At 43.2% G+C, this 71,856-nt stretch overlaps 1 long non-coding RNA gene across 1 annotated transcript; it reads left to right on the forward strand.

The window, feature by feature from the left end:
- The first annotated feature begins 28,666 nt into the window (after positions 1 to 28,666).
- On the forward strand, positions 28,667 to 48,741 carry LOC122793772. The gene is made up of 3 exons (XR_006363534.1): positions 28,667 to 28,772; positions 35,382 to 35,427; positions 48,600 to 48,741. It is a non-coding gene; the product is annotated as an uncharacterized LOC122793772 (long non-coding RNA).
- Positions 48,742 to 71,856: the final 23,115 nt, after the last annotated feature.

A 71,856-nucleotide genomic window follows, 5' to 3' on the forward strand; every position in this document is an offset into this window, starting at 1 on the left:
ATTTTTTCCTATTTATGTCCGTGTTGAGGTTTCTGTCAGTTGCTTCCATGCCCATGGTTGTTTGGAGCCTAGGAGGTGGAACATGTCCATGTCACCCAAGGTGGGACATGGCCGTGTATGTCAGGCACAGATCACCTCAGAGCAGGCGGTATGAGAAGGTATACAGCCGGAGTCCCTCAGTCCGGTGACAGCGTGTGACATATGTTTCAGCACCTTTATCCCTGTGTTGTGGAACGTTAGGAGGTCCTTCTGAGTGCTGCAGGTGTCAGGTTAGAGGTACATTCCAAATGTGGCGTTGTACCCAATCATTGGTCTGATGTGTATTGAAGAGTACAGGGGTACAATGGTAACTCCTCCCTGATGTGGGATGTGAATCCACTTCATGACCAGGTGGGCACAGTGGAATGTCTTCCCAACCACATTGGCAATGTGAGTGTCGAGGAGAGGTTACCGACAGGTTTGGTACCCATGTCCCTGATCCGTCCACCATGTTTAATGGATTACCACCACCTATATGAAGTAATTCGGGGTGAAATATCTTTCCCAAAAGAGGTAGTTCTACATACCTTCCCTGGCCTTCCTGGTACAGCTTCAGGCCATGGCTCTGGCACCAGTTATCCATTTCTATGAGACCCCAGGTGGATGTCCATGTCTGATGGGGTCGTGTTGAGTATGGTGGCGGTGTGCAGTCATCTCGGCATACCTTGTCTGCCACAATCCCCTATATGTTTGCATGCACATTTGGAAAGTTGAATGCCGAACAGGAGGGCCCAGGACTGAGCCCTGTGGGCCACCACTTGGGACCAGCTTTGAGTCTGACATGGCACCAGGAACACAAACCCTGTAGGGTTTGACCTCCATCCAGTTGGCAAAACCATGCGTGGTGACATAATGTCTTTACATCCTCGCTGGTGAGCCTTTCTATGATGCCGCGTGGAGTGTGTGGTTTGAACGCATCCCGCCAGGTCATAGTAGTCTGTGCAAACCGGCGCAGCCCCATCAATGGCCTTAGTGACTCCCTCCAAACAGGCTTTCGACCAGGTTTGGGAGGCAGGATCTGCCCTTGACTAAGCTGCTGGGATGTGGGTTATGTTCGGCATTTGTACACCAATGTCTTTATTTATAGGCTCCAGTATGGACCTCTCCATAGCTTTGCAGACAAGGCTTGTCAAGCTTATAGGGCAGGGATGTACAGAGTCCATAGAGCACTACTCCTGGTGTAGTGGGACCACAGTTGCCGTATGCCAACCATCGGGCGTGGCCTGTAGTAAGGCTAAGATGAAACAGCAGCCTTATATGCGGGTGAGGGCCTCAATGAGGTTGTGTAGCACACAGCCGGGGACACCATCTGGTCCCATTGATGCTGTGTTCACTGCTTAACAGATATCAGCTCTCTCCTGGGCATACGGGATGTTTGGGAGGCTAGACTCTGGTGGGATGGATATGTCCCCTCTTGGGGGGGGGGTAGATGTATGCACGGAGCCTGTCTGCTGGTTTGTTGGCAATGTCTGTGGGTTCAGTGATCATTGTACCATTCTGGAGTAATTCCGAGCATAACTGTGTGCTTCCACCCATGTTCCTACCATAGGTAAGGAAGGCCTTATGGTTGTCTTATGTGTCCTTTGCAGGTCCAGTCCCACAGGCGGCCTTGGATGATTGTATGAGTGATTGTATGTTAACGCCGGTATTAATCAGTGATGCCTTCCCTGGTACTGATATTGCTCTGTCATGTAGTAGCTTTCAACTCTTGTTGTACGGTTTGTCAATGGCTGGGGTCCACCAGACCATGTGCCTGCCTTTGGTGGACAAGGTCCTGATATAATCGGGATCGCTTGGTGCAGACATTCCTGGGGGTGCTCATAGAAGGCATTTGTAAGGGTTTCAGCAGTGTGGCCTCTGTTTACCACTGGCATGGAGGCCTTGTAGGGTACCACACCAGTCATATGGCATGTGTGGTTTGCTGTGGAGAGGTCTTCACTGTGGTCTCCCATGCCAGTGTTGAGTGCAGGATGCGGATCTCCAGTGAGTTCACTATATGGTCTGACCTCACCATTGAGGGATGTACATCCTGTGTGGAGCATGTCGTCCCCATGTGTGATGATCAGAACTAGTATAGTTCCCCCCCTTGTGGGTATGGTGCATGGCTGTTCCACAGCATTCAGGTGTATGAACACCTGGAACCTTTGGTGTAGGGTGTTGTGTCCTGGGTAATGTTCCCGGTCTATGTATGGGTGGTTGATGTCACCCAATATGACAGTGTTGTGAGAGCATTCATACTCACCAGTGTCTTCAGGAAGGCTGTGCAGGTATCCTGGGTTTGGGAGGGTGGTCTATAGCATGCAACAAACTGTAGGGCAGTCCTACCCATGGTTAATTGCACCTGGATATTCCAGCTGCTCGTGCATTTCTGCCAACCTGGAGGTGTGTGTATCCTTCATGGAAATGGAGACTCCCTCCTTCTGTGTTAGGTCCGGGTTATGGTCCTGAACGCTGATATGGGGTATGACCTGATAGTGCTGGGGTGCTCTCAGCAGCCCTGAACAATGTTTCAGTCACAGCACTGACATCGATGTCCTCCATACTGAGGAGGCATTTGAGGGCGTGCAGCTTGGGCGTAGACCACTGGCACTGAGCAGTATTACCCTGTCTGTTCTCCAGGTTTGTAGTGTAGGGTGGTAGGTTTTATCATTCCAGCCTTGCCTGCAGTGGGCACTGTGGGGGTGGCAGGTGCCTTAGCCAAACCCTTGAAGACCAGGGGCGACAGGTGCGAGCCATCCCTTGTGAAGGGCGTGGCGCCAAGCATGTCATCCCAGGTATGAGGAATTTGGATCCCCTCAGACTGACACCGGTAACCAGGCACATTATCAAGGGTGACCACTTGGAGCCAGTATAGTGACATCATACTTGATGAGGGTGGGATACTGCCCAGGGTCAGGGACATGCTGGCCTGGGCTACACAATCTGAGAGGCCCTCTATGTCTCCTTTAATGTATCCCAGGGTGGTATGTCTCCGGTCGATGACACCAGCATGGGCAATGACCGCGTCATACCTGTACATGCTGCGGAGTGACCTGAGTGTGTGTGTTATGTGGTGGATTCCAGCGCCCGACAGGCAGCCTACTGTGATCATTCCCTTGTTCAGTCTGGTGGGTGGGACGTCGGTGTGTCTGACAGTGGCGTCACCCATTACAAGTGTGTCTGGCATTGTGTGTGTTGCCTTTGGGGCTCTGACTGTTTAGCACACAGACGTTGAGAACTATGTGTTGCATGTCCTATGTCTTGTGGAGGCAGTTACTTGGGTGTCTGCTTCAGAGGGCTCGTTAGGTTCGTGACATGTTTTAACAGTGCCTCCAGGTATGTCTTAGTGTGTTCATGTGTTTGATTAGCATTTGCGATAGTTACATGTGACACTGGGTTTGTGGTGTGCATGGTGTCCTTCCCCTCCCGTTTGGTCTTGCCGGTCATGGTTTGAGAGAGCACAGCCCCCTGTCTGGCTATATAGTTGCATCTCTCACATGTATTATGTTCAGTGGGTGAGGTGCGGCTTGTCCATGTCCATGAGGCACCTGTAACAGTGCCCAGGACGCCCAGTTTCACCATCCGAACAGGAGAGGTTGCTAGCAATTGACCCTTCGACATGTCAGAGAACGTGACTGCATTTGCTGTGTAACTGGGTCAGAAGGCACCTATAGGGAAGTGGGTACACAAGGGGATTCTAGGCCAGTGTAGTACTCTGTTTAGTATACATGTACTTTACCTATGTAGGAATACTATGGGAGCAGGTGCAGAGCTTTTGTGATATAGAGAACAGACAGTCGGGATTGCAAGAAGAGGTTATACCGTAAACCTGCGAGCACGGAGCCAGATATAGTGTAACGTTACTTACCACGGTACATGGCGCATGTCCACACATATACTGCACCTGACGCCTGTGGTCGGTGCCACAGGCTACGGTGGACAGAGACATCACATACATGGCATGACACAGTACAGGTATGGTGACATTCTGCAGGTGTTGTACGCAGTGTGCTGGCAACTGACCGCAGGTGTCACCTGTCAGCTGTGGTGCACGGTGTGCAGCAGTTGGATGCTGTACAGGTACAGGAATATGTCCGCAATCGCGGTGCGTACACCTCTATGGCACACACCCCATTGTGTGCAGATGGGGACACCTGTCCGTGTGGTCAGCACCCTCACAAGACAATGCACCCGCCGCCATGTCACAGGGGTGGTCTTGCACAGGTGGCCAGTAAGGCTCACAGGTATGACATTGACAGGGCTGTACAATGCAGCACCAATGCGGGATGGTCACCCTGTGTGGTCAGTGTCCAGTCACAACACTATATCTGCATACACCCTCACAACAGGCAGCAGACATACACACATGTTGACACACTGACATGGTGGTGAGCACACATGTCTACGAAGGGATGACGTGTTGCATGTACTGCACCATCCACATCCATGCACCCCACACTGAGGTAGGTACAGATCTCTACCATGGTGTACAGTGATGTGTGGCACTTGGCACATAGTCCCCCTGATCTGTGGCATACATGGGCACACATTCCTGCACACATGTTGGTGCTAGGAATGCCACACCCGCTATATGGGATATGTGCAGGCATGCAGCGGTATGTAGTGCATCCTGCGTACCACCACTGTATCTGGCAGCTGTGCCAATATTTGCACTTGGGAGGTGGTAGGAGTTACAGTGGCCATGTGACATATGGTCGATGACGCATGGCCGATGGGTATGCATTATGGCAGCGCTGTCATGTAAAGGCGACATAGCAGACTGTATGCACATGGCAGGGTAGGATGGTGTGTGACACACCTGTGACCAGCACCTGCACACATGCATGTGGACAGGTGTTTAAACACATGGTGTACACACATACTGCCATGCGTGCTGTTACCATGCCACCATATGACGGCCCCCATGATGGGTATGCATGTGGTAGGGGGTTGCAACTGTGTTATGGACATCGGACACCACTCATGCGGCTGCACCGTGCACAGTACCGTGTCACATGTATCCCTGTTGCCATGTGTGTATGCATTGCTATGTTGTTACATGTGTCGACATACATGGAACATGGACTGTGGTATGGTATCACAGCTGTCACAGGCAAACTGTACAAGGGTATGTGTCCCAGTGAACACCGCTACACCCTGTAGGGGGTGCATACCACAGACATGTGTCCACCTTCCCTTCATGTGTGTATTACCGTGTACGCCTGTGTTATGCATGTGGTACATCACAGGCTTCATATGTGTCCTGTGTGCAGTCCATGCACACAGCCAGGAAATCACATATATGACATATCCGGACATTGTTTCACTGTGGTACAGCTGCAGTCATGTGTCATATCTGTGTCAGGCCCGTGGTATGTGTGGAGCACACCTGTCCATGTATGGGTGGACTACATCACACCTGTAGGATCATTGATAGTACATGTGTACTCTGCACGACGGACGTACACCACCACATAGTCTTGTGGACATATGTCACATGCTGTTGCTGGACCGTGAGGCATACTGCTGCACCGATGACATGGTGCTGGCATGGCAGCTACAGTGTTCCCTGCAGTGTGTACATGTTCAGCCTACACCCGTGACACCTGTGCTGTCATCTGTGTGTGTACGTGTAACTGCATGTGTGTCCACCCTGTGCGTGTGTACGGGTTTACCTGGCCGTGACTTGCGGTGTGTGCACTCCGTCTGCATGCTGGACGGCGCGTAGCACATACTACGTGTGTGAGCATGGCGGGTTGCTGTTGTGTGGGTGGACACACGGCGGTCCACATTCTGCCTTCCATGATTTCACCCCATGTGTATGCATGTCTGCACTGTGCAGATTCTAAGTGTCCGAGCATGCCCAGTAAGCAGCTGTGGAGATGGACACACAGTACAGTGCACACCGCGCCCGTCTGTGTTGATACCCCGTGTGCATGCCTGTTTCCCCTTCGCAACCACCACGTCTGTGGCATGGCCGGGTTGCTGTTGTGTGGGTGGACACACACGATGGTCCACATTCTGCCTTCCATGATTTCACCCAATGTGTATGCATGTCTGCACTGTGCAGATTCTAAGTGTCTGAGCATGCCCAGTAAGCAGCTGTGTAGATGGACACACAGTACAGTGCACACCGCGCCCGTCTGCGTTGATACCCCGTGAGCATGTCTGTCTCCCCTTCGCAACCGCTAGGTGTGAGGGCATGGCCAGTACACCATTCAGGGGTACACACTACAGTCGGCACCGATGTCTGCTACTAGGCGTGTAGCCATGGCCAATGACATCCTGCATAGCCATGGTGACCATCCAGGTGAGTCATATGTGGTTGTTATTCCACAATGGCTGCCTACATCGCCGCCCGGATGCCCTCTCATAGGGTATACTGTATGTGGTGCATCCCGTATCCATGTCGTGATGTACTGCTCCTTAGTTAGTTGGTATTCCCGACTGCAGCACTACCGTGTTACTGTACGCCCACCTTGGGATGGTAACATGCTGTGTGACTGCGCACTCTGTCTTCATTCCCTATCGGCTGCCTTGCCTCTGCAGATGATATCACCCACCTAGGGGTATGCCTCCTGACAGTGCTGTGCTCAGTAATCTCGGTAGCGCGTTCTGTAAATGCATCATACTGTAGTGTGTTCATGTAGGTAGGCGTAGGTTCGACTCCTGGCCCTTCCCTGTGTGTGTGTGAGGTGTGTGTGTGTGTGTGTGTGTGTGTGTGTTTCCAGCTGCCTCTGCAGATGGACATGCTTTTAGATGCTTCACAACACATAACTTGGCTATTGTCAGCTATTCCCTTACGGATGATGTCACCCGCCTAGAAGTATGCCTCTGACAGCGCTGTGCTCAGTAATCTCGGTAGCGCGTTCTGTAAGTTCATCATGCTGTAGTGTGTTCATGTAGGTAGGCGTAGGTTCGACTCCCGGCCCTTCTCCGTGTGTGTGTGAGGTGTGTGTGTGTGTTTCCAGCTGCCTCTGCAGATGGACATGCTTTAGGCGCCGCAACACATACCTTGCTTATTCCCAGCTATTCCCTCACGGATGATGTCACCCGCCTAGAAGTATGCCTCTGACAGAGCTGTGCTCAGTAATCTCGGTAGCGCATTCTGTAAGTTCATCATGCTGTAGTGTGTTCATGTAGGTAGGCGTAGGTTCGACTCCCGGCCCTTCCCCGTGTGTGTGTGTGAGGTGTGTGTGTGTGTGTGTTTCCAGCTGCCTCTGCAGATGGACATGCTTTTAGATGCTTCGCAACACATACCTTGGCTATTGCCAGCTATTCCCTTACGGATGATGTCACCCGCCTAGAAGTATGCCTCTGACAGCGCTGTGCTCAGTAATCTCGGTAGCGCGTTCTGTAAGTTCATCATGCTGTAGTGTGTTCATGTAGGTAGGCGTAGGTTCGACTCCCGGCCCTTCCCTGTGTGTGTGTGAGGTGTGTGTGTGTGTGTGTGTGTGTTTCCAGCTGCCTCTGCAGATGGACATGCTTTTAGACGCTTCGCAACACATACCTTGGCTATTGCCAGCTATTCCCTTACGGATGATGTCACCCACCTAGAAGTATGCCTCTGACAGCGCTGTGCTCAGTAATCTCAGTAGCGCATTCTGTAAGTTCATCATGCTGTAGTGTGTTCATGTAGGTAGGCGTAGGTTCGACTCCCGGCCCTTCCCTGTGTGTGTGTGTGTGTGTGTGTGTGTGTGTTTCCAGCTGCCTCTGCAGATGGACATGCTTTTAGATGCTTCGCAACACATACCTTGGCTATTGCCAGCTATTCCTTTATGGATGATGTCACCTGCCTAGAAGTATGCCTCTGACAGCGCTGTGCTCAGTAATCTCGGTAGCGCATTCTATAAGTTCATCATGCTGTAGTGTGTTCATGTAGGTAGGCGTAGGTTCGACTCCCGGCCCTTCCCCGTGTGTGTGTGAGATGTGTGTGTGTGTGTGTTTCCAGCTGCCTCTGCAGATGGACATGCTTTTAGACGCTTTGCAACACATACCTTGGCTATTGCCAGCTATTCCCTTACGGATGATGTCACCCGCCTAGAAGTATGCCTCTGACAGCACTGTGCTCAGTAATCTCGGTAGCGCATTCTGTAAATTCATCATGCTGTAGTGTGCTCATGTAAGTAGGCATAGGTTTGACTCCCGGCCCTTCCCCGTGTGTGTGTGGGGTGTGTGTGTTCACAGCTGCCCTAGTAGAGTGTAGTTATTTTAGATGCTTGGCAACACATACCTTGGCTATCGGCGGCTATTCCTTTACGGATGTTGTCACCCACCTGGACGTGTGCCTCTGACGGTGCTGTGTTCAGTGGTCCACATAGCGCATTCCATACCTGTGTCATACTGTTGTGCGGTTGGGTATGTGGGGGTGTGGTCAATCACCATGCCTGCCAGCTGTGTGTGTGTGTCTATGCTCCCAACCGCATGGGTTCATAGGGTATGGCTTTAGAGTTTCCGCAGAACACTTATATCCTGCCGCCATCTCTGTGTTTGTGGATGGTGAAACGCAGCTCGTGGACTGCCTGTGTGCCTGCTGTGGTTGGCGACCTCCGTAGCGTGTTCTCCACGTGCGCCCTGCTGTGGTGTGGTGGGGTGGTGCTGTGTACGTTACACTCACAGCCTTGCCACATGTGTCCGTCTGTATCTCTCTCGTTGTATATATACATACCTATGTTGTGCCCATAGCGCTGCTCTTGCATGGACAGCTGTCTGTCCCATGTATCGCATATTTGCATGGCTGACACATAGAACTGTGGTACGATGCATATCCACTCATTGTCCATGCAACGTCCATATTCCAGAACGCCCTAGAGACATCTGCTGGATATCGTGGCAGACAGCTATCCTTGCTGTACTGACACTGTACCCGTACATGCCATAAACCTTGTGTATAATTGCCTGTTTATGGTGTGTGTATGTCTATCTGAGCTGTATGCATGGTCGTGTGTGTGTCCCGCTATAGCCGTCTGTGCAGGTGTCGCCACTATGGGTAATCCTTGTAGACCGCTGTTTCATGTGCACTTCAGCACATACCTGCAGACCGTACTACCCCTCCTACGGCAGTGGCCTTAGATCGACCGCTGCCCTAGGCTATAGGGCTCCATGGCGCCCACCACCACAACACATGGTGCCCCCATCCTGGTGTACCTACATGACATACCTACTAGAAAGGTGGCCCTACTAGTGCGGCCCTAGGCAGCCGCAAGATTGGCGTATGCCTACGGCCGGCTATGAGCACATCACAAGGCATACGTTTACATTCAGTGTTTTACAAAGGCTAGGTTATAATACCAGAGGGGGGGACCTCATCAACTATGCTTTAGAATGCGGATTGAGATGGATTATTAGGTGGAGAGTTGACCACACACCAGGGCTGAATGATGAAACACTGATTAAGCCTCTTTTGAGAAGCAGGTGGCTTAAACCCAAGTAACAGGAATGTAGTTTAGGTACAGATATACAGTTAACACACATTAGTCCACTCTTTCAGTTGTTTACCACTGTATTACATTGATATGATATACATATCTTCTATATATATTGTTAGATCTTTGATTGATGAGTATTAGGCATAGTACAATATCATATAATGCATGTTTTAATAGGATGTTTTTGGAGATGTTAATATATGTGTGTGTAGTTAACATTGCGTCTGTGCTTTATATGCTGTGGTTAATTGTTCATTGTTTGCTGAGAAATTAACCAATGAAAGTGTAAGGAGGGATATTTAAAGCATGGATGCTTTTATGTTATGTGTAAGTCTGGAGCCTACGGGTGAAAGCTTACTTGTCTATGAAGGAACCTTTGTATACCATTTGGGCACTGTCCTGGACAATTTCTACGTTGACTGTTTCATCTACCTATGTGTTTTTTGGATTGTGTGCCATAAGGTGCCAGCGGTTATTTGATGTTGATTAGGTGTATTCCATGGTCAATTGACATTAATCCTATTAATTCATTGAAGGATGTTCTTTATAAGTGGGAATGCCATAGTTTAACCATCCTATGACCTTCCTAGTTGAAGTTGTTAGTGTGCCATTAGTATGTGTTCCACAGGTCGCCCATTTGTTCCGCAGTATGGAAGCGAGTGATCCCCATTTTGGTGCTGGCAGATTGAGTGCTGTGTACGCTGGTATTCACACGGCGGTCTGACTTTGTATGGGGAGTGTCTACTGTAGTCCCTATCTGTATTTCCTGTGTTATGCCTTACTGCAGCTGTGTAATTCCACCAGGTTTCCAGTTATGGGTGCCATCTTGGTCGTACGCTTGTCCATCCATGGGAATTGCCTACTGGACACTGGTATAGGGCTGTACACATTTCACACCTGCATTTAGCATTATCCGGTGGATGCTTTGCATTATTAGTGGGGAGTAAGGCATGTGCTATACCCACATCCCTCCCACGGGGCGGGACAATGGATTATCTGCCAAACAACACGAGCCCCATTTCTGCATACCCAGGATCCCATGGCTGCAACCCTCGACGGTACCCATTACACATCCTTCATGTGTGTGGGACTGGGATGTGGACGCACTTCTATGGACTCGACAATCTGGGGATTTCTGTTCATATGTCCTGCATTTCATGGACACTTGTCATCAACCTTAAACACGCTGGTGGTGCATATGTCTAGCTGTGCCGTAGTCACGGCTGTCACTTCTTCTGGGTCGATCGCAGCTGGTTGATATTGCATACGGATCAATTTTTGGGGTCCTACAATGGACACCAATGTGCATATGTAAAGTGTAGAACTTGTTGGACTGTCTCCATCTGGCCAGTGGTTTTGACTGCTGCTGTATGTTCCCCAATCGCGGATGTCTGTTTGACTACCCATATTATGTAGTGCTACGAAAACCAAGTTTTTCAAAAATGAACCCAAATGGTGTAAATCCAAGGATGCAAGTTAGCAACTGCTTTAAATAATCCTCAGAAGTCCCAATAGGAAAAATTCGCCACTTTATTGTCAAAATAACACCACCAAAACAAGTAGATCACGAGCACTTTCGCCTGGTCTTACCGGGCATTTTCAAGTGTAATTAGCTAAACCAATAACTCTAGCTTTTATAGCGCAAGTGCGTTCTGTTAATTAACTAATTGATTAAAATATCACCATATTATAAATAAGTTAAATCCACTTCTACAAGCATTAAAGAGACAAATACATATTTAAAAATGCTCGACACAATAAATGCATTGTTAAAATGTATGTATAAAACTTATATGAATTCAAACAAAATTCATTCTTTATGTTAAAAGTTGTTTGTGAACCATTTGAACCAAATAAAACATCAGTACCATGGTGATATTTTAATCAATTAGTTCTATAAAAGCTAGAGTTATTGGTTTAGCTAATTACACTTGAAAAAGCCTGGTAAGACCGGTAAAGCCGTGATCTACTTGTTTTGGTGGTGTTATTTTGACAATAAAGTGGCGAATCTTTCCTATTGGGACTTCTGAGGATTATTTAAAGCAGTTGCTAACTTGCATCTTTGGATTTACACCATTTGGGTTCATTTTTGAAACACTTGGTTTTCGTAGCACTACATTGTGTTTGCTTGGTGCTCTCGGTTTAGGACCTGGTGGGTCCTTTTCCTAGTTTTTCTTGGTAAACTGTTCCTTTCTTCTTACCCATATTATGTATTACTTGGCCTATCTATATCCATGTTCCAGTAAGCGGAAATACAGCAAACCCTGAGTCCTGGTCATCTTCATAAAAGACATTCTTGAACATAAACCATGCCAAGACAGATGATGACAAAAACTATACACTCCACAGTCATAGGATACTGAGCTCTTTCACCCACTAACATGGGGCAACGTCGGAGTATGAGATACATTAGATAGTCATCCCTTATATACTTCCTTCAGAGTCAGTTTAAAGTCAACTAATTAATAGACTTGCTCATAGTTCAGTGGACCGTGCTCCAAGTCTTGATGATAAAGTGACATGTAGAACTCAGTGTTGCATACATTACTGAATGGAAACAATGATACAACAACGATGTGTTAATATAAATACAATATTGGTCAATACCATCAGTATATTGAAACATAGTTGATAATTGTTGTGAGTAAACCTTAGAATGTAGTGTGTTGGTAATGCTTTTGTATATCAATGTGTATAATTGTTGCATTAAGATTCCAAATCATGGAATAAATAAGTACAATTACATGCATATTTTGTATAAATATGAATGTAAATAAGTCACAATGTTAAATATGAATATGACTGTATTATTACTATATCAATATGATATGGACTAAACTGTAGTTGTTTACATCTTGTTTTCAGGTGACAAATCTATGTCCATGCGTCATATATACAGGCCGTCGGACTGCTGTGTGTAGATATATACATGTGAACCCCTCGTTTCATACCTTGCTTTGTTACTGTCTGTGGATTACCTGTGTACACACATCAATTACCATGCCATACCTTTCCACTGTACAGGTTCGGGCATGGTGTACGGCTGGTTGGCCCTTAATGTTGCTGTGTGTTACATTGACCTGTGTCTATCTGGCAATTCGCTGGCGTGTCATGTGAGATCTTCTTGCTTCTATAGGGACATGATCCCATAATTGTGACGTGCTTCCACTGGCCATATATTTCTCTGTCGTCTGTGATCTGTGTGTAACCAGTCCTTTCAGGACACTTTCTATTGTTGTTTTTCTTTGGTTACATATATGAGTACTTTGGTATGTTGTGCTATTATTGTGTGTGGAGCATTTCTCCACGGGCCTCTGCTGACACTGAACATATATCCAGCTAGCCTAGCCCGGTCAACAAGTGTGAGCCCACTGAACACTTTTCGTATGGGGGCACCTTCTGACAAGTGGGTCGAGTTACAGATGCATAACCGTCGTCTATCCATACTACTAACGCACACGTTATTCTATCCACATTCTATGTTTGTCTTATCACATAGCGTGTGTTTCTCACTATTTCTAATGGTACTTTACATGGCATTGCCCGATTCCATACTTTCAGGGGCTGACAGTTTTGAGACATGTATGATTGACGTGGAGGACACGGCCTTAACATTCCCTGCTGTGAGCGGATCACACACGCACACGCGCACTTGTATTTCCTAATTGTGGGTTACGCGCAGGCGCACATGCATATCCGTATTCTGGTTACATATGTTTACTGGGTCTGTGTGGTTACGTGGCCTGTGTTAGTTGTGACTGTTCCGGTAACATATCTCTGATCCGGTTGACGGATGTGTGCAGAACGCACTTTCACCTTTACACATGTAACAGTCTTTGCGGCATGGACGCATTACGTACACGTGCACATTTATATGTTCTATAGTCGTAATTCAAACGGGACTGAGTTCACATTTGCCAGTTACTGTGACCACTACACGTTAGCTGTTCGGTCTCATTTACATGCATACCCATGGTACTTAGCTAAATTTACATATCCCCCCACCCCACCCCCCGCACTCAAGTACGTCACAGGCATCCATTCTCCTGCTGGGAAAGGTGCGGTACTACATGTTAAACATTCTTCATTCCCACCTGCTCATGGCCCAGGATGCATATGTCGTGACTGCAGGGATATTCAGATTACAGGGGCTTATATCCCCTACGCATACAGGCCTTCGATTGTCAGGGTGTTCCTGTGGTGCTTTGGGTTTGGTCTTGTCCGCCTAGTGTACGGAACTGCCTTGACCATGTACGAATGTCAGACGAGTCACATGGGCACGGTTTCTCCGTGTCTATGATACCATATCCCCCCCCATTATTCCTAACCGTGTGCGCTGATTGGCCGGCGTGCCCGTTGTAGATCTTGTTATAGTAATTGCACACGGTCTGGTCGAACGGACCTATTTCCATTACTAAACCTCGGTATTTATAACCTGTATCGCTATATTACATGGGTTTAACATTGCGTGACGGCTTCCACCGAGCCACGGACATGTCCGTTGCTTAGTTTGGGGCAGTCCCGCTCTGCTACACACATTTAACATGGTGGAACAGGTTGTACAGCTCAGCAACGGGGACATCGGGCTCTCCGTCACTGTTTAGTATTGAATCGCTGTGTTGACATTATTTCACATAGCGTGACAGTGTCGACATTGGTTACGGACATCTCGCGCAGTACGTCCGCACCGCCGCGGGTGCCATATGTCTGCTTTGGGCGGTGGACAGGCATTATGCTGTGCCATTATGTCTGGGAATATATGGTTTCTTTCCATAGATGATATAGCATACTAGCAATGACCCGCGTCTGGGTGTGGGTACTGTAGGTGTGGCCTTAGGTCAGGTGGTGCCCTAGGCAAAAGGACTCCATGGTGCCCCCACCACATCACCCGCTACCCCCATCCTGGTCTACCTACACCGAATAAAGGCTGGAAAGGTGCCCCTAGCAGAGCGTCGCCCTAGGCAGCTGCCTACTTGGCCTATGCCTAAGGCCGGCTATGTGTGTGGTCCCTCGGGCGTCGGCCTCGGGAACGCACCACGTCTGCTGTGGGTATGTCTAGCATCACCCACATCCAGGCATGGTTTATTGCTATGATGTTCCATGTGTACGGACACGTGTGTTTGGACAACATACAATAGCTTCTGCTATTGGCATACAATGCTGTGGGTGGTGCCGGTTACCATGCATATGGCTTTCTCAAAAGCCGACTTCACACTTCTAAACACTATTGTGGTCTCCTTTAAGGCCCCTGAGCCAGTGGTAAACATTACTCAAGCCACTGAATCACTTACATATGCCTTCTACCAACACCTACAGGACTGCATGGATCAGGCAATCCCTTACACAACTGTGAATCTTTGTACCAAAGCCAAGCATCCAGTCTGGTGTACCCCAGCCATACACAAGCACTACAACGAAAGGAGGTAGCTACTACAAGACAGAGCAGAATCCTTGTAAGGTATGACACCCTTGCTCATTATATGTGAAGAACTACAAGCTCTCATGACATCATCCAGGGCAAATCTGACAGATATATCACCAAGGACTCGACAGACAATCATACGGCCTTCTTTAGTTATGTTGGACACCTGGGAGGACACTCCCAGATATGCTCGGACTGGGTTCAGAATGATGTGAAGTTTACTGAACCTACACACATTGCCAACATACTGGCTGACAGGTTCGGTGCAAACATCCCCCCTCCCCCCCACATGGAGAGGTATCTGTACCAGAGGATTGTGGCCCCCAAAACATCTGTAACGCACAGGTGGGAAATGCTCTCTCCAAGGCAGTAAACACAGCATCCATGGGACCAGATGGTGTCCCAGCTGTGTACTCCACGAACTCATTGAGGAATTAGACCCACAGTTAGGACAGCTGTTTAATCTTAGCCTCACCTCAGGTAGCATTACCCAAGTTGTGGCGCACGGCGACTGTAGTCCCACTTCACAGGGGCAGTGCCTCCACTGACCCTGGTAATTACTGTCCCATTAGCTTGACAAGCCTTATCTGCAAAGCCATGGAGAAGGATCATAATGGAACTCATAGATGAAGACATAGGGGACTTGCATACTTTGCATCCAACCCAGTTTGGCTTGGTCAAAGGCAGATCATGCGTTTTAAACTTGGTTGACTTTTTAGGAACAGTCACCGAGGCCATTGATGAGGATCAGGCAGTCCATACAGCCTACCTCGACCTGGCAAAGGCCTTCAACACAATACCCCCCTCAGGTATCATTGATAAACCCATCGGCTTGGATGTGAACCCGTACATCGCAGGATGGGTTGCAAACTGGCTAGGTGACAGAACCCACACGGTCATAGTTTCTGGCACCATGTCAGACTCACAGCCGGTCACAGGCGGTGTCCCACGGGGCTCAGTCCTGGGTCCACTCTTTTTCAGCATCTACATTTCCAAAGTACAAGCAAACACAGGGGGGTTATGGCTGACAATGTTTGCAGATGACTGCGAACTGGGTGCCATAGTGGGACGCACATCTGACACAGATATCCTTCAGAAGGGCCTCACAGATATGGATATCTGGTGCCAGGGACATGGCCTACAGCTAAATGCCAGGAAATGCATAGTCATACCCTTCGGGAAGAACAAGGTTACCCCTAGCTGCCATATAGCTGGCAATCCACTGAGCACAGAGGGAGTTACCAGGGATCTGGGGACCCAGGTTGTCAGTAACCGTTCGTTCGACACACACGTTGCTAACATAGTTAGGTAGACCTTCTACATTGCCCACCTGATCATGCAGGGATTCACATCTAGATCAGGGGAGGTCATCGTCTCCTTGTACTCATCACTCATTAGACCTATGATTGAGTACAATGCCCCATTCAGAAGGTATCTGACCCGACACCTGCAGCAGCTGGGAAGGCCCCATAAGTTCATCATCAAATGGATGCAGGGTCCCAGGAATATGTGTTATGCTGCCTGACTGAAAGGACTCCTGCTCCATTCAGTCACATACCACTTGCTCAGTGGTGACCTGTGCCTGACATACAAGGCCATGTCGACCCATATTTGATGACTATGCTTCACCTAATGAATCTACATCCCTCAGAACCACAGGGGCAGGTGACGTGAACCTTGACACGGTCATTAATAGAATGTGCTGGAGGGACAGATTCATCACCCAGACACTCACTATGCTGTGGAACAACATCCCAGTACATGTGAGGCAGAGCACCTCGCTGGCCTTGTTCAAGGGGGATCTTGACCAATGGATGGGAGATTGCAGATATACCCCAGGGATTACTTCATTGTCACTGCTTGACAGAGGTACAGCAATATAATAGGCATTGTTTTCTTCGGACTGGAGGGGTGGCAAAGGCAACATAACTATGGGCTAGGGTTATAGCTGTCCTTGGGCAGATAGCCTACTATGTACCTATGGACCTATGAACCTATGTTCATAGTTTGTCCCATTCACACTTGTCTATCCCCTGTCCTCATTCGTATGTGTATATTTCTGTGGCACATGACTGAACTATGTATTACCTGCAGGTATGCTGTGTACAGTGCACATACGTCACGGTTGATTACAGTGTATCTGTGTACCTACCTCTGTGATACTGAGGACTACCACACATCTTTCACAGCATTACATGCATATGTCCATACTATTATTCGTTGGCCTGTGGGGGGTTGTTAGGGCAACGGTTACACGTGTCCCTGTTTGTGCACGCATCATGGTGGTCTTTGACCAGCCTCCGTTGCTATCGTGGGATGGACGGTGGTGTTGGTGTGTGTTTGGGTTGTGTTTCCACTGCCGGTACATCTGTGGGGGGTGGGGTTGGCACATGTTCCTCTTTGCAGGGAGCCCCATCCTGGACATTTGTGTCATGCGTCAACACTTGGCACGTGCCATATGTCCTGTGATATTCCCACAGTCGTGTATGCCTTCCTGCATTACTACTGCATGTTACTGGCAGTTTGTATCTGGTACGCATGGCTATTATGTTGGATAGCTTGGCCTATTCCCATGCTATGACATACCCATTCATCCAGGCATTTACATGTTATTCCATCCTTTGCGTTGGCCGTGGGTGTTTGGCCATCCGGCAACACTATTCTCAACGTGTGATGTCCCACCTTCACCTTCTGTGCATGTGGCACCCTGTTGGGGCGTCCTGCTTGGTGGGTAGATGTTCCGCCATATGTGTTGTGTTTGACATGTCTGCATAGCTAATCATCAGTACGGTGGCTGAACATACTGCCTTGTCCAGATGTGTACAGTTATGGGCACCGTGGCGTGTGAACGCCTATGGGGTTTCGACAGGTCCATACCACATGCAGGATGTACACATTCTGCCGACACATTCACATGCAGCCATTTGGATATCAGTACCTGAGGTGGGATGTTGACATGTGGGGTACATATTTGCCCGGTGGCACTGCCTAGGACAATACTTCATACTACATTTCAGGTATACCCATTGTGTGTAGGTGTGCAGCTGCGCAAGGCTGCTAGCTGGGTTGGGTGCACGGTCGTACATGGGTGCGGGTTACGTGCTATGACGGGGCTGTTGTGTATTACATTTCCATGCATGGGTTCTGCTTCTGGATATTACGCTTCAGCATACGCCATCCTATGTGTATGCAATGGGCACGTTGCTGGGTGTAGTACATGTTGCTATGCACATGTTTGTCTGTGTTTAGGGTATCTGGTTTCCTTCTGGTTGTTATATCGACACGGCTGCCCGGCTGTGTACTCTCACTACTGCTGGTGACCATGCCCATGGGGCTACTTGTGTGTAGGTGCGGCGCGCTGACATGCTGCGGTACACCTTCACTGGGTATGCCCACTGACAGTGCATTGCGTGACGGACACGGTATTACGCGTATCCTTTGTTCCTTGGACGGGTACAATTTGGACTTCGTGGGTTAATGTTTGGTTCTCCGTTTTGTGTGAACGGGTACTATGTTGCATACTCTGCGTACGTTTCATTATCCACGGACCCTGGCTGGTGCGGTTACTATTGCAGGCAGCCTGTGACAGTCAGCACTTTAGGTTGCTCATCGCCTGCCGGCTTGGCCACGCCTACGGGCGCATCCTACTTGGGCTCGCGCACGTGCCCTCTGCACGTGTCTGTGGTTGCGGCGCGCACTCATTACTATGCATGTGGCGCTGCTACGCCGATTATACACTGCACTGCCGGCGCAAGCCTTACACCGGCCTTGCGCCGAGCTTCATGAATCCCGGGGACTATGTTTTCATGAGACATACAATGCATCAGGAAAATTGTCAACATTATGGCTGATTTCGATGTTACATATCACTGGTGATATGGCAGTGATAAAATTGGCATGCTATTCCTACTGCAGTATAGGAGTCTATAACATTTATGCAGTAGGAATGAAACCAGGTTTTCATTCTGACATCTGCTCCCTCAGTATAAATTATGCCACAGTTGTTTGTTAAAATGAATACATTTTAGTTAAATACTTGCTGGACCCATGGTGGCAGGCTGGCAGCAGCAGTGAAATAACTAAATTACTACCCTATACTGTGGTTTGTTTTATTTCTCCTGCAGTAATTATGTCATTTGGTATATTACCACCAGAATAATTCTATATCTACCATCTGCCCCACCTTTGCCCTGCAGAGTAGCAGAGGGCTTGGAACATGTACTGATTATTATCATGGAGATGTTCTGAATAGGGCAGTTTTGTCATTATTGGTGCATGCATTTTGCTTCATTGCCTACTGGAAAAATCTTCAAACCATGCATTTAAAATGCAATTGTGTGTGGAAGTAGACTGTTATTATGGAAATGTTCTGAAAAGGGCAATTTTGTCATTGGTTCATTGCCTGCTGGAAAAAATGTTTAAACAATGCATTTAAAATGCACTCTAACTTAAGTCTAACAAGTGTGCTGTATTATACAAGGAATATAATTTAATAAAGTCAGGAAGGGTATATCAAAGAACTCATGTATGTTTCTTGTTTTGTATGCAAGGGGCCTCTCATTTTGAAAACAGTCGAAAGGTAATCTTTATCCACCACTGGCCAAATGCATTTTCTTTGGCTGTGGTGTGGGTTAGGTTTCAATTCTGTTTCAATGAATGTGAGTTTCAAGGGCAGAGATGTTTTAATGCAAAGTCTATTTTCAGTGTTAGCAGTATTGCTTTGTTTAGCAGGTATCTATTAATGTTTGTGGATTGTGCTATAAAATATAAAAAACTAAAATCCAAATATTCATTGCAGAAGTAAAGCAGTATGCACACATAATTTACTGTTTGTTTTAAATAGGGTGAAATAGCTAGGTAATGGGATAGTGGAATGGCTGCAGGGGGGGACTCTGGTGCTATATTTTGGTTCTGTTCTTCATTTTGCATTTCAGAGGTGGTATCCCACAATCCCATTTGGAGTGGGCAGAGTTTAATTATATATGCAAATTTTATGTTAATCAGCGTACAGATTTGTACCTATTTTTCATGGGCCTTGTCCAGATTTTTGATGTTTCCAGGTTGAGAGGTTTGGTTTGAAATATGTTTGATCCTCTGGTAGGAGTGTGCACTGTCTGGTTCAGGGTGTTTATGTTGACAAAGTCCAGGAAACATCGTGCCTGTGAGTTAGAAGCAGTGTATGTTTCCCATTCTATAGAGGCATAGTTAAAGTCTCCCATGAATAGGCTATTTGGTTGCATGGTGAGTGCCTCTAGCAGGTCTAGGTAAGAGTTGTGAGCTTCATGGGTCATAGAGGGTGACCTGCAGCTGGCCAGGACATGGTAAGGAACCCTGTCAATGGTGACTTAAACAAGGATGAATTCCAGGGCATCATCCTGTTTAACCAACCTGGAGTTATATTTGTTACTAACATAGATTGCGACACTACTACCTTTATCCCCTGTCTGTGCTGTTGTTCCTCTAAATGTTTGGATGACCTTGAGCAGTGAAGACAGGAATTAAGGAAGCTACAGGTAAAATGAAGTGCCTGAGATGGGTGATAGGATGCACACTGTGAGACAGATGAAGAAATGAGGACATCAGAGAAAAATCCAAAGTAGCTCCAATTGCAAAGAATGTCAAACAGAACAGATTACAGTGGTTCAGGAAAGCAGAAAACCATCTGGTGAGGAAGATTTGGGAGTGACAGGAAAGAAAGAGTGAATAAGAACATTCAGCAAACACGTGGATAGATTGTGTCAGAGAAGACCTGTGACTGTCAGGCATGACATTTGAAGAAGTAAAGAGTGGCAGTGAATTGAAAAACACAGTCACAGGTGATATTACACTCTGATCCCCACATAGAAAATCTGAGAAAAGCCTTGTGAAATTGTGGTTTCAAAACAGTAACACTTCAGGGGTCACAAAACATAAAAAAAAAATCATTTTTTTGCAAGGAGGCAAACCTCCCAGTACCCCTGGTGTGGTCAAAGCTTCATGCCTCTCTTCTTTAAATATACTTACTCTGATATTACACAGACTTAGAGAACAGGGAGAAGGTGAGTTTTACTTTTGATTTCTCCTCTTCCTCTTTTTTAGTTTGTGACATAGGTAGCCCTGATCAAGCAAAATGTTGACAACAGGAAACTTGTGACCTCCCTGTTCCAACATTCATGGATTCACCATTCTTTGTCCTTGGGAGAAAAGTGTAGGCCTTTTGACTTAACTGTCATACTTTGACATCTTACTTGTCCTGCATCTGTTGCTTGAAGAGTGGGAAAGCTTTCACTGGTCCACTTTCTCTAGGCTTTTTTTTTGTTTTTTTTGCTCATGACTCTGTTACCTCTAGTCTTTCACCTTGGGACCTGCTTTCCTTGAAATGCTGGTATCTATCCATCTCAGCCATAGCTTCCTCCATTTCCACATAGAAGTTCACTCCAGTGGGGAAGAAACATTTTTAACATTTGCTGGATACTGTAGTTTAAACCTTAAATACAACAATTTGCACTTCTTAAAACATGGGACAGATTTATTTATTTTTTTGCTGCCTGGTGATCAGGGAATAGTCCCGATCTGTATAAATCCTATTGTCTCTTTTCTTAATAATTTTACCCATCATCCAAACATGCAAAATATTCACCTTCAACAGTTAATTCTGTATTTTAATCTCAATAGGACATGAAAAATAAGTGCAAGTTCCACTCGACTGAAACATCCTGTGCTCTCTGTCTATTAACACTTCCTCAACAGGAATAGCAGTCCAAAGGCTGATTTAGGCTGTCAATATGCTTTAGACAATCCCTGTCTTCAGTTTTGCCTGGGATATTGCTGAAGCCAGGTTTTCCTTATTCTCACGATCCTCCATTTCAATTATCTTCTCATGTATCTCTTCTTGCACTACATCTCTTCCAGAAAATTCTTGTGATCTCCTTCAGTTCTCTTAATGTCCCGGATTTCATCAGCATGTGCAGATAGTATTGTCTCTATTTTTCTTTTGCCAATAATCAGTTTTCTTTATATATTCTTGGACTGTGTCATTAGTTTCCCAACTTCTTGAGATATAATGTCAATTTGCTCACACAATCCTGCCATTTGTCTCACGTCACTGTAGCTGGCCTCATCCGTTACTGGCATTATAAAAGCCTGCAGCTCTTCTTTATCATGGGTTTCTGCTTTCTTCAATTCCTTATGCTTTTGATTTGTTATCTGTCACTTCAGATAACCTTTACCTAAGTAGCTATCTGAATAACTCACTTGTTAATCTATTTTCTAACCACTTTAACCTCATTTAGGGCTGAAGGGTCGGGTGATGCCTCTACTAACCTCAGTGCCTTACTAGAAGTCCTTGTCAAGCTTTTCTGATATACTTTGATTTTAGACATACATTCTGGTAAGAATATAACATGCTCATGTTAAAGAAAGCCAAAAACATTAAAGTTTTCACTTTACCTGTAAAACATTAATTTAGCCACTATGTGCTCTATACCAAAGTCAATATTTTGCCCTGTATCATCCAGATTTTTTTTGTATTTGTTTTATTGTTACTAATCTATCCTTGTGGCATCAAATGCTTCTATAATCTCTTTGAAATACTATGACAATGGACAACAGTATACCATAAGAACTAGTTGAACTTGCACATCTGATACATTTTCTGTCTTTGCAGACATCAGATATAGCAGTGACAAAGAGAGTAGCCAAAGTATGCATTTTAGAACATTCATGTGATTCGTAAAAAAAATTATATTAATGATCTCCTACTCAGATTCGCTTTGAAAAGACTCATAAAGTAAAATATCTGACATTTATTTTGCTGGACAGAGTTTCCAGTTTTGGTAATTCTGTGTAATAAAACAATAGAATAGATGTGTATTTTAAAGTTTAATGTGTTGTATACACACAGACTGAATCAAGAAATTAGCTGAAGAGTATTTGATCACATACCTTTAAAATCTAAATGTTTAAGTGATATGACATTAGGTAATTTAAAGCACTTGTAAATTGTTGCACTTATTAGTTTATAATTTTCAAACTTCTTCAAAGACAGTTAACCGCTGAGGCACCAGAGGAGCATCTTTTATTATTTTTTAATACAAGATAAGGTTTAAAAAGCAATAGTAGTTGCTTCAGTAGAAGGAGAAAATAGCTCAGGTGGGAGTCTTGGGGTCTTCACGAATGAAGATAAGGGATTGGGAGAGTGTCCAATGGATGGAGGCAGTCCCAGCAGAACTTCAGATGCGGTGCCATATTGTGATATTGAGATGGGGATTGAGGCATAGGGAAAGGTCCACAGTTCATAACATTCAACTATAATTGTGAACTTTAGGAAATGACCAAAGGGTTAAAATCATGGATGAGACAGAAATTAGGTTACTTTGCAGGGTAGCTTGATTCACTGTCTATAGCAGTCTATATCTATGACAGCGAGATTATCTTAGCAATTAGGAAGGATTTCACTGTGCAATGTCTTCTTCCTTATTGAGAGGAAACGGTTGAGGAGGTTTGGACTCCTTTAGAGGATGCTTCATATGAATTTCCTGTGGCAGGTGTGCTGGATACATTCCGCTGATAAAGAGATCCAGCAACAGACCCAAGACATGAGGGAATGACATGTCTAGGAATGTCTGCAGATCTGCAGTTTTAATTGGTTGCCAGGAAAAGCCTGATATACCCTGCCTAGCTTACTGCCATCGCAACTCTCACAAGGACAAATATTTTAGAAATGAATAAACAAAAATAAAAGAATGAGTGAAGAAGTTCCAGTAGAAAAACTGGGCAAACTTAACACTTTAAATTTCTTTTCACAAACTGCTGCATGTACATAACCACAATCCCAAGACCTACACTGCATCACAAGAACAGCTTTGCTGACAATGGAGTCCCCTGCAGTGCAGGCAAACTTGTTAACACTTACTACCCTCTCCTTTACCTCCATTCTGATGCTGGTGAGGTCCAACCAATAGGAGGTTGTTCAGCACCATTTCCTCATTATCATATTACAGCAATGGCCCAACATGCATAATGACTGTGATGTTTTATGAATCACAGTTATTTATGCCAGGGAGCACATTGCTAGTAAGACAGTTGGTCATTTTCTGTAGAGTAAACTACACCCTATAAAGTAGCTTCTATAGTTAATTTATAAGGGATACTTTATATTATAATTATGATTAAGCTAAAAGAGTCTGTTGCCACTTGTAGACCTGGTTCACTAATATATTAAATCATATATGAATGTCAGTTCATCAGTTATCAGTACATTTAACTGACTAACTCTTGGGTTAGGACTCATGAGGAAAAAACTTGCAAACTCAATATTTTAATTTTCTATTCACAAACTCCAGTATGTAGTAACTTAAAACTCCTCCCGCTCATAAAATCAGAAATAAGGCATCCATGGAGTTTTGTCCATGTCAGACTATTACACTTGTTAGCTGCAAGAACTCAGTCATGATTTTGTAACGCCTGTTTCTATTAGATTTAAGGATTTCAATAGAAGATGCATGTTCCTTATGCCATCCAGTGATTCCATTAAGAGCATACGATATGTTTCCTTCATCTGCAGTTTTAATTGCAGGTCCTCTCATTTGACAAGCAAAATCACTAATGTCCTTAGCCCATCAATAAGGCAAAAATGAAACTTGAAGTGAAAATCAAGTCTTGTAAGCAAACAGAGGCTGGTGGAATCAAACCCTGGTCTGCAAGATAAAGCTCATTAACAGCTTAAATTACAATAAACAAATGAGTTATATCATTGACTGTTTCTTGTTTTTCACATCCAAATTTCAATACTTCTAACCTTTATTCACTGTGGTGTAGGTGAACTAGCAAAACTACCCACTAGCGTGCATGCTGTAAGAGTGCATGAGAGTGTAATTTTCTACAATGGGTTGGGACTTAAAGAGTGTCAGGATAAAATCTGTCTGCTCTGCAAGCCTGACTTGGATTAAACTTGTCATTGGAGAATGAATGAATGAATGAATGAATGAATGAATGAATGAATGAATGAATTCTATGTGAAAACTTTGCAAAATGTCTTATCAGAGTTATAGGAAGCATAGGGCTAAATGAACAGCTATTAGAGGCTCCACCTTATAGGGGGAGCAAAATCATGACGTAATTAATCCATTTATTTATTTACATAAAAAACTGAACTACAATTGAAGAGGAACACTATGGTTTGTTGTGCCAGGGCCTAGCTGCTCCTCACCTCCTGTCAGCCCAGGAAAAAAGAATGTGAACTTGTCCTTATTTTTTACATAAGTTAAGAGCCTCAGAACCTCCCTAAAACAGTAGGCAGCCTTTAGATTGGGATGCTTTGAGTACTGAGTGGGAAAATCTAAGCCATTTCTCTCATTATGTTGCTGCTTATTTTAGGAGCAATTAATGAGCAAACACAAACTAGTGTAGGTACAGCAAACTAGGTATTGAATAAATAATTTCTCTGTTTTAGTTTTCGTTCCAAAGAATGAAAACAATAAATGCTCCAACCCTCATTCATCCAAACCAGTTGTTCAGAGAGGTGAGCGAATTTAAAGACGGACATGAGAACAGTAGGTACTTGGTACTTTTATAAATTTTAATGAGATTGCTCCTGCAGTTAACACTATCACTACCAAGACAGCTGATGACCAGATCATCTCAGAAAACAATACTACCCTTAACCCTAACCTAATATTCTCTCCATACCCACCACCACAATAAAAAAACTTTTACTTAAGCTAAAACCCTGTACTCTTGCCCCTGACAATCTACCACTATACTTCCTGCAGCTAGAAGAAAACTCTATAGCTTATCCCATCAGCATACTCATTAACAGATCAATTAAAGAATCCCTTCTCCCAGACATCTGGAAAAAAGTATTAATTCTGCCCCTTACACAAAGGTGGCACCAACACAGACACCACAAACTTTCGACCCATAGCAATTCTCTCACCCCTCTCTAAAATACTGGAAAAATGCATCCATGCTCAACTCCTCAACCACCTGCTTGAAAATCAAATTTTATCACCCACTCAGCATGGTTTCAGACCAAGCCACAGCAGCAATACTGCCCTCCTATCCTTCCTTGATACAATTAACCGGGCATGGGATTCTGGCAAAATAATTGCTTCACTTTTCCTCGACCTTTCAAAAACTTTTGATACCATTTCCCATACTATCCTCTTCTCTAAACAATCCACCCTCCACATTTATCCTCATACCCTACAATGGTTCAACAGCTATCTCTCCCGTGGGCAGCAATTCACCAAATGGCAACAATCTTACTCTCCCTTCCTCAGTACTTCCACAGGGGTGCCCCAAGGCTCCATACTTGGTCCTCTCTTATTTAGCATCTTTATTAACAACTTTCACTGGACTCTCCCACAATGCTCAGTAATCCAGTATGCTGATGACTCTACAATAATATGCACTGCAAAGTCCAGCTCTGAACTCCAGTAAATTACCCAGAATTCCCTCACTGCTACTGAATCTTGGATGCTTAACAATCATCTTGCCCTAAATCCAAAAAAAAACTAAACTAGTAATTTTTATCCCTAGGAAACCACTCCATTTGATAAAAAAAACTCTTCACTATACAAGCTCAAGACAATACCACTATAGAAGCTGTCCCACATACTAAATTACTAGGCATTATTATAGATGAAAACCTTAACTTTGACCTGCATATAAACAATAACATCGAAAAACACACCAAAAGCTCGGTATACTCTACAGGCATGAACACTTTTTTTTTTAGCTTCTCTATTAGACAAATCCTTGCAACCACCTTTTTATTACCCTCTCTCCTTTATGGTGCCCCTCTCTTCACTGAAACAATTAGGGTGGCTGGAACTCCCCCACCATCTATCATTCACCCAGCTAACTACAGTGCACAAAATAATCTACAGACCCACAGACTGTCCTGCTCTCTTACCTCTACTTGCCAAATATCAACCCAGCAGGCAACTAAGATCTGAAAATCATCTACTTCTAAAAGTAGAAAAGCCCACCTTACTTGCTAGCCAACTCCTCTACTCCTTCACCATCACCAAACTATGGAACTCACTTCCACCTTCTATAAGAAACACAGGCAGCACCACCACCTTCAAACAAATACTGAAAAATCATCTCAACTCTGCCTGTCTATGTTCCTACTCTATAACCTGACGTCTTCACTCTCCTTACGTGGTTACTGAACTCCTGTGCATTTTGCTACTAGTGACTGATGATGCTTTCTCCATATTTATTTTTTATTTTTGTCTTCACTTGTTGATACTGGTACAATTATGCTGACTGGTATATCTCTGTTTGTACCTCTCTGATTAAATTAATTTGGCAACCAACTAAATTCCTGCTTTGATGTATGTTTTCTGTATATATCACTGTAACCAAACAAACTAGATTTATTCCGTATATGTTACTTTATTTACTATCTGTAACACTGTTTCTACTTATGCACCAATTAATATTCATATTTTTTTCTGTATCTATGTTCTTGTTGGAGCTTTTATCCCCAGGCCTCCACTGAAAATGGGCTCTTTTAGGCCTAGTGGACTTTCCCGGCAAACAAATGCAATAAATAAGTAAATAAATAAAGAAATATACATATAACTTTAAAATCTAGTAGAGGGAGGTGACTGTTCTGGCAGTTCTCAGTTACATTATTCTGTGCAAACAAAAGTTGTGATTCAATCCCATTTTCAATTTACTGGAAGAAGTGTGTCTCTGAAAAGGTAGAGAAGACGCACTGTTTTTAAGTCCATGAGATCAGTATTCTTGTAAAAATGTCAACAAATATAAACTAAAAGGAAGTTGTCTGAAGCAGTTGGGGTTCCTTCAGAGGAGTTTGAGTGGAAGGCTGGAAGTGCCTTTGCCAATGCAGACAGGTCACAGGCAAGGGGAGCACTGTCCTGATTTTTTTGGCAAATAAGTGATGACTGAACTCACTAAATAATGACAAGCATTTGGATTATAGGATTCATATCCCTCAGAAAATACATGCAAATGCAAATTCTTTTGTTGTAGCAACTTTAAAAGTTTATAAGAGCAATATTTAAAATCTGTCCCTGATTTTGGGCCCTTTGTCCCAATTATTTTTGACATTGTTCAGATTTATTGTGCTAAAAGGGTGAGAGGTATGAGTGGAAGGCTCCAGCACTTGTTTCAGTCTAACTAATCTTTCACCAGGTGCATATTGTGTAGCACTAAACAGGTTAGGATCAAGATAAAAAAATAACTTTAATAAGTGGGTCATATGTTTGTGACTCTGCAAATTACAGTCCTGTAATGGTTTCACTCTCCATCACTGTGTCCAAGACAGCATGGTACTGCATACTGCCAGTTGAGTACAGTGCTGAAAAAATAATCATAACTCATGTTCTTTGTTTTGGATATCACTTGCTGTCACATTAATATCCTGGTTGTTGAGATGTTTATGCCCCATCTCCTCCTGTATGTTAGAGCAATAATTTCTTGGTGGGGGCCTTTTTTGCCTGTCAGCTATGAATGGTGGTACCAGCTACAGACGTTGCCCAAGGTGCAAAATGACCAAGCTACAACTGTGGTTCTCATAAGGTATTCAGTAAGAGAAAATGTTGCTCATATCGAGCCTTGCTTATACTAAAATGATGCTTAACGACAGAATGGCAAATATCATGTCTGGGTGACGTGAAACATGAAGACTTAGGCGCAAACATGTTTGTTGTTTTTGGTCATTTACTTACGGGAAGAAAGTCACTATATTTAATGTAATGGGGTTACATTCACATCTTTATTGACTTAGATAAGGAAAGTTAATGTTTAAATTTTTGATGTTACAATGATGCCTTTCACAAGGTTTCGGTCTGTATAAATAGCTTCCTTTTTAATGATCATATTCTGGAGGATCGCCTGTCTGCCTGCTTGCTGCCCTACTAAGTATCTACTCTGACGACATAACATTTGTAAGTGGACTATAATTCTATTGGTCATCAGTGCATCTCTTTTTGTTGTAATGCTGGGGAAGGGGGTTCTAAATGTACTGTTTAACTCATCTGTTATTTAGAAATATGTAGACAGTGAAATGAGACCAGAAAGGCAAAGGGAGCCCCCTCTAAAATATACTTTGGGGCAAGCTTAACACCAGAAGCCATACTTGCGTGTAATATCTGACTGCCGGTAGTAGCAGCATTTGGAGAAAGTTAAACAAACAGCCACTGAGTGGCAAAACAGACACTCACTGGCTTCATGGCATTATAAAGAAACAGAAAAAAAATGAAAGAAAGAAAATTAAATACCAACTTTGTTTGCAAACATTAAATCAGCCTTTCAACATCCATCCGCCCAAAACAAACTTGCCTTCCACTTCCTCATCTCCTCCTGCCTATGTTATCTTTGGATATTGGTGGAGAGAAACTGCAGAGACTATAGAATCACGAATGCAAATATCTAATTAAAATGAGGCTTCATTATTTACAAATATTTCAAAACTAGGCTACTCTATGAAGGCTGTTAAAAAGTTTATATATATATATATATATATATATATATATATATATATATATATATATATATATATATTTATTTTACATTTGTTGACCGGGATTGTCCGAGTGAGCTGAAGAGCCCTTTTTCAGCATAGGCCCGGGGAGAAAAGCTATAACATATTAAACAATTTTCATTATAAATTAGCATTAAACAGCAATGTTTTTAGGATTCTTACAAGGCATTAATTAGCAATACAATGTTAAGCAGTGTCAATAATCAGGAGTATAGCAAAACAATATGTATGCAGATCTACTAGCCTCCTTTAAGGCATGAACATAAAACTGAAAATATAAGTTTAATCCAATCTTCAGGTGCTTTACTCTTTACCTCTGTTCAGTATAGCTGGGCAGGAAGACGAGATAAAAGAAAAAAAGAGTTTAGTCATGGCCAGTTACTTTGCTTACCACCTCAGAACTGTATAATAACACGTCTTTGAGTTTCAGCTTTTATAATTTTCTTTTTTGGTTGTTTTTTGTTCCTTATCCAGATTAGCTCACTACATATACATATTTTGTTTCAGATGTGACCTGGATGCTAGAGATGCAGTTTGAAAATGGAAGCTGTGGGACTCCAACACCAGTTAGCACAATGTTAAGCTTTAGTAGTTGATACTCTTAAAACATTTTTGCTAAAATCCAGATCTACCACACCAACAGCTTAATAGTAATGGGAGACGGGGAGCTTATCTGTTTAATTGATTATGTAACATTGAGTTAGCTTTAATCCAAAATTCATCTCTATGTTATCAGTATAATATAATACATCATGAGTCTTAATCTCATAGTACCTGTTCCACTGGGTTTCTATGTTGGAAGATTCTGTAAACCATTTTAATAGTATTAAAATCCATTTGTGAATTTCTAGAGTTTAATATATACTTTTCTACAAATGATTGTTTCTTCTAAAAATCAATAATACTGTAAGATCTTACATTGAAAGGTCACATATATTTTTTCAGGACATTTCTCATATAAACAGACTGTCTGTGCTGGAAGGTTTGAACGGGACATTAGTAACTACAAAATGTATGGGATTAATACTTTTTGGGTCATTCTGAATAAATCCAAAATAATTTTCCTCTAAACTAATACAGATTCATGGAGCAATTGAAAATATATTTGATGGCCTCTTCAAATAAAAAAGTAATGTTGCTGTTGCTGGGATTCAGAAATGTTGTCAACAGCGGTAAGCCCTTTTTACCATTGGCAGTAGAAGTTTCTGATTCAATGACAGCCTTACCATAGTGTTTTACGTCAAACAGGTGCAGCACCATGGTGGCTTGTCTCTTTGACCTTACGTAAATGCTACTGATACATTCCAGGAGAGCAGCATATGATAATTAGCCATATGCTAACCCCCAAATATGCCTGCAGTAAGTGCTTTGTGCAGCTAAGCGATTCATAGAACTGATTCGCTATGTAAATCCTTACCACTAGCCACAGTATATAACTTGGCAAAAAGGTTGCATCCACCCATTACACTCAGTCAGAGAGGTCATGTTAGAGGTAAGTGTTGTGTGTTTAGCGGATAAGTAGTGTAAGGGTATGTCGGCATATGTGTATTTGTGTGCCTATGTGCATGAGTGTACGTAGAAGTATGAATGGTGCAAGGTAAGAGTGTGTGTGTGTGTGTGTGTGTGTGTGTGTGTGTGTGTGTGTGTGTGTGTGTGTGTGTGTGTGTGTGTGTGTGTGTGTCCGTGTGTGTGTGTGTGTATGTCTGGGTGTTCTAAATGGGGAGTTAGTTAGGGGATAGATATGGTAGGTGTGTGTGTGTGTGTGTGTGTGTGTGTGTGTGTGTGTGTGTGTGTGTGTGTGTGTGTGTGTGTGTGTGTGTGTGTGTGTGTGTGTGTGTGTGTGTGTGTGTGTGTGTGTGTGTGTGTGTGTGTGTGTGTGTGCGTGTGTGTGTGTGTGTGAGGTGTGTGTGTGTGGGTGTAAATGGGGATAGATAGGGTAGGTGTGTATATGTGTGTGTGTGTGTGTGTGTGTGTGTGTGTGTGTGTGTATGTGTGTGTGTGTGTGTGTGTGTTCGCTCTCAGTTGTAGGAGTGTGTACAATGTAAAATGACATATTTGTGTGTGTGTGTGTGTGTGTGTGTGTGTGTGTGTGTGTGTGTGTGTGTGTGTGTGTGTGTTGTAATGTATGTGTATGTGGGGGGGGGGTGTGGTTTCCATGCCTAAACTCTCTGACTATTTACAGGTCCTATAATAGTAGGGGGCACTTGACATCAGAGACCATTAAATATACCCCTAGGGCACTTCAAGACTTACTAGAACAACAGGTTATACAACCCAAAAGACCAGGAACAATCTTGCATCATCCCCTAATGCAATTAAAAGTTAGTAAAACACAGGTTTTAGAGGGGGAAGCATGTAACAAAAAAAAAGTATAAAATTCTAATGTCTGTCATATACTGACTGACTGTAATGCTGTGTGCTCTGTTTCTGGAGAAAGCCGGGGGAAACAGTAGATAAAAATAAAGACTCTTTCTAATTATTACTCTAATTTACTTAAAGAGTTAATAGAGCAACAAGCCTAGCATCATGATGCATTTTCTGAATAAGAATATTGAACCTCTATTAACTGGCATAATTGGCTGGCTGTAATCCTTCATGGTTTATGAAGGGATGGGGAAAAATAAGAGGCAATAGCAGAGATGTTCTATTTACTTAGGGACATGTAAGAGAAATACCGTTTTGTGTGTGTGTGTGTGTGTGTGTGTGTGTGTGTGTGTGTGTGTGTGTGTGTTTCAGAAGGTGTGCATGTGAATGTGTTTGAAAGTGGGTATGTGATGGGCAAATTAATGTGATGGGTGCCTGTGCTAACAGAGTGCATCAGCTGCTACAGGTAATTGCAAACAGGGCAGCAGAAAAGGGCATTTTAGTCCTCAGGGAATCCCAGAGCAATTCGGAGACATGCAGATTATCTGCTAATGAAGTACTTTCTATTTATTATTATTTTATTTATTTTAGATTTGTTGACTGTGAAAATCCGACTGGATGCTTGTCCATTTTCAGCAGACACCCGGGAAGAAGAGCTCCACAGTACAATTCAGCTAATCATTACAAGCAATACAGAGGCGTTCACATTCATAGAGAGTAACAGACTTAACATAGCTAAGTAACATATTATTTATGCTGAGTTCAAGTTAACATACAGGTATTATTCATGCTTAGTTCAAGTTAACATATTAGGTATGAAGGTTGACATAGATCAGTTTAAGGGAAAGTAAGATTAAAGTTTAACAGTTTTGGATAGGATGCACTCAAGTATTCAGTTTAAGATTTAGTCATTCCATACTAGTGAGGTAGAGGTAGAGTAGAACAGAATAGTGAAGGAGTTGGTGGGTAGAGGGGAAGACATTGTAACTGGATAATAGGTAGTGGGAATAAGTAGTAGGGGAGCAATAGGGAAGGTTGAAAGGATGTTGGGATATGTATGAGAGGCAGGAAAAAGAGGTATTTGAGTAGTTGATATAGGGGTATAGAGTGTAAGGTGGGGGGTGGGGTGGGAATTTAGCCAGGTGGTGAGCATTGTGCAGATCCATGAGTGCCTGAGGTGTTCCTTCAAGAGTTTTTTAAATATGTCCTTTGAGACAGCTGAGGTAATAGACGTGGGTAGAGAGTTCCAGATTTTGCCAATATAGTTGGGGAAGAGGGAGTCACCTGCTGTGTTGTTGGTTTTTGTAATCTTAATTAGTCTTTTGTTGCTAGATCAAAGTTGTCTGGTATTAGCTTGGGGTACTAGCAGATTAGCGAGTGATGGGATTTTGTCTGGAAATAATAGGAGGTTGTGGGCAAAGGATAATAGTTCAGGAGATTAGGGAATTCAAGCCAGTCAAGTTGCTTTAGGGATAGGCAGTGGTGGGCACGATAGGGGGCACCTGTTGCAAATTTTGCAATTTGATTATAGCAAGTGTTGAGCTTGCCAATTTTGGTTTTGGGTAGGTTGGTCAGTATGGACGAGGAATAGTATAGTGTTGAGAGGTGAGTCTGAGCAATTGTTAACCTAGCAGTTTGTGTTAGGAAGGGTTTATTTTTATATAGACTGTTCAGTTTTTTTGTAATATTTTTAATGGTTTGGTTAATATGATGATCAAATTTGAGGTTATTATCGATGGTAACTCCTAGCAATTAGGTGTGAGTGTCAGGGGAGATGATGGTCCCATCTCTGGAGACTATGTTAAATGGAATGTGTTTGGTGGTCATTTTGGTGGGTGGGAACAGTAATAGTTTGTTTTTTGGGGGGTTTGCAGGTAATGTGTCTCTGAATTATTAGTTTCCACAACCACACTAAAAGGCCCCCTTGGCCATAACTGAATTGCTCACAGACGAACCTATTTCAGAATCCTTACTCATATAATTCTGACCATGCCTAAATCAGTACTCCTATTATACAGAGTGTTAGCAATGTTTTCAAATGGCATTTTCAAAATGACATTTGGAAAATCTTTCTTTACTATTATTTCATGAAGTCTAACAGAACTTGTTTTGAACATGATGCTGGTTAGAGGAATATAAACTTTCTAAGGGAGCAAAGAAACCTTGCAGCTGAAGGTAATATGAAAATAAATGTTGTATGTCTATCAAAATTCCAAGACAGTAGAACACTGTTGTTATATGAGTTGTGCTGTGTAAATGTATGCAGTGCTTATTATTCCCTTATACCGATGTCTGATATAAGCTTTAGATGATTTTTTAATGGACAGCGATCAGCTTGTAATATAAATGAGATTGTAAGAAAAGATCAAAATAAAGAATTACATATTTAATGCTGTGGAATTTTAAACAATATCATAATTTGTGATATAAATTTCTAATATTGAAAAAATGCCTTTTAGCAAAACAGTTAATATATCTGTTGCCTTTCCACTTTTTTCTCAAGCTGACAATATAGTCGATTTATATATATATATATATATATATATATATATATATATATATATATATCTGCCTCTGTGTGAGAGAGTTCATTAGTGAGCTGTATGTCCTAACAGAATATTGTGTTGCACTTTGAATGAGGTGCTAAGCGAGACTTACACATAAAATATATCTGTATATTGCAATAAACAAGGAATGCTGCATCATACATATGGGTGGTATTTAACACGCACACATACACACATACACACACACACACGCACGCACACACACACGCACTTTACAACACTAGAAGACTCTGCATCTCAGCTAAATATCAGTGCTAATTTCCAAAATATTGGCATTTTGGAATATTAACCCTATGTTAAATTAGAGGTCCTAAGAAGAGCACAACCATTATAAATGAGGGTTTGTTAGGGGGCAAACCTTCTGCACTCCTTGATGCAACAGGCTGTGCTACCCACATCCTTACCCGCTGAATAATTTTGTTTCAAAGGTTGAATGACCTCAGAGAGGATAGTATTATCCAGGTTTCTATGAACCAACTGACTGCACTCGTGTCTGATGTCATAATAATTAAGTAGATGCACTGTGGACATGTAACCCTTTACAGTGCTGGACACTGGGGACTTCTTCCCATACAAAAGTTTTAAGCAAGTACATTTCCATTTGAAGTTTGCTCTCTATGTAGCTTTCATGCATATTTGACTAGACAGTTTTGTAATTCATGTTTACTGATTGTTGGGAAGTTGTCATTTGTGTGATGGGAAATTTCAGTCAATGTTTTGTGTTGTGCTCTCATGCAGATTTACTGCTCCCCTATAGTGGTGTTTGATATTGGCTTTAGAAGTTTTTTTATTGGATAGCAGTTAGCTTGTAACAGAAATGAAAATGTAAGAAAACATCTAGTATTTTGTCAAAATACAGAAGCAGTTTTAATTGGTAAAGCTTCAATTATATTTGTTTGTATCCTGTGTTATTCACTTATGGTGGTGCTAAATCCTGACTGAAATTAATTCATATTTATCAGTAAACAATATAAGTAAGCTGAATACATTGAATGTGCTGCACATATTTAACATTTAAAATTAGAAAACATGGCGATCAACAAATACTTATATTGATCTCTTGTTGTTGTTTTTTTTTCTAGATATTCTCCAGCATGACATCTGTTACCGTCCTTGCTTTGATAGCAGGTAAACATTTTTCTCTTTGACTTGCGTTTTTACGGTATATTTACAGTGATATTAGATTTCACTGTGAAGAATTTCTTGGATTTAGTGTTTACAGAGTGTGCATTAGCACTACAGAAACAACAGCAATACCCCTGAATATATGCCTGTCAGAATGTTATATTTATTAAAAAAAAAAACTACAAGAAAGACCCAGCCAAACCAGAGCATTTACTGGGTAATACCTTAAACTTCTGTAGTGGGGGCCTATGTGATGTATGCAAATGACCTCTTAAGGTACAACTAGATATTGATGTACTGTTGATAAGACGGATAGCTGCATAGCTTACAAATAGGTAATGGCAAGTATCACACACCAACTGGACAAGTGACATCCTTGGTTGCAGTCAAGGTGTCCCACAGGGCTTTGTATTAGGCCCTTACTTGTTTAGATTCTATTTTTCAGACATTACTTTTTCATCTGAGGTGTTCTACAGTCTATATGCTGACGACCTTCAATTGGGTAAACTGATTACAAGTGTTACAGATAAGGTATGTCTGCAAAATAATTTGACTAAATTGACCATTTGGGCACAGGAGAATAATATGTTGATAAATACATCAAAAACTAAGCATATGAGATTTGGGAGATATAAACTGAAAGGTGAATATTTAATACAGCACACAGTAATTGAAACTGTAGACTCATTTAAGGACCTGGGTATATGGGTAGATTCAGTTATGAGTTTTTCTAATCATATCAACCAATTGGCTAATGATAGTTATAGAACTATAGATTGTATAAAAAGATTTATAAAGTCTAGGAAATCAAACATAATGAAGTCATTGTTTGTTAGTTACATTAGACCCAAACTTGAGTATGGAATAACAATATGGAAACCCTATAGGAAAACAAGCATGAATAAACTGGAAAGAGTACAGTGGAAATATACCAAGGGCACCCATGGATTTGAAAATCTAAGTTATTATGAAAGACTAAAATATCTGAACTTGTAAAGTGTCTCTTACATATATATAAGAGGAGATCTTATTCAGGTATATAGGGCATTTAGGGACAACTACCTCTGTGAATGTTTGGAGTTATCAAAAAGTACTAGAGAATCATCAGATAACCTATGTAGAAGATTCTACAGGAATGAGAAATTTACTAATTGGTTCTCTGACAGAGTAGCTGATGCTTGGAAGAGACTACCAAATTACATAAAAGAAAGTACTAGTTTAGATATTTTTAAGAACAGCCTGGACACTTATTATGGGAACAAGTGTTTTGGCATATTGGCAAGCTAGAAGGGCTTTAATGTCCATGCTTGAAACATTTGTATGCATGTATGTAAGGACATACCATTGTTTATGCTGTATGTCTTCTAAGCCAATGATGTTTCATTTTTCTTTAGTCTTTACTGGAGCATTCATCCATCCATACATACACCATTTTTTTAATTTTCGCACATGGGGAGAGGGTGTCACATCAACAGTGGCCTTCATCTAGGGCCAGTATTCACATTGTTGGGTGGCTAGCCCTTCCATGGTTGTTCTTCCATGGCACACACAACCACTCACACCTATGGCCAGTTTAGAGTGTCCAATCCACTTACTGCATGTCTTTCGAATGTGGGAGGAAACTGAAGTACCCACAGAAAACCCACATTCTGTAACTTACTTTGATTTAGCTAAGAATTTTAACATTATCCCCCACTCTGAAATCATCCACAAATTGGGCAAACTCAAAGTAAATCCCAGTGTAACCCCATGGATTGCTGGCTGTCTTATTGCCAAACACCACTATTAGAATTAATGTCTCACTATCCTCTAAGACACTTGTCATCAGTGGTGTACATTAGAGCTCTGTTTTCAGACCTCTTCTCTTTTGCATCTATTAATGTCAAATCTGGCACTAAAGGCATCTGGCTGACCAAGTTCTTGAATGATGTCAAGCTTTGAGCTATCTTCTCCTGTGGACAGCAGTATTCAGCAAGAAGGTCTAACTCAGACAAATTTGTGGTGGTAGGATTATGTTCTAAAGGTGAACATCAAAAAATACAGCTTGGGAAGCAGGTAATCTCACATACCTACCATCTTTCTCTCTCTCTCTCTCTATATATATATATATATAAAATGTATATATGGGTCTACTGCTCTACACCGAAAATACACTTCTTCAAAATAGGGGAGTAGACCCTACACTTCAGCAAAAGTCCACTTAAATGAAAATGCACTTTTGCTGAAGTCTAGTTCCTCGGGCTGCCCCAAAAAAAAAAACACTAAAACATGTTTTTGCGCACCCCCCCATGTGGTGGGATGTGCCCCCCACACCCCCCCTACTTAAATATACCAACTCCGAGATCGCACTCCAGCGGGGAAAAGGGAATATTCCCATTCCATGCTGTAGTGTGACTGCCGAAGTCAATGTTCAAAGTTTCACTACTTCGAACAAGTGGACTCTGTGAGGTGGGGTTTGAAGTAGTAAAACTTCGAACAGATTGAAGGATCCTGTATATATATATATATATATATATATATATATATATATATATATATAGTTCCACTTTGAATCATCGAATGTTCAGAACATCGACATTCTGATCATCGAGACCAGAACATCGATGTTTAGAACATCGAAGGTTTAAAGTGGAAGTGCCAGGTAAGTGAAGTTGTAGAAGGTGCCCTGCATGTTGTGTGTGTGTGTGTGTGTGTGTGTGTGCCATTTGAGTGTTGGCATTGCAGGTAAGGTACAGGAATTCTCCCGTTTAGCGCTACCGCATATAGCAGTAAACGGGAGATTTCCCTTACCCCACTGTAGTGTGATCTCGGAGTTGGAATATTAAAGTAGGGGGGGTGTGGGGGGTGCAGGGGGGTAGCCCCCCTGCATAAAATAGTTTTTGTAAGGTTTTTTGTTTTTGTGTGGTTTATTTTGAACCTTCGATACTGGGGATGCACAAGCCAGTGCATTTCTTTGTACCGGTCCCAAGACGTGATAAATGGGGAGGGTTGCGTCAGGAAGGGCATCCATCATAAAATTTTGCCAAATCATACATGCAGACAACAATACATACCAGATTGGTTGTAGCCCAGGTTAACAATGACAGCCACCAGTACTGTTGGCCAACAGGGTGCTGGCGGAAATTGGGCTACTGTTGGCCGAAGGAGGAGAAGAGGGGGAAGGCATGCCCAAAGGCTAGGACTGTGATAGTGAAGGTTGGAACTTTGAATGTTGGCAGTATGACTGGTATAGGGAGAGAGCTACTGATATGATGGACCGAAGGAAGGTTGGTATATTGTGTGTACAAGAGGCCAGATGGAAGCGGAGCAAGGCTAGGTGTATCGGAGACGGTTTCAAATTGTTTTATCATGGTGTGGATGGAAGGAGAAATGGCATAGGCATTATCCTGAAGGAACAGTATGCTAAGAGTGTTTTGGAGGTGAAAAGAGTGTTGGATAGAGTGATAGTGAGAGCTAAAGACTTAAATCTCGGCACAAGTATGAATAGGACATGCTGGAGGGATAGATTCATAACCCAGAGGCTTCCCATGCTCTGGAACAAGATCCCAGTTCATGTTAGGCAGAGCCCCTCACTGACTCTCTTCAAGAGAAATCTTGATGAGTGGATGGGAGATCGTAAGTTTATCCCAGGGGTCACATCTGTGTCACTACTAGACAGGGGCACAGTAAACTAATTCTATTATATAAGGGGACCTTCATTGTGTCACTACTAGACAGAGGCACAGTATTCTAAATCTATTCTGTGCATTTTTGTACCTTTTCATGGGGTGGCGAAAGCCACATCACTATGGCTAGGCTTACAAATGCCCCAGGGCAGATAGCCTAGTACTAAACTATGAAACTATGAAACTATGTTTATGAAGTAGGAAATTGATGGTGTAATGATGAATGTTGTTAGTGCATATGCTCCACAAGTTGGGTGTGAGATGGATGTGAAAGAAAAATTTTGGAGTGAGTTGGATGAAGGGGTGATGACTGTACCCAAGGGCGAGAGACTGGTGACTGGAGCAGATTTCAATGGGCATGTTGGTGAAGGGAACAGTAGGGATGAGGAAGTGATGGATAGGTATGGTGTTAAGCAAAGGAATGCAGAAGGTCAGATAGTAGTGGATTTTGCGAAAAGGACGGACATAGCTGTGGTGAATACGTATTTTAACAAGAGGGAGGAGCATAGGGTGATATACAAGAGTGGAGGAAGAGGCACACAGGTGGATTATATCTTATGTAGAAGGGCCAGTCTGAAGGAGATTGGAGACTGTAAAGTGGTGGCAGGGGAAAGTGTAGTTAGGTAGCATAGGATGGTGGTTTGTAGCATGACATTGGTGATCAAGAAGAGGAGGATGAGTATGAGGGCAGCACCAAGGATCAAATGGTGGAAATTGAAAAAGGGTAATTGTGAGGTGATGTTCAGGGAAGAGTTAAAACAGGCACTGGGTGGCAGTGAAGAGTTACTTAACAGCTGGGTAACTACAGCAGAGCTAGTAAGAGAGATGGCTAGAAAGGTGCTTGGTGTGACATCTGGAAAGAGGAAGGAGGACAGGAGACCAGGTGGTGGAATGAGGAAGTACAGGAGAGTATACAGAGAAAGAGGTTGGCGAAGAAGAAGTGGGATTGTCAAAGAGATGAAGAAAGTAGACAAGAGTATAAGGAGATGAGGTGCATGGCAAAGAGAGAGGTGGCGAAGGCTAGGGATAAGGCATATGAAGAGTTGTATAAAAGGTTGGACACTAAGGAGGGAGAAAAGGACCTGTACTGATTGGCTAGACAGAGGGACCGAGGTAGTAAAGATATGCAGCAGGTAAGGGTGATAAAGGATAATGAGGGAAACATACTCACAAGTGAGGAGAGTGTGTTGAGCAGATGGAAATAGTACTTTGAGGGGCTGAGGTATGAAGAGAATGACAGGGTGAGAGGGTTGGATGATGTGCGGATAGTGAATCATGGCATGCAGTGGATTAGCAAGGAGGAAGTAAGGATAGCTATGAAGAGGATGAAGAACGGAAAGGCTGTTGGTCCAGATGACATACCTGTGGAAGCATGGAGGTGTTTAGGTGAAATGGCAGTGGAGTTTTTAACTAAATTGTTTAATGAAATCTTGGAAAGTGAGAGGATGCCTGAGGAATGGAGAAAAAGTGTTTTGGTACCGATTTTTAAGAATAAGGGTGATGTGCAGAGCTGTAGTAACTACAGAGGGATTAAACTGATCAGTCACAGCATGAAGTTATGGGAAAGAGTAGTTGGAGCTAGGTTAAGAAGGGAGGTGATGATTAATGATCAGCAGTATGGTTTCATGCCAGGAAAGAGCACTACAGATGTGATGTTTGCTCTGAGAGTGTTGATGGAGAAGTACAGAGAAGGTCAGAAGGAGTTGCATTGTGTCTTTGTGGATTTAGAGAAAGCATATGACAGGGTGCCAAGAGAGGAGTTGTGGTATTGTATGAGGAAGTCAGAGAAGTATGTAAGAGTGATACAGGATATGTACGAGGGTAGTGTGACAGTAGTGAGGTTTGCGGTGGGAGTGTCGGATGCGTTTAAGGTGGAGGTGGGATTACATCAAGGATCAGCTCTGAGCCCTTTCTTATTTGCAAAGGTGATAGACAGGTTGACAGATGAGATCAGGCAGGAGTTCCTGTGGACTATGATGTTTGCAGATGACATTGTGATCTGTAGTGAGAGTAGGGAACAGGTGGAGGAGACCCTAGAGAGGTGGAGATATGCTCTAGAGAGAAGAGGAATGAAGGTCAGCAGGACTAAGACAAAATATATGTGTGTGAATGAGAGGGAGAATAGAGAAATGGTGAGGATGCAGGGAGTAGAGGTGGGGGAAGTGGATGAGTTTAAGTACTTGGGATCAACAGTTCAGAGTAATGGTGAGTGTGGAAGAGAGGTGAAGAAGAGAGTACAGGCAGGATGGAGTGGGTGGAGAAGAGTGTCAGGAGTCATTTATGACAGATGAGTACCAGTAAGAGTGAAAGAGAAGGTCTACAAGAGGGTAGTGAGACCAGCTATGTTATATGGTTTAGAGACAGTGGCATTGACAAAAAGGCAGGAGTCAGAGCTTGACGTGGCAGAGCTGAAGATGTTAAGATTTGCACTGGGTGTGATGAGGATGGACAGGATTAGGAATAAGTATATTAGAGGGTCAGCCCAGGTTGGAAGGTTTGGAGACAAAGCCAGAGAGGCAAGATTACATTGGTTTGGATATGTGCTGAGGAGGGATGCAGAGTATATTGGGAAAAAGATGCTAAGGATGAAGCTGCCAGGTAACAGGAAAAGAGGGAGGCCTAGGATAAGGTTTATGGATGTGGTGAGAGAGGACATGCAGGTGGTTGGTGTGACAAAGCAAGATGCAGAGGACAGGAAGAAGTGGAAACAGTTGATCTGCTGTGGCGACCCCTAATAGGAGCAGCCAAAAGAAGAAGAAGAAGATGTTTTGAACATCGATGTTCTGGTCTCGATGATCAGAACGTCGATGTTCTGCACATTCGATGATTCAAAGTGGATCCTTATACACACATAGATATATATATATATATATATATATATATATACACACACACACACACACACATATATATATATATATATGTGTGTGTGTGTGTGTGTGTGTGTGTGTGTGTGTGTGTGTGTGTATATATATATATATATATATATATATATATATATATATATATATATATATATATATATGGGTCTACTTCAGTAGACCGACAGTACACAAGAATGACATTCACAACACCGAGACGAAATAACCGAAACTTCACAACACCGACAACTCACAAAAATGAACACCATAACACCGACACCCAAAACACCGACACACAAAACGTAAACTACACATTACACACAACTATATATGCACTAACCTTAACCCAAACCCTAATCCTAAGGTCCGACACTACCGCACACTTACCCTACCCGCACTCTAACCCTAACTCACTTAACCCACCCCTAAACCTAAAGTCCGTCACTAGCGCACACTTTCCCTACCTGCACCCTAACCCTAACTCACTTAACCCACCCTTAAACATACAGTTCGTCACTATCACACACTCACCCTACCCGCACCCTAACCCTAACTCACTTAACCTGCCCCTAAATCTACAGTCCGTCACTATCACACTTACCTTACCCGCACCCTAACCCTAAGTCCGACACTACTGCACACTCACCTTTCCCGCACCCTAACCCTAAATCCCTCACTATCGCACACTTACCTGTCCGCTCCCTAACCCTAAATCCCTCACTATCGCACACTTACCAAGTCGCGCTCACACGTTGCCCATGTCGGTGTTTCGGCTGTCGGGATTTCACCTTGTCGATCATCTGCGTCGTCTGTCTTTTGGTCTCGGTGTTGTGAATGTCATTCTTGTGTACTGTCGGTCTACTGAAGTAGACCTATATATATATATATATATATATATATATATATATATATATATATATATATAGATATATATATATATAGATATAGATATATATATATATATATATATACACACACACACACACACACACACACACACACACACACACACACACACACACACACACACACACACATATATGTGTGTGTGTGTGTGTGTGTGTGTGTGTGTGTGTGTGTGTGTATATATAGATAAATGGATATAACACCAGCCCAACTCCTTAAAATAGACACCGTGACTCACTAGAGATCTAGTCCCCTTTTTTAGAAGATGTAATCATTCCCCTCTATTTGTCCCTCATCTGGCCCATAGCAGAATGCAATTTCGCCTCTTGTATGTCTCTTTCTAAATAATTGACCTAATGTAATAAAATCATGGTAGTCCCTTATTACAAACAATCTTAGGTATGAGCTGCCTACATTATCCAATAATCCAATGCATCTGAAAGCCCTGTTTCTCTTCTCTGTTTCCGGTAGATCCATACAGGGAGATCTATACCTGGCATACAGTGCTGTAACTGACCCAGTCCAGCTTGATCTCCTTCATATCCATAAAACTGATAGTAGCACAAATGCAAGATCAAGGAATCTAAATCTATATTGCAACATATATAGAACTTACTAGCATGACAGATCTCTCTTCCAATGAATTTCCCCACCTCTGGAAGAAAGTTCCACTCTCTCTAAAGAAAAGCATGCCCTTCACTATCTTCAAACTTAACAGGGACAGCTGGATGAAAAACCACAAATTTCTCCTAAGCCTAGCCCCTTGTCCCTTATGGAAAAGAGGAGTAACTAGCTGGGTTTACTGGTGAGGTTATAGTGGGCTAGGCATTCTTAAAAAGCTTAATTGGTATATTGCATTGTAACAACCTATGAACCTCTGAACAAAGGGGACACAAATTACACAAGCAGAGATATACATCAGGGTGTAGAAATGGGAGCACACATTTTTACCATTTATGTCAGTTTCATTAAGTTCTTGGGACTGCATCAAAAAATAAATAAATAAAAAGGTAACAAAGAATGTCAAAATGTCTTAAAATGATTAAATATAAGGAAAAATATGAAGGTATTTAAATCATCCATAGGCAAAATACACTAGAGTTCATTTTGGAATAAAAGTATGATGAACACTGGGAAAACTAAACTATTAAGATTTGCCACATAGGAAAGATGGCATAACGGAGGCCAGCTTCTGTAACCATGTAGGAATTACAGCTGATACTAGACCAGCCTTTGATAATCATATGAACGATAGCTATAGTTCCACCATCTGAGTTTATGAACTATATCTTGAAAGGCATTGCATCATGGGAATGTACTGCACTTTTACTTCTGTAACATGTTGATCAGAACCAGGCTCCTGATATAAAAATACATGTACTACAGACTGAACAACTATAGCAGAGATTCACACACACACACATGCACACACGCGCACACACGCGCACACACGCATACACACACACACACACACACACACACACACACACACACACACACACACACACACACACACACACACATATATATTTACATAAAATTTACAGTATCTAAAAACTATCATGTTTTTGAAGGGAGGGAGGAACCTAGAATACCCAGAAACATGGATAAATCCATGGAAACCAACATATATCCTATGAGTAAAGCCTCAAAACAGTAACTAACTTCTAATTTTAACTTGTATACATTACATTCTTACTAATCACCTGACCCCCCCCTTGCATAAAGGGATGAAACCCTGACTAGAACCCAGATGATTAGTGTGCAGCTAGCAACATTAGTATTGGAAGGACCAGATTTCTTTTGGGGGGGGGGGTAGATGAGCTCAGTGCCAGTTGCTTCATCCTGGGTGGATGGAGTTGGCTAGTCTCACAACGTTACTGATGTGTTTCCGTGTGTAGATGCTTGACAGTGGAAGAAACTGGCCAGATTGCACTGCAGAGAGGTGCTTGCATGGTTGAACCAGGGGGCTGACATGTGGGAGCATGGATATCTCTCCCCAACCAATCAGCTGTCACAAGTCTGCAAGCTGTACATAGGGATGGGTTTGGTTCATATGTTCATAGGTTCTGTTTACTATCAAATGACTGAAAATCAAAAGACTGAATCCCAAAAAGGCTGAAAATTCAAAATACTGAATCAATTTTTAATGCAAGGGGCAAGCCCCCCTGCTCCCCTCATGTGGGGGGCTGTGCACCCCACAGCCCCTGTTAACTATATATACCAACTCCAAGATCACACCACAGTGGAGAAGGAGCAAATTCCATAATTCAATATTTTGACTTTTCCGTCTTTGTGGGATTCAGTCTTTTGATTTTCAGTCATTTGATAATAAACCGTTCATAGGTTCAGAGGTCTCTCCAGCTGCTGCATGTGCTAGGCAAGGTACATGCTGATGGGGCATTGTACTTGACAACTGGTCTGATAAGAAAGGAGTATAAGGATGTTATTACCTCCTTGTTCCTGGAGGAAATACCCTTACTTATGAGATGGGTCATGTAGAAAGCTTTCCGTACAATGGAGGCAATGTGTTGGTCAGAAGTCAGGTTGCAATCAACCTGGTGACCAAGTCCCTCATGACTGATTGCATGCTTAGTACATTGTTAGTAATGTGATAATTAGTGGGAAAAACATTTCCCCAAAGGGGATAATCATGCATTTCTTGGCATTTAGTTTGAGGCCATGCTTCTGGCATCAGTCATTAGTTTGTGTAAGGCCCTCTTGGAGGATGTTTACATCTGGAAAACTGGTCAGCCACAGACCATTGGTTTTGGCTTGCACCTAAGAAAAGTTTATCCCAAACAGTAGAGGCCCTAAGACTGATCCTTGGGGTATGCCGCTCATTATGGGTCTACTACTAGAGGTGGATTCCCCTATTTTGACTGAGTGGGTTCTATCAGTGAGCCAGTTAGCTACTCATCTGGCAACATACCAGTTGATGCCTAGCTGGAAGAGTTTATCTACTATGCCTGAGTGGAGAATAGTGTTGAAGGCTTTGGCTAGGCCAAGGTACATGGTGTGCACTGTTTTCCCCTCATCCATGGCTTTGATGACTGTTTTGAAGAAGTCAACCAAGTTTAACAGGCATGATGTCCCTTTGACAAAATCAACCTGTGTGGGGTCAAGTGTTTGGAGGTTGCCAATGTCCTTGTTTATAAGGTCCATGATAGCCTATAATTGCATGGGTCGGTGGATGCTCCACCTTTGTGTAGAGGGATGACAGTGTCTGTCCTTCATTTGGCTGGGATGAAGCCAGTGCTCAGGCTTTGGTTGAATAGGATGCCTAGTGTTGCTGAGATCTCATGCCTGAGTTCATGTAGGACACAGCCAGGGATGTTGTTGTGTCCCATGGAGGCTGTATATTTTGCCTTTGTGAGGGCATTAAAGACCTGTCCCTGATGATTAGGGGAGGGTTACAGGCACTGATTATGTCCTGGTTTATTGATGGGGGGACAAGGGTGTAACTTTTTCACTGAACCTGTCTGCCAGCAGGTTGGCTATATCTACTGCATTTGTGTATGTGGTGTTCTTGATCACTGGTTCAGGGCAGATTTGGGTGTCACCTTTGGAATGCAGACATATGGGAAGAAGGTCTTGTGATTGTCCCTAGTGGATGCAGACAATTTGGACTTGAAGTTAGCCTTAGAGGATTTTACCTGTGACCTTATTTTCTTGTTCAGACAAAGGAGAGATTGCTTCCAACTTGTCACCTGCTGCTTGTTGGTCTTGGACAGCATTTTTTTTCTTTTATTATAGAGTTTGTTTATTGCTGCTGTCCACCAGACAAGTTTACTCTTCCTTGAAAAAGATGATTTGGTCCTGTCAGGTATTACTCAATCCACGCAGCTATGTAGGTGCTCATATAGTTTTCTGGTGTAGGCTTGGACATTAGTGGTAGTTCCAACTGAAGAAACTGTGGCTGTGAAGCTGCTTATACCTCCTCTCAGGAGGTTGTCGTCAGCTTTGGAAAAGTTTTTTAGTTTGATCATGGCAAAGGGGGTGGTGGGGAGATGGTCACTTTGAAAGTGATTGCCTTATGGTCGGATGTTACCAAGGAAGATGACACTGTGAGGTGCTACAGTGGCTATTCATGTTGGTTAATACCAGGTCCAGGATATTTTCAACTCTCATGGGGGTGTCGACCAGCTGATCTAATGCATTGGCATTGACGAAGTTGAGGAATCTCTGGGTGTTCGAGTTTGAGCTAGAATAGGTCTTCCATTCTATGGTTGGGTAGTTAAATTCACTCAGGATGAAGGTAGTGGGTTGAATCCTGATGGATTCAAGTAAGTCCAGATAGGTGGAGTGGGCATCCTGAGTCATGGTTGAGGGTCTGTAGCTAGCTATGATTTGAATAGGTGTTTTGTCAACAGTTAGACAGGGATATCTTCAGAACCAGTGTCTGGCCCACAATTTAATGCAACATTGTCCCTTACAGGAGAACAGATGTGCTTATGGGGCTTCCCTGGAGAGGAACAAATGGACCATGGGGCTCTATCCCAGTTTGGAGAAGGCCTGGGTGTCACCCCTTGTGGGGTGAAAGAGTTGACAGGGTACTGGCTGGATAGCCATTAGGCAAGTACCTAGGAGGATAAGGAGGGGGAGAAAAAATTCTAATTATACAATGACCTCCCCATTAATATTCCAAAATGTGCATGCTGATTGGCTAGTGTGCCAGTTGTAAATCCCACTATATACCAACGGAAAAAAGGTCAGGTCGCCCAGACTTTTTCCATTGGTATAAAGTCCTCAAAATATATATTTTTTAAACAAATAGAAAAAAAGAAAAAATGGAGCAACGGAGACTTTCTTTTCTCCGTTACTTCCGTTTCTAAGCATTGATGTACTGGGTATGTGTTGGACGTGAGTCCCATACGCATGCTTAGTACATCAAAACAAGGAAGCAGTGTACCACAACCAGCAGAAGAAAAGTAATGCGCCTTTATACAAAGACATTATTTAAGAAAAGTAAGTATTATTTTTCTTAAATAATGTCATTGTATAATAGCAATAACTGACTCCGTGGTTGTGGTATATTGAAATTTACCCACGGTTGGCTTTATTTAATCACACCGACAGTGGGTAAATCTTCAATATAACACACCAGGTCATCGGTTAATTAGCAGCTGGTGACCAGTAGGAGTATGAAAGAGAAAACAACAAATACGGAACTGAGGCAGCACTATACCACATTACTGAGAAAAAGTGTACTAGGAGTACTAAAATAAGGTTATCTAATAACTTAAAGTAAACAGGAAGAGTGCAGAATTTCAAAACAGAACTGGATTCCTTTAAGGACAAGTGGAAGTATACTCAAGAATATGGTCTTGAATAGGCACAAGGTCACATTTTTGGTGACTTACAGTCATTAAACAAAGATCTGAAGAGTAGCTTTGAAACAACTGTAAAACAAATAGCTTACCTTTTTATGCAGGGTTCCATATGCATCATATCTTAAACTGCTGTGCGGTCAGTTGGCAACTATATTTCATATAAGGTACAAATAAAATGTCAAAACAGACTGACTAGTAAAATATATACATAATTGTAAGTTAGAAATATGTGATGAGATCAGAGAAAACATTCCAAGTGTTTTGCAGTAGAGGCGTTACTGAGCACCATGTTTTTGTTTGCTTTGATGGATTGCATTGCTATATATTTAGCTAGGCACAAAAGATCAGAAAAGCTGGAATAGAAACAGTAACCAGAAAACTTAATCTGAGCTTTTATGTTGTCTTTTCAGGTACAACACTGCTGCACCAAGTCTCACAAATTAATTCACAACATTGTGACAGTGGTTGGACTTATGTTTCTGATGGCTGGTACAGATACATTTCCACAAAAATGATGTGGGCCGACGCAGAGGTAATTAATTATTTAAGGGAAAAAACATCTGAATATTTTAATCACAAACTATTTTCTTTCCATGCCTTCTCCCAGACTTCCAAGGATAGCATTACATGCTGACACACTTAGCATTTTTGAAAAATCACTGTCTGAATTAAAAGCACTAAATGAGTAACCATACATGCCCTTGTAACTATGATGAGGCCTAGAGTATTTATAGGATGAGTGGATCTAGCCTGATTTTCAACCAATATCACAACAAATTGGTTGCAACGTTGGTAATCTTCTACTATGCATAAAATTCTTTCTCCTCTTCTAGTCTTGTGACTTTGCAGTTCCAAATGGAAAGTGGGCTTGGGCTATGTGGAACTTGACAAAATATACTGATATTTATTCAGAATGTTTTTGCACAGTCTCTCTTGATCAGGCCTGTAGAATAGCTTGCCACTGTGTAGGTTTTCTCATGAGATGGAGCACCTGTTGTCCAGATAAAGTAGAAACATACTATCATACTCGTCACTGATTAACATCTGATTTGTCATAGTCCAGTTTCTCAAGGATAATGCTTTGCAGTTTAAAGGAGCTGTAATCTTCTGAATTAGTACAGACTCTGGCATAAGTAGGAGTGAGCAATTTGTAAAATGTTACCTGTTATGTAAACCATTATTTCATTTTGATTGTGAAAATTCTGTCTCTTTAGTCTGGTATAGAATCAACTCCTGCACATTCTAAAAAGGTAAATTCTTCTGCCTGAATTAGTTTACTCAAATGTTTTTTTTATTAAGCAGTAAGAATATTATAAGCAGGTAATACTGGTACAGGCCTATAAGAAGTGAACAGTTATTTTTAAATGCCAAAGCTCAACTGCAATTCACAAATTTCACAATACAACTGCAGTGCACACATTTCCTCATACAAGAAGTTGTTTCTTTTAAACCAAAAGTCTTTATTCAGCTCCATAATAATAAGAACACACATTAATCTGCATAGCTGGCACCTCATTATGAAATTGACACACCTGGCAGTCATTAACCATCATTTCAAATCTACTTTATTTATTTATGTATTTTTTTATTTGTAAATCAGGTAAAATTATTAAGCAACATATCCTCTTTTTAAGGGATGACATGAGAGGGTTGTCTGATTAAATACTTACTCAGAACCAGACAATGAGAAAATGGAAGCTTAAGAAATCAAATCTTGGACTAAGGGATAAAGCTTGTGAGATTGTCAGAGCTTTAATCTTTTCTGCTTAACTACCAGATGTCTATTGTTCTTCAGAAAAAAGTACATGGCCATAAAAACTAAGAAAAGGTAAGAAAGGAACAATTTGCAGAGAGAAATCAGCTACTTAACATGTATTATGACCAAAGGTAACTGATCCAGCTGACCACACTTACTCTGTCCTTTTGAATTAGTGAGGAAATGATAAGTAGATAGAAAGACTGTGACCAAGGCAAACTATCCATATGTTTACTTCTGTGATCTCCTGCCTTTAAAATGTGAGCCAGAAATTATTAATTCTTTTCAATATCAAAGGGCCAAATATTCCACTTGGTAAAAGTGATACCAGCAATTAATAATGGGTACTTAGTATTCAGGAACCCTGCCCTTGGCTGTAATATAGTCCCTTCAATATATCTGTAGGTATCTGAGTGTAGGCGCTGTGATTTTAACCATCAAATGACTAACATCCAACAGGTGAAATCATGTTTCATCCAGTCCTTCCTATCTATCAGTCCTATAAATGAAGTCCCTCATCTTCTCTAGATTGGAGCTGAGACTTAGGCAACTCTCCAGAAAACATCCATCCATCCACCCACAACCCCCTTTTCCCATTTTTATGCAAGGGGTCAGGGTGTCACTTTAATAGTGACAATCATCTAGAGCCAAGGTCAAGTGGCTAGTCCTGCCATGGCTGTTCTTCTGTACACACACTCGCATGCACATTCACACCTACATGTCCAATCCACCTACTGCATGCTGCATGTCTTTGGAATGTGGGATGAAACTAGAGTACCTGGAAGAAACCCACAGAAACAGAGAGAGGACATGTAGACTTTGCACAGAAGGCACCCCATCTGAGAATTCTCCAGAAAACTGCTAGTAATAAAACATTGCCTGGGCAAGTAATTTTGCAAGTAGGACCTTGTGGCCCTAACTGTAGTGACCAAACCAGCTGATGACACTCATTATGCACCCAAAGCTCTAAACCTTCTCATATTTACTCCAAACTTGCACATTACAATCTGACATTGATGTTAGTGCCTTATGTATCTCAGATGGAAATCCTTTCATTTGAAGCAAACCACCTTTTCATTAATGGAAATTAGGCTCCCTTCCTAAGCTTTGTATCCTGAATCCTAGAAATACTATGACTACTGCATCACTAGAATTGATCATTTCCTAGACAAATCATAAAATGACCGTACTAGGCCATTACTTTTGATTCACAAATTGATCCCCAAAAATCAGCCCCATACCTATTTCTGAACATCCTACTCTTTCAACAACCCTAAATCTATCTATTATCTCTGTTGATTTAAAAAATATCTGTCTACTGCTGGCAACCTTCTGTGAAATGCCATATATATTTTTTTCTAGTCTTGCTTGAATAGAAGAAAATTCCTCCCTGTTAGAAATGGATCATCACCTAGTCAGCAGTCACAGCAGTCAATAGAAATGTTGCACATCCTCCCAAATCCTCAACTCTATCACTTTTGAATCTGCCATAGTAACAACTCTTGGGCTTCCATATAGCCCTTTGCCAGACCATTGCAACTAAAAAGGGAACAATCTGAGCCAATACATACAGCAGTGAACAACTCCACATTAAAGAGTTCCTATTTCTGGAAGAACCATAAAACTTTTCTGTAGCTTGTTTAGAATAACCACTTAGACTTGCAGCCTATCTTTATCCCCCAGTTCTTTACATATTCCTTCTTCAAGCTATCTACAAGTCATCATACTCTACCATATTTTCTGAGGGGCACATCCCCAATGCTTGAAAATGAGTTTTATTGCTGTTGATTTTCTAACATGAAAATACTTCAAACTCCATCATGAACTACAAAAAAAAGTTTGTCTCTCTCTTCAGATTTCTAAATATGTCCTTAGATCATCACCAAAAAAGGGAAATCTTATGTCCCATACCTCTCAATTCCAGGCTTCTCAGTTCCGACTGCCTGAAGCCCCCCACCAAAGGCACCTGATACAAATAGAATAAAACAGGTGAGATCAAGCATCCCTGCTACATCCATTGCACCAGGAAGAAGTCCTTTGTGACTAGCTGTATGCAACTTAACCTGAAGGCATGTACCGTCATATGAGATCATTATCAATTCTACAGACCAGTCATGAAAAGGATGAGTGTCAAGTCTAGCAAACAGACAAGATCATGGCAGCCAGCCAAGTGCCTCTGTGCATCCGTGATCCATAACTCATAATTAAAAGAGAACACTTGATTGTCTGCACATTCTGAATCAACAGAAATGTTTCCTTAATGTTGTGATGCATCTGTCTCTCTGGCAAAAGTGACACTGATCCCAGTGGGCCAAGTTTGGCAACAACTCAGATCGCCACTGGGTGAATGTAGACACAAAAAGAAGTATAATCTTGACTGAGAGACAGTGTCAATCTTTAGGATGATACCACATCAAGGTCCTTCCTTTACTTACAAGGAGATGAGGTATATTCCCTCACTTCTTCCATGAACCTGACCATGCATGGTGAAAATGTCTCAATGGTTGAAATTCAGCCCAAGGGGATCACTTGTAGCTCTGCAGCTTTACATGTATCTTTCTGTGTCAAAGTCTGAAAAACGTTACCTTTGTCATTGTTACCATCATCACGCTCATGTGTCTCTTTTCACTGTCCCAGATTCTCAAAAAATGTGCTCTCACTACTATTTCTTCAGTCCCCCGGGGCTTTCTTAAAAAGACATGTGTAGATGCAACATCTTCACCTAAAATATGCTCTGTATCTGTCACCCTAGCCCCCTTCTCTTCAGTGCATAAAGTTTTAATTTTCCTCTCCACATTCTTTTGTCTGTGCTATAAATGCACTTTCTTGTCTCCTCTGTCAAACTGTCAAAATCAGGAACAAGCCACCCTCCTGCTTCTATATTTGGGGTAAGCAATGTTACTAAGTGTGAATCTTTTCCTGAACAATTTATCACCATTTGATGGTGAACTTTCTAAGATACCCTCATAATATCTACATTCAGTACATACCACTGAACTGCACCTTTCTCTTCCTCGAGTGGATTAACTTCTAAAATGTAGAGAATGCATTCCATCAGTCTTTTTTCCAAATCTTGGTCCACCACATAAGTAGAATTAAATAGCCAATTCCTTAACATCTCTTTCCTTATATTAATACATTTAGGGGGCATTGTCTCTTCAGTCCTATAGTATGGCTTTTCATTCCCATTCATAAGTACAATTACTGTCATGTGACAAGTATTCTGTCAGTTTTAGAACAGGTGCTGTGTATGACAGAGCAATGGGAAGCACTACAGAAGACAGTCTGCTTCTCTTTCACTTATGCAACCAGTTAACAAATGTATCTGTCATTACAGAACTTCTGCACGTGTGAGGGATGGCTGAAGTATAAATCTACATTCCATTCTACTACTAATAGAATTTCACTCTTGTCTCTCAGCACAAGTCATTATTGTAAGCATAAAGCCTTACATCCTTAATGGCATTCCTCTTGGGATTGATAAATAAGTGAATTTGATAGGCCTCACTTAAAGTACTATAGGTGAAAAGAGCCAGGTGGCTCCTCCCTCCTGTACATTTTGTGGAGATTATTTCCATTTAAGTTATGGTCCTGTTTTGATCCTTAATCCTTTCAGAAGAGTTGGGCGTTGATGGTTGTTACTATTTTGGGTCAGTGCTTATAACAGTAGGTCTCCTTACTTGCAAAATAATTCAGTAACTATCAGTTGTCATTTACTAAGCTGCTGTTATAAAGCCTTTTTCTGTTTTTGATGTGCTTCTTTTTTTTGCATATTGTTACTTGTTAACTACTTAATCTTGGTTAATTACTTTTTTATTGTTGTGAGCATCCCTCCTTTGTTGTCTCAATAAAGCTGCTAAGTAATGACACAAAACATTCCTTCTGAGAAGATAGACTTTAAAATCAATAATAATGACTCCTGTAACTTCACGGTAGCCAGTCTAACTGCAGGATCAAACCATGTACCCACAAACTGGAAATTCCTTCACAGCAAGTAATAGAAAAACTCCTTCTTCCTCTCATCTGGTAGAGAAATAATCATACATTTAAAACCCAAGGATCTCACTTTCCAATGTTTTACCTCTAATAGGTTATCTATTGGAAACAGATTATTTTTTTATTAATTTACTTGAAACACTTCACAAGTATTCATCAGCTGGCAGGATTAGTTACCCATTCCACAAAAAATATCTTTATCACTCCCATAAGTAAAAATTAGCAATCCTCCTTTAGAGCTACTCCATCCCTCCTCCCAAACAAGCTCATCTACTTCTAACCACTATTTTTGGCAAGTTTGCTATATTTAGTGATGTAGTCATTAGATATAGGTAAGGAATCAATACTCTTATCAGAAGAAATTCAAGGCAACAGTCAATGATTGCATTACTTGTAGAACAAAAACAGCTCCCGAAGTCATATCTGAAGTCACAGCTTTCAGATCATTTAAGTACAATTTCACAGGAAATTCTGGTATCGCAGACATCTTTAGTATTTGACAATGTGGCAAGCACACTACTTGAATTAGCAGCACTGACAGATGTCTTTGATTTCTTCTGTATATCTTTATGTCTTATACTTGAAGATTGTTGGATCTCAGACTTTGGTGATGACTTAATGCAACTGCTTGCATGTCAGATTTCTGCCCCAATTTTCCATCTAATTCCACTGACTCTTTGCTCTTCTAGTAGACAGGATATGTTTCTGATACTTTTGTCACAGCATTGTTTATGTCTTATCTACCTTTTCCTCATTAATACTGATATTGTTTGTCTTTCTTGTATCAACAGACCAAAAGACATTGGCAGTAAGGATCTTAGTTTTATTCCAATAAATAGCAGATTGCAATGGTTGATTTCTATAGTTGAACAAGGATAAATTAATGTCTACATGAGTTCACATATCTTATTTCTTCAGCGTGTTTTTCCCAGTCTGGATAATGCGTTCTACTTAAATTGTTTCATCATGGAAGTCTTCCAGTTGAGGTGAAATGCTGAAGCTCAGAAGTTCTTGCAAAATATTTGAATTCTTGACTGAGAAATTGTTGGCCATTGACTGATGTCTCTTGCTCAGGTGTTCTGTGCCTTGCAAAGATTGATTTAAATACATTTTTTAGGGCTTGCCCTTTTTATAGATCACTCCTCAAAAGTAACCTGTCAATGGTGTACACTTATTAATCATGCACACTGGTCAAGTGAATGGTTTTGGACAGGATTTACATATGAGTTTTTGGACCTCAAAAATGAAGTTAGTACTCCTCAAACCTTTCTTTTTTACTACTGCCAAACAGAACAAAACACACATCACTCTCCAGCCCCAGCTCAATACACAGCATAACAAACTGCAAATGAAGTTGGAAGTGTGTCTCTGCGCTAATCTCAAACACGGAGATGTCCTTCTTCAGACTTTTCAGAGGGATATAATTATGCTCCATCTCTTCATTGTGATGATCTGCCCTAGACTACCAGGCCATCACTTCTGCATTATTAATATAGTTTAGCAGTTTGTAGTGGCCTCATGTTTCAGCCTAGTCGATTACTTACTTATAGATATATAACATTTAGCTAGTGTTGGCCTTTCTTCATTTGGGCCGTTGTTTATAGTGTGTGTGTGTGTGTGTGTGTGTGTGTGTGTGTGTGTGTTTTTTACAGTTATATCTGTAAATTTGGCTGTTCTCAGGGCTTTGTGTGCTTTGAGCCTTGTGTGCTTTGAGCCTTTTGAGCCTTCTTTATATATTATATACTGAGTGTTTCTTATTAGGCCTTTTGTGTGCTTTATTGCTGTTAAGTCTAAGGCGTTTGTTGTTTGATTGTTAAGCCCAAGGTATTTGTTTTTGGGATATGTCTGAGGACAAGGACAAGCACCCAAAGCCTGGGTTTAAAAAATGTCCAGACTGCGGGCAAAAGATGTCTGTGACTGATGGCCACATTCAGTGTGTCGATTGCTTAGGTGCTGTACATTTGCAGGAGTCCTGCGGTATTTGCCACTCCTTTTCCTCTAGGGTCTTATCAGAGAGGAAAATAAAGTTAGTTGACAGAGGCTTGCTGAACCATCTGTTTCATGAAGCACTGAGTGGCCAGGATGGGGCAAGCAAGTCTTCCAAGTCCTCAAAGTCTTCAGGGGACTCCAAGGAATCTAAAGTGTCTAAAAAGTTCAAGAAAGTGGAAGATCCTGGGACATCAGCTTCACAGATCTCAGAGCTGACTATCTTTTCATTTCAGAGCTGGCCCACACCTCTGGAGCCAGTATCTGAGAGACCTGCATCTCCACTTCTTCAATCAGCACCGTTAGTGCACTCCTCTAGGTCTTCTGTCAGCCTCTCAGATTTGGATATGGACCGATTGGTGCAGAAGTTCTTATGGACACCAGGCCTTGCTAAATTGTTGTCAGCTCTGACCCTAGCATCAGAACCAAAGACCACTACCCCGGATTTGGCTGCTCCTCCTCCAAACCGTACCGAACCTTTGGAGCTGGAGGGGGCTGACCTGTTGATCATGGAGCCTTTGGAGCCGAGACCTGCTCTGGTGTCCTCGGTTCCATCTACTCTGACATCCTTGGTGCCAACTGGGGACTCTAGGAGCCGACATCCTCCTTTTGGGTCCGGAGAGGATTGCTGCACCGACTTTTCAGTGCCAACTCTTCCTCTCAGGGTTTTGGCTCAGATGAGCTCGGCTCCTACCTCCGGCTTGGTGCCCACAGCCTCAGTGCGGGAGGGGCTGGCAGTTCCTTCAGGTCCATCGACTCCTTCTCATCAGAGCTGTGATGCCTTCGAAGCCATGAGGAGAGCCTTGTCCCCAAAGACATCCTTGACACCAGGTCTGGCTTCCTCTTCCCCCAAAGCCCCTGTGTCTGCTTCTGCTTCCATCATCCAGACAAGGCGTAGAGACCCTGAGCCTCAGATAGCCCCACAGGGTGCCCCCTGCTCTTCTGAGACATCCCCAGAGGCTCTCACTGAGGAGGTTCCCAGGAAGAGATTGTGCAAGTGGAGACACTTGTACTCCGCACAGGAGTCTTTGACATCTGTCACTGACTTGGGTGAGTCAGAAGGGTCCCCATGATCCCCCTCTGAGTATATCTCATTTGCAGAGATACTCGAGAGCCTTAGGCAGAGGGGTGATTGACAGTCCAAAAACCCTACTGAGGATGAGTCAGTTCTCCTAAAGGCTTTTGGGTCTCAACCTTCCACCTCTTGGGTGTCTCCATACTTTGATGAGATCATGCAGCTGGTCTCTCGGAGGGTGTGGGAGTCACCAGAGTCCATGAAGCCTGTCCCTCGGAAGTCTAACAAGTTTATTTCTGCCCCCGTAGATAAATCCTTTTCGTCCAAAGGAGTCCCTGTTGATTCCATGGTGGTGGCAGCGGCCACCAAAAAGGAAATGTCTGAAACTTCCTTGTCTATCCATCCTCCTAATAGAGAGTCCGGGATCATGGATAGATATGGGCAACGCATGTTTAGTTCAGCTACTTTTACACTCCGATCCCTGAACTATTTGACCCATTTCACTAAGCTGCAAAGAGATCTCCTTAAGGAGTTGGGAGATACTTTTCAGGGTACTGTAGTTGCAGGGGCTTCTGATAAAGTTGCCGCCTAGCTTGCTAACCTAAATTCCATTGTGAACTCGTCCATGCATCTCATATCATATGCAGCTGATGGGATGAGTAGGGCAGCGGGTACAGGAATTGCTCTCAGAAGACATTCCTGGATGCGCTTGTGTTCCTTCGCGAAGCCCTTTAAGTCTTCATTCATGAACACCCCTTTTGATGGCTCATCTCTCTTTGGGCCTAAAGTGAAGGAAACTTTGACCAGGTGTGAACAGGAAGGAAAGACTCTGTCTGCCATTGAAGTCCATTTTTCCACCCCTACTCGGCCTTATTCCAAAAGCCAAAGGGGAGGAAATATGTGGTTCCAAAAAGCCCAAGGAGCCTTTCAGGACACACGTGATGAACCCCCCTCTAGGGGCAGAGGAGGGGATAATAATGGAAGATGCCACCCTTGCAGCAGAGGGGGTTTGCAACACTAGGGTGACAGAGATCACGTCTCTGGTCAACCCAATCAATGCTCCTGAAAGGCGGCCCAAATGTCCTGCTCTGGAGGCAGTTGGGGGTCACTTATCATTTTACCCAGATGCCTGGCAAGATATAACAAATGACAGCTGGGTACAAAGTATTATTTCCAGAGGGTATTTCATACTGTTCTCTACTCCACCCCCACCCGCAAGGAGAATCCCAGATGTTCCACCCAGTTACAGGGAACAAGCAACTATAGAGGTCCACAAGTTGCTAGAAAAAAGAATCATCCAGCCAGTCCCAGCAGACCAAACAGGATCCAGAACATACTCAAGATGCTTTTTTGTTCCAAAGAAAAAGGGACTGGAGACCCATTTTAGACCTCAGCAGACTCAACCAATTTTTGAAGAAAGAGAAGTTCTGGATGGTCACACTTCAGTCTATACTTCCCTTTTAGGGAAAGACAATTGGATGTGCTCGATAGATCTCAAGGATGCGTACTACCAAATAAAATGGCCAGGCCATCCAGAGATCACCTGCGTTTCCGGCTGGGAGCCAATCATTATCAATTTTGAGCTCTGCCCTTTGGTCTCATTACAGCCCCCAGAGTGTTTACCAAATACATGGCAGTGGTCAGGTGTTTCCGTACCTAGACGATTGGCTCCTTACCTCCACCACCAGGCATCAACTGATTCAGGCAAGGGAATACACTCTGACACTCTGCAATCACTTAGGCATTACAGTCAACTCAAAAAAGTCTGCCTTGTCGCCATCGCAGCATATCGTTTTTATAGGGGCAGAGTTAGACACTTCAACCACCACTCTATGACTACCAATCAAGAGAGTCTTTCTTCTTTGCAGCATATCAGCTCATTGGTATCGAAAGACAGAGCACCAGCTGCAGAAGTTCTAAAAGTATTGGGTTGATGGCTGCAGCACTCTTGGCCATACCATTAGCAAGGATGCATATGTGGATTCTTCAATGGCTGCTGTTCACTCAATGATCTTATCAGAAACTTCCAATGAATCACATGATTATAATTACAAACTCTTGCAAGAGAGCTATCCAGTGGTGGTTGATGCCTCTTCATGTAACCATAAGGCGCCCCTTTGTACTAACCCCTCCAATAGCCACTGTGACCATGGACGCTTCCCTGATAGGGTGGGGGGATATTTTCAGGGAAAGACTGCCCAAGGCACATGGATGGATCAAGAGTCACATCTGCATATCAATGTTCTGGAGATGAGAGCAGTACTTCTGGTGTTGCAGTACTTCCAGGACTCTCTTCCTCTGGGAATGATTGCAATTCAGACAGACAATATGTCAGTAGTCTGGTACTTGAACAAGCAAGGCAGAACCAAGCTTACCCCTTTGCTGAGAAGCTCTCAGAGTTTGGCAGTGGGCTATCTCCTCCCAGCATTTTCTGTTGGCAATGCACATTCCAGGAGATCCAACGTGATAGCAGTCAAACTGAGCAGGGCAATCTTGTTGCCGCAAGAGTGGTCCCTCAAGAAAGAGATTGCGGACAGGATTTTCCACAAATGGGGACAGCCTTGCTGCAATCTCTTTGCCAGTCACATCAACATGAAATGCAGAAGCTACTTTGCCCTGATTCCCCCTTCAGGAGAACCCCCGAGAGACGCACTTGTACAAGATTGGCCACTGGGTCTCCTCTATGCATTCCCTCCTATCCCGTTGATACCCAGATTTCTACAGAAAGCAAAATCTTTGGAAAGGGCCATCATTCTTATAACCCCTCATTGGCCTTGGCAGATTTGCTTCCCATTTCTTCATCATCATCTCTTGGAGGATCCATGGATTTTGGACCCAGTTCCGGACCTTCTGACACATCCATCGGGGGACCGCCATCCATCCTTGCAGTCACTGAAGCTAACAGCTTGGCTGCTCCAGTTCCCTTCATAGCCAGGCTTCATAACGTTTCCAATGAGACAAATCAGATCCTTTTGTCTTCCCATAAGCCATCCACCAGAAGATTATATTTTAGTAAGTGGAAGAGATTTTCCATATGGGCATCTAAGCAGAACACTGATCCTTTTCAAGCCCCCTTGACGTCCATATTAGAATTTTTGACTATGATCTTTAATAAAGGAGTGGCAGTCACAACAGTTTGGGTCCAGTTGGCTGCTATATCTAACTTTCATCTCGGAGCTGACGGGCTAAACATTATGTCCCACAAGTTGTCCAAGGCCTTTCTCAAAGGGACCTTTCACATGAGGCCTCCAGTGAAAACTCCTTATCTCCTATAATCCTTCCACCATTTGAACCAGCATCATCTTGTGATCTCAAGTTTTTATCATGGAAAACCATATTTCTGGTAGCTATTTATTTATTTATTTTACATTTGTTGACTGGGCTAGTCTAGCTGGACACATGTCCATTTTCAGTAGAGACCCAGAGAGAAAAGCTCCACTAAAGTTAAAGTCACAGTACATAATTACAAGTAGAAAAACAAGATTGATTACATAACAGCATAGTACTAATATAGTTTACAATTGTATACAAACTATAAAGCTATTACTTCTGCCCACAGAGTGTCAGAACTTCAAGCCTTATCTATCAACCCTCCTTATTTGGTTTTTCATGCTGATAGAGTGTCTCTTAGGACAAACCCCTCCTTTTTGCCAAAAGTTTGTTCAGAATCTAATATCAACCAAGTCACTGAGTTGCCAGTCTTCTTCCCTAACCATTCCAATAAACTGGAGTATATGCTGCACAAACGTGACGTTCATAGACAGCTCAGATATTATTTGGACAGAACAAAAGATGTTAGAAAAGCAGACCAGCTCTTTGTGTCTTTCTCTGAAGCCAGAAAAGGTAGACCAGTGGCTAAAACAATGCTTTCTAAATAGCTATCTGATTGTATCACTTTTGTTTATTCAGCTGCTAATATGCCCTTACTGCACAAGATTAAAGCTCACTCAACCAGAGCAGTTTCTACATATTCTGCATTACAAGCCAAATTGCCTTTTGATACCATTTGTGCTGCAACCACTTGGTCTAAACCTCATACCTTTATCACTCATTACAAAGTTGATAAGGCTTCCAGGGACAGGGCTTCCTCCTGGGAGACACCCGAGATTGAGGTTGCTGGGGACGCTACCCATCAGTAAAGAATGAATGGCGAGATTGAACAACTTCACATTAAGAAGTTATGTACTCACCATAATGTTCCATGTGAGTTGTTCCATCTCGCCTTCATTCTTACGTCCCTCCCTCCTTCCCCCACCTGGCTGATAGTTGACCTAGAGGTTGGTCTCATCCTGGTTGCTCAATTCTTCTTTCTCTCCACATGCAGCAATCAAGATCTGAGCAGTGCATCATGGGATAAGGGGCTTGGTCTCAAGCTACTGGTAAACCTCGTGCTTTGCAAATGGCCATATCGGAGCCAATGGATCAGCTCCGGACCCATCAGTAAAGAATGAAGGTGAGATGGAACAACTCACATGGAACGTTATGGTGAGTACATAACTTCTTATTATTTTTGATACTAAATTATTCGCTAGAAATTTAACTTTAAAAATGATGTTTAAGGGCATGAATGAACAAGCGAATATGTTTAGGAAACCAAGTACATTTATTCCCATGACAAATCCTTTGATAAATGCCTTTGAAAGTATGTGTGTTGATGAAGTTTATAAATTGCAAATGCTAGATGATAAGAAGTGCAAATATAAAAGAAGAACTTTTAATTTAACTAAGGATGAGCAGAATGCTTTAAGAAAGTTGCAAGAGAATACAGATATAATTATACGTCCAGCTGACAAAGATGGGCCAATAGTAATCTTGGATGCAGAGGGGTACAAATATAAAATGCATGATACGTTACAGACTGATGGCTTTTTAAGAGAATAAACATTTTAGATATTGCAAACATGACTGAATACGTTAAACAGCGTTTATGTCAACTTATGAGAAATGAATATATAACTAAGGAATTGTTTGATTATTTTGTCATACAGCATCCTGTAATTCCTGTTATACAGGGATTACCAAAGTTACATAAAGATAAAATCAATGCACCTTTGAGACCAATAGTGTCAGGGAGGAGATGGTGTACAGAAACGATCTCCATATATATATATATAGAGAGAGAGAGAGAGAGAGAGAGACATTTCAGGCCAATGTTGAATAATATTTATCAGGTTCTGAGAGATACAGAACATTTTTTAAAGGATTTATATGTTTATATGAATAATAGAAATAAGGATGAGACATTTATATTAGTGATAATGGACATGGTGTCCCTTTTTACGGTGATATCTAATGAGTCGGGTTTAAGAAGTTTAGAGAGATTCATCAGGGAGTACTCCAGTACTGAAGAAAGACATATACATTTGTTAATAGAGCTAACTACGTTGGTTCTATACAACAACATTTTTATTTTTGATAAGGATGTGTTATGGCAATGCAATGGCGTAGCTATGGGCACTTCATGTGCCAATAGTGACGCCAATGCAGTAATGGTTATATGGAAAACAGAATTTATGTTATAGGGACCATTTAAAGAAAAAATATTGTTTATGAGAAGGTTTGTAGATGATCTCTTTATGCTATGGGAGGGGCACTTATGAGGAGCTACAGAGATTTGAGGGGTACATCAACAGTAGTACTTATTTGAAGTTTACAACAGTACATTCAGAAAATAATATTAACTTCTTAGATGTGTCAATAGTAGTTGAGAATAGTGGAGAAATATACACCAAGCCTTATAAAAAAGTTTGTCATGTTAATCATCTTCTGTCTAAGAACAGTATGCATCCACCGCATATTTTTAAAAATGTGGTTAAAAATCAAGTTTATAGAGCTCTAGGCTAAATATGCCTGATGATGATTTTCATAAACGAACTGAAGTAGAAATGATTTGAAGGCCAGAGGGTACACTGAATCATTCTTGGATAATAAAATTCAGCAGGTTGTAAAATTAGACAGTCCAATCCTAAACCTTACTTTTCTGAGAACAGGAAAGAATGTCTGAAAAATAAGGAAAGTGTTACTAAACTGAGAAGACCTTTAGAATATTCTACAAATGTAGGCATGTATATGGATATTGTAAGGAAATACTGGTGAATTCTAACCAGTGATAAACAGGTTAAGGAGATGATAGATGTGGAACCAAAGTTTTTATTTAAGAATAATTTGTCCCTGAAAAGGAGACTATGTTATCCGAAACACAGTGTTGGAACCCCAATAAGAGTTGGTACTAGACCATGTGGACGTTGTTCATTCTGCAAATTTATAGATACATGTGCACAGTTTACACACCCCTACTACCATAAAATATATAATTTTCATCTCTATGCTACCTGTGAAACTAAACATGCCCCGGGATTCATGAACCTTGCGCCATGCGCACGCATAGCGTAGGCGTTACAATGCCAAATATGGCCGCCAAGTGATTCAGGTACGATCCAATCCCACGTGCACTACCGGCATGCGCCGGATCTGCGCCGCCCCCAGGGTAGGTATGCTAAACACCCCATGTGTGGTGTTGCACCATGCAAATGAAGGCATATAGCGATCCACGAAGTGGCGCAGGCGTAGCATAACGCCACGGCAATGTAAACCAAAAAAAAACGGTTTACATTTTCCCAAACATAACATAGGAGTAACGGAAGTCTGTCAGCGTCAGGTATCACACTGTTGCCATATGCCAATGGTGAAATACACAGAGAATGTCAAAAGAAAACATGCACAACATGTAAATAATAACATAAATGGTATGTCCACAGAAACTCACAGCAGAACCCCAGGACATGTTTGCGGAAGGTGCAAAACAATGAAATAATATGACAATGTTATAAAACAGCAGCGTAATACACATCAGCTTCACAGCCACAACACACCATGGTATGCATGTAAAGCCACAACCACGGTGCAAGGGTTGCCAAGGACTCGCGGCAGTGTTCAGCGTGGTAACAATGAATTAGTAGTCAATGCCATGCAAATGAGGCAGATAATACTGAATCGCAAAACCCCCGCTGGCGTAAGGCTGTACCAAACGGCGCAGCGGTAATACACCGAGGAGTGGGCCAGAGGGAATACATGTCACCTGCAGAGGGGTGTGCCACTGTAGGAGGAAGCACATTGAAGCACAGCAAACCTGGGCTGTACATTGCACATCACAGCTGCAGGACCGGCGTGTGGGGAAATAGTTGAGCTGAGAGCACACAATGCGCGCAGAGGTGCATGTGCACGAGGCTGACTACATTCCCTTAACCCAGTCATGTGACGCTCGCCTCGCAAATAACATCGGAAACAGGAAGGCGATGTTGAGAATATGAGGAAATGCGGAAGCAGTGTAATTGGAGTAGTAATGAGCAATCAACACTAATCAACCCACGAAGGCCAATCGGCGGCAGCTGACAACTCTGCATGCAGAAACCTGCAAAACGGGATAGGGGAGGCATATGAATACAAAGAAAGTAGGGGAGGTAGCAGATTGCAAAGAGTGAAGATCTGACACAGCAGAGCCAAGCAGACAGGCAGCACAACGGCGGCGGCACACAAAATGCACGATATGCCATGTCCCAGAAACTACACATGACAGGGCTCTGCAGGATGCATGCCAGGAAATAGTAGGTGCAACATGCAGAAATAGTAAGGGAAGGTCGAAAGGTAATCCATTGCAGGCAAGAACAATGCAACACCAAAGGCAACAGCGTTGCAGTGCCAACGGTAAAACACGGAAGATAATCCCCAGATACGGCCGCACAGACGCACCCTATGACATCACCGGGTGTACAGCACAACAGTATAAAGTGTGAATGCACACAACACACAGCCGTGTATTCCCAAATGCAGCACCATAGGTGTAAACACATGGGGAACTTTTAAAATGTACATGTTGGGTGCTGCCGTGGCCGTGATCCATCAGCATGTGTCAGAGACAGACAGTGTTGTGGAGGAGGGTGCCGACAACTACCGTAGGCCTCAGAGGAGAAGGAGAGTGTTCAGACCAAGGGTAACCTACCAGGGGCTACAAGACCTGGAGATAATAGAGCGTTACAGGGTGGATAGGGACACATTACAGCAAATAGTGGAGCTGTGCCAGCCACGCCTGAGAACAAGAAACAACAGAGGGGAGCCCATCCCAGTGGACACAAAGGTATGTGTAAGCTTGCGAATACTGGCCACAGGAACCTTTCAAAGGCCAACTGGGGATATAATGGGCATCTCACAGGCATCAGCATCCAGGGTACTACACCAGTTTCTGGATGCCATGTTACCATATGCCAATGAGCATATATACTTCCCCAGATCTCAGGAGGAGTTGGCTAGCAATATGCGCCGCTTCCACCATGTGGCACAATACCCGGAGGTACTGGGTGCGATAGACTGTACGCACATACAAATCAAGTCACCACCTGGGGAGCAGGGTAGACGCTACATAAACCGCAAGGGATTCCCCTCCATCAATTGCCAGGTCGTGTGCAATGTGCAGGGCATTATCATGGATGTGTGTGCTGGCAGCCCTGGAAGCTTCCACGACTCCCATATCTGGCATGCCTCACAGCTGTACCAGGTATTCACCAGGGGGGACATCCCACAAGGCCACCTTGTGGGGGATGCTGGCTATGCACTGGAGCCGTGGATGATGACTCCCATCAGAAATGCACACACACACATGCAAGAACGCCATAATGAGGCACACGCACAAACCAGGATAATCATAGAGCGTGTGTTTGGGATGCTGAAATCATGGTTCTGGTGTTTGGATACATCCGGTGGAGCCCTGCAGTACTCTCCAGGCACATGTGCCCACATATTCATAGTATGTGCCATGCTACATAATATGATCCTGCAAAAGCAGCTGCTGCAGGGACATAATGGTGAAGGGCCACAAAGCCCACCACAACTGCCAAGGCCAGTCCAGGCACAGAGGGTTCAGGACCATGAACACACTGTGCCAGCCCCAGTAGGCAGATGGAGGCATACCCAATATGCCTATGCCCTGGCAAAGAGGGAACGTATAGCACATACTCTGACAGCGTAGGCCCCATGGACTGACACCTCCCTACCTGCACATACAGTGAAATGGACAGCACACAAACATGACCACCCGTAAAGTGTACCGTATGGGTGGCCCCATGTGTGACTCCAACATAGGCAGCCCCCAAACACTGTACACCCAACAGCCAGTGGAGCATGGAACACCAACACCCGAACCATACGCGGGTCCTACAGCAGATGGCGTTGCTGTATGCTGCCACGTTCGCCGCAAGGTGTATACATATAAACATGTATATATATGCATATACATATATGTAGATAGATATAAGTACATATATAGAAATATATGTACACATATACATATAAGTACTACAGGTAAGACAGGGAATCAGAGGGATGTAAGGTGACAGAGATGTAACACGCGATATCTGTACAAAGTATACATAGTGAAACGACAACCTGAGCATCCGGGAGGTTTAACAGAAGATGATACCGCCAACCATGGAAAGGGCAACATACCGAAATGCATAACCGTGAGTCGGAATGATCGCCAGGCCACAGTACAGTAACCGTACATGCGTGGGTAATACTATGATGATATGAGGGGGGAGGTAGACACCGCCACCGGTGACACGGCCCATGCAGGTACTGTGTGCAACCGTCCCCGTGAGTGCCGTAGTATGTGTATGTGTGCGGTGAGGGTGCCGTGTGTGTCGCTGTGCGAGTGCAATGTGTGTGTCTCCGTAATATGTGTATGTTGGTGCCATGTTAGAGGCAGAGTGGAATAATATGTGTAGGCATACGGTACATTAGCCACAGGCATATGTACACCAGTAGTCCCAAAGTAGTAGTGAGAGCCCCACCCTGGCTAGGCGTGTGGCGACGTATAACGATACAAAGTGACAATGTCCCAGATTGTAGCACAGGAATATACCCCACAGGAAATGGAAAGGACGTATGTACTAATCATGACCGTATGTATGACACCGATATGCTAATCGCAAAACGATACGTCGGCAAAGTCACACAGCAATAGGTATGTACCGCGGAAATACGTATGTGCAACCTCAGTACTGACCATGGCCACGTATCGGCCCGTAAACACCGCTGTGTGTTCTACAAGTGTCAAACAAGCAATCCCCACATGAATAGATGGCAACCACTGGCAAACAGGCCATCCCAAGAACAGGACCACAATGACTGTAAATATCTGGGACAGAATGACAAGGGATAGTCGTCACGTACAAACAACCACTGATATACCACAGATGTGACGGAGGAATACATGCATGAAGCACACACGCAGGCGAGACCAACACCACATGACAACAACACAACCTACACTCCCAGACCAACAGACAAGTAACTGTCAACTCCCCAGGCAGGGATGGAGCACACAGACAACCATACCGTGTATGTAGAGATGCAAGGCCCACAACCCGTATCCGTCACCTACAACCTCCGATATCCCCCATCGTACATATTAAAGGGATACAAGCCGTAATAGCAGCACAAACATACAGGCAGTCCATGACATCTGCATAACCACAACATCTCACGTGGGAAACACAATCAGAAGCGGATGCATACTTGCATGCGTTGTTTAAAGGAATACAACAGCCATGTTACACATCCGAATGCAAAACGCCATTAACAGACGTCGTCAGGACAGGGACACCCACATGTCGAATCAAATACTATACCCAACACACACAATCCATGGCTAACACCACTGTGAAATGTACCTGTCGCCACACATAGCGGCTGCAGTTACACATAACATAACACAATACAGACCATCTCCATGAAGGTAGGGCTAATAGCCAATGCCCAGGTGAGGAATCCAACCATACCCCAGTTACGACGCGTAATGTCCGAATGGAGTAGATGCACAGGTGATATGCGCACAATTACACACTGAGGAACAGCAATTGGTGGGATGAACCCACATGTTGCAGGTATCGACGGATATAAGGATGACTCCCAGGATATTCAAACCGTATGCTCATACCGAACCAGCAGTGTACAACCAGAAGAGTAATAAATAGGAATACCGATACACGGAACGAAACACGGAATGAAACACCGACAAGGTATGTAGAACACACGATATGTACGGGTGTGTAACGCATGATGTGTATGACGAAGCTGTACTGTATGGGAATGGTGTTTGTAAGTAATGACACTTGTCCATAATGTAGACAGTGGTGAAAGGTGGTTATGTAGTGCTATCCTGCTGAGCATACCAACGACTGTGGACACCGTGTGCACAGCAGTGGGACATCATGTACACAGCCGAGACACCACAAGGGCTGCCACAGGGGGCATTAGAGAGAACAATGCCAGACCACACGCCGATGCTGGCAGTGGATATCCAAGAAGGAAGTGCCACAGCAGGGGATAGGACATGTATGTATACTGTCACAGCACACATGTGTATGGGCATATACCGCCGATGTCATACATAATGTGCGCCCGACGTGCACATATGCCTTGCAGTAGGGGATACTATGTCAACTATGTGTAATGTAAAGCTGTCATGGTGGATATGACAGACATTATACACAGCATCACAGGCATAGCATGCATAATGGAGGTATTGCCTCTTGGTATGTACAATAACAGGATACATATGGCCTGTAGGTATGGGACAGAGTAGTAGCATCATAGCCATCTGAAATGGAAGGAACACCAAGTAACCATGCCCAAACGATCTGTAGCAGGTGCATCGTGGGCAACAATGAAGTCTGACAGGTCCATGTGTAAACACATGTGCAGTGTACACAGTAGTGTTACCTCCCCATGGTAGTGTCCTGTGAACAGCAGAGGCGGGTGTCAACTGCATGTCTACATAGTACTGCTGCTGTGGTGGTACCATGACTATGTGTCACTCAAACAGCAAGGTAGCTATCACAGGAACAGTGCCATTGTGTGTCCCTGTGGGATGTGCACAGGACCTATGTTCCACAGCATGGTGTGTGTTGTGTCTGCGGAAGTAACACAGAAGCCCAGCCTATGCAGTGTGGCATGTGTGCACATATCCATGAGCAGTCCGTTCACACTGCCCACCACAATTGTCATGTATGAGGAGTATATGCATCAGTAATGTGGAGGACATGGTCCATGTCAGAGCAGAAGACACCCCTGTGTATGTGGTATGCAGATGTGTACAGATGTGTTTTCCGTCTGTCATCCGCATATGTAAACCGTCCGAGCCTGGTACACATCGTGGCATGACAATGCTGTGCCATGTAAAGTCACAGCCGTTTTGGAAGGTACACCATAAATGTGGTATTGTACCCATGACCGTGTGTAGATGTGTGTATGCCACAGGTACAATGGCTACCTATGTACCAGCATCACACACAGTACAGATAGGTGTGGCCCTGCAGATGTGTACCCATGCCACAGTGGAATACAGTAACCACAGGACCGTGTGGGGCATATGTGTGTACAGCAACCATGTACAATGTGATATGTCATTTCTTCTGGGTCGATCGCAGCTGGTTGATATTGCAAAAGGATAAATTTTTGGAGTCCTACAATGGACACCAGTGTGCATATGTATGGGGCCAGTATCCATGTGATAGTCAGTGGGTGAATGTTGCTATGCAAAGGTGATGTGCATGCACCATGTGTCATGCATCCTGGTGCCATTACACCCACATGATGTATCTGCCACACTGACACCCGTATGGTTGTACTCGGTATGAGCTGGTGGAGCTATAATGGTGCCAGGTATGTAGGTGTGGGATATCTAGGCATGGACAGTACTCTGTGACAGCATGTTGTGTATGTAAGCAAATAGTGAACATGAGGGGCCCCATGACTGAGGACTGTGTAATGCCATATGTACCTGACATGTAGTAGGTACTATGATATGCTTGCACCACTGTGTGTCCTGTCCAGGAGTCATATAGCCTAACATCCTGAGACACAGGGTATGATGTGCAGGTGGATGTGTATGTTGCCAATACCAGAACGTGGAATGGTGCTGAAGGGCAATGTGAGGACAACGTCTGATGTGTTGGCCTCTGTACCACCCCAACCACCCATGCAATGGTATGACAGGTGGCCAGCATGTGTATGTGGCGTGCTGTGTCACACACAAGCCCAACAAGGGTGCCAGGAAAGGCATGGAGGCCATCAATGTGTGCACGAAGCACATTCGTGAGGATGTGCCCCAGTGCCATTCAGAATGGTCCAGTCATGGGTGTATGAATGCAGTCCCACATGTGCAATGCAGTGCCACCCATGGGTAGTGCGAGAGATGCGGCTGTGCGGTGGTCAAGGTACACAATGTCCAACAACAGGCTAGCAGTGAATATAGTGGGCTGGTGCGGAGACACATACCAAACAGGTTGGTGGGACACAACAGCTAGGGACATCGGAAGGTGACATCGGGCCCGTGTCCCAGGACATAACATGTGCATGTCAGTACCATGTATGTGTCCACAGGGACACTACAATGTCCATGTATGTATTGCGACCCTGTAGTGAGTGAGAGTGTGTATTGTTGGTAAGTACACCATCGCCTGGCACGTTGCCAACATTATCTCGGTCTGCAATGCCTGGGTGACTATTGTATGTGACATTGAATGTGGATGTAGCCAAACAACACAGACATACCACCACACTGCCTGAGGCCCCACACTGCAATGTGCAGCAGTCATGTGTAGGTAGCTAGCCTTGGAGCATGTGATGGACCTCGAGGACCCACCATGGCTGACAAGTCATGCACCCCACACATGTGAATATACACCACCGTGTAACAGCCTGCACATGTGCCCATACATCAGATGTGCATGGAACATGACCACCACCGTGGTGTCTGTGAAAATGTCAGTACCGCCATGTCTCTGTGTGGAATAGCATGTTCCCTACCAATGTGTACATGCTACAGAAGTGCACTGTGGTATGTGTCAGCATATGTATGTACACTGTCCATCTGCTGGGGTGTCATGCCATTAACAACTGCTGTCAGCAGACGTCAGTAGTACTGGCTGTAGTACACATGTTCCATGTATGCTGCGATGGGTGTGTGTCCAGGGTGTGGCTAGCAGGGCCGTGAAGCATATGTGTTCATCTACAAAAGGGGGATAACCCCAGGTGCAACACACCAGACACATGGAGGTATTGTGCATGCTGAGGGTAGTGTAGGTATGGTATGTGTTGTGTAATGTGTCAGCCAGCTGGGTGGAGTGCATGCCTCAAGCATGTGTAGGTACATGGGTGTCCATTCTAGGGAAGTGTGGGTTGCTGTCAGCACATGGCAGTATCAGCTGTCTGAGGCCCAATGTACAGTATAACAACACAGACAGCATGTAACCTGTGGTGTACAATGTCAACTCTGTTGCGTGTTACAATGTGTCTAGCGGTCACAAACATGGATATCTGCACATTGAGCACCTATGATGCATTGTGTTCGGCAACTATCCAGGATGTGTGCAAAACATTGTGTGATGTGGGATCCCCTCACCTGTGTGTGTTGCAGTCCAGGTATGTGCCTGGGAGGTACGATCCGTGTACAATCTGTACTCGCAGGTGTGCTGCGCAGAGCATGGAGGCAGGTCCCAGTCACTGCAGATAAATGTGAGTGGTGCACTAGTGTGTGTGCCTTGCTTGTGTGCAGCACAGTGGAAGATGCAAGCATTGTCCCACATGACCCCATGCCGTGCCTGCCTATTACAGCCCTGCTGGAGACAGTTATGTGACACCACCACAGAGGCAGTATAGCATGTGAAGATGTACATATGTGCTCCACACCCCAGGCAGATGGCCGCAGGTCATGTGTGCACAGCAGTGTGGTTGACCAGGACTGTCATAGCGGTCAGATACCACATGCCCTTGGGGGGATAAAAGTACAAGTAATTTTGAAGCCCACAGGGCCCCAACCCAAGGGGGGGTTGGCCCCCGTGAAAAGGGAAGTAAGGGG

Source organism: Protopterus annectens, chromosome 2.part0, assembly GCF_019279795.1.
Source record: "Protopterus annectens isolate FY-2018-M chromosome 2.part0, PAN1.0, whole genome shotgun sequence".
NCBI lineage: Eukaryota > Metazoa > Chordata > Ceratodontiformes > Protopteridae > Protopterus > Protopterus annectens.